Consider the following 72,089-nt stretch of genomic DNA (forward strand, 5'->3'; position numbering starts at 1 on the left):
TTCTGCCAGCATCATTGTACTGTTAAAACCAGGCAAAGACTCCACACTTCCATCTAGCTACAGACCCATATCACTGATAAATGCAGACCTTAAAATAATCTGCAAAGCTTTAGCTGCAAGGTTAGAGAAAGTAACTCCACTCATTATACACCCTGATCAGACAGGCTTTATAAAAGGCAGATATTCCTCTGTTAACATGCGCAGGCTAATCAATATAATAGATTACTCTACCATCAATAACCTGGAAACAACTATAGTTTCTCTGGATGCAGAGAAGGCTTTTGATAGAGTAAATTGGAAATTTTTATGAGCTACTTTAAGTAGATTTGGCTTTGGACCTTCCTTTCTTGACTGGATCAAAATCTTCTACAGCTCCCCTAATGCGAGAGTCAGGACGAACGATCAAACCTCTCCAAGTTTTAATCTTCAAAGGTTGTCCACTCTCTCCCTCACTTTTTGCTGTATTTATTGAACCACTAGCTGCTGCAATTCGACAGAATCAAATTATAAAGGGCATCCAGTCCAAAAATATAATTCATAAAATAAGCCTTTATGCCGATGATATTTTACTATTCCTCCAAAACTCACAAACATCATTATCTGAAACAATCTCACTAATTAATAAATTCTCATCACTATCTGACTACTCTATTAATTGGTCTAAGAGCACAGTCCTACCAATTAACTGTAGGTTTCAAAATCCATCCAACATTAATTTACAATCAGGTAACATTAGATACTTAGGCATAAATATTCCCCCCAGGCTCTCAGAACTGATAAAATGTAATTACACTAACCTTCTGAAGACAATAGAAGATGATCTCACTCGCTGGAAGTCACTCCCCATTTCACTTTTGGGGAGAGTTGCTACGATAAAAATGATGGTTCTACCCAAAATCAACTACCTGTTCTCCATGATTCCTATGAAACCTCCCTCCACCTGGTTCAAATCACTAGAATCATACACTTCCCAATTTCTCTGGAAGAATAAACCACCCCGGATTAGTTTAAAAACCTTACAAAAACCTAAAGATCAGGGAGGCTTAGACTTGCCTAACTTTCAACATTATTTCTTAGCCAATAGGCTGCAATATATCTTAAAATGGCTTAAACCGAGTCCATTAGATGAACCATGGATAGACTTAGAACAAACATTCTGTGACAATGTGGAAATCTCTAATCTTCCATTCTTCAGCTTCAGTGTAAAAAAGTTAAAGTGCTTCAAAAGCGTCAACATCAGCACCTCTCTGACAGCTTGGTGGGAATTTCTTAAAAAAACCAATTCATCAATAATCCCATGTAAACTCACACCTATCTGGAACAACCCTGACATTCTTCTAAACAAAAATATGATCAACTTTAAACAATGGATTAATAAAGGAATTAATTATTTAGAGCATATTATCACAACAGAAGAATTTAATCTTTTGACACTCTATCATCACAATATGGAATTAATAGTAGCAGATTTCTAGAATATCAGCAACTCAAATCCATTATACTTAGGAAATTCCCCCTTCATCAAATAGACTTGGAACTTCCTCCCACAGTAGCAGAATTTATGGAACTTCGTAGCCCAAAGTTACTTTCAAAAGTATACAGGTCGATGTCAAAAATAGATGATTGAAATTCCTTGCCAACTTCCCAATGGGAGGCAGACCTATCTATCAGTCTCAGTCAACCTTCTTGGCTGCAAATATGTCTAAATGCTTTTAATATGACAGACAGTTCACATCTACAACTCATCCAGTACAAAATCCTTCATAGAACACATTACACAGGACAAAGAATGTTCAAGATGGGTCTAAATCACTCAGAGATCTGCACACAGTGCACATGTAACGCAGTAGATAATTATTTACATGCTCTATGGCTCTGTCCACCTGTTCAAAATGTCTGGAATAAGGTTTGTGGGGAATTATCAACATGGCTTAGATGCAGCATTCCTGCATGCCCCAAGCTTTGCTTACTGGGAGACCTTAGTGACATCAACATGGACCCCAACAACAACACACACACTATCCTTGTGGCCCGATGTGTAGCAAAAAAAACTGTCCTGTTAAACTGGAAGTCCAAAAGAAGTCTAAGTATTAATCACTACAAAAATCTCCTGGTGGAACACAGAAGTCTCCAGATCACATCTGCTTCCATCAAAAATGAATCGGATATGGCAATTTCAGACCTGCCATTTATCAGCACAGCTGTCAAACACCAAAAATGCTTTAAAAGCATTAATATCAGCTCCTCACTAATGGCCTGGTGGGAATTTCTTAAACTAACCAAATCCTTGCTTATTCCATGCAAACTTACACCCATCTGGAACAATCCCGACATCCAGCAAAACCGGAAGATGATAAACTTCCCTCAGTGGAAGAATAAAGGAATAAAACAGTTAGAACATTTAATAGAAAACGGGAACTTTCTCCCTTTTGATACAATTACTTCACGATATGAAATCAGCAGCACAAAATTCTTAGAATACCACCAACTTAAATCTATTACAGGTAAGAAATACACCCCTGATCAATTAAACTTGCAGCTACCTATCAGGGCTGCAGAATTCTTAAATCTCAATGCCCCGAAACTGTTATCCAAAATATATAGATTACTATCAAAGCTAGACGATTCCATATGTCTCCCAACTTCTAAATGGGAAGCAGACTTATCCAGTAACTTTGACCAAAATGAATGGTCACAAATCTGTTCAAATACATTTACAATGACTAAGAATTCAAACATGCAACTAATACAATTTAAAATTCTGCATAGAACTCATTATACAGGACACAGGATGTTCAGGATGGGTCTGTCACAATCAAACATCTGTCCACACTGCACTGGCAACACGACTGACAGCTACTACCATGCTTTGTGGTCTTGTCCACCTGTCCAGGAATTCTGGTTTCAGGTATGTAAAGATCTGTCAAATTGCTTCAAATGTAACATCCCTACAAACCCCAAACTGGGCCTACTGGGTTACTTGGGTGAAATTAACATAGAATTTAATTCTGCAAACTTAATCCTCACCAGTTTATGTATCGCAAAGAAAACTATCCTTCTAAACTGGAAAAGCAAACAAAGTCTGTGTATCCAGCAGTTCAGAAATCTCTTATTAGATCACATCAGTATGGAGATGATGTCTGCCTCCTCAAGAGATCAGTCGGCTGAACTTTAGTGCCGTGGCGAAACATGAATGCGTGTGTGTGTGTGTGTGTGGGAGGGGGGTGGGCGATGGGGCAGGGGTGTATGTATGGGGGAGTGGGTGGTGCATGTGTGTGGTGGGTTGGTGGATAAGTGTAGATGTGATGGATGGGGGTGGGGGAGATTTGGATGTGACGTGGGGGTCAGGAGGATGGTTTTGAGGGTGGGCTGAATGTGTGTGTGGGTGGACCTGTATGTGTCAGGAAGTGTGTGTGTGTGTGTGTGTGTGGCTGTAGGTGTGTGTGCTGAGACAGTGGCGGATGTGCGTGAAAGCACCGATGTGTGGACAAGGGGGGGCTTCATGTCCCCAGGTGGGGGTGTCCTCTGTGAGTGAGGGGGCGGTGGACCATCGGTCTGGGATTCCCCTTCTGCCGCCCCTCCTCTTCTGTCCTCATGCCCCCCCTTCTGCCGCCCCTCCTCTTCTCTGTCCTCATGCCCCCCTTCTGCCGCCCCTCCTCTTCTCTGTCCTCATGCCCCCCCTTCTGCCGCCCCTCCTCTTCTCTGTCCTCATGCCCCCCTTCTGCCGCCCCTCCTCTTCTCTGCCCTCATGCCCCCCTTCTGCCGCCCCTCCTCTTCTCTGTCCTCATGCCCCCCTTCTGCCGCTCCTCCTCTTCTCTGTCCTCATGCCCCCCTTCTGCCGCCCCGCCTCTTCTCTGTCCTCATGCCCCCCTTCTGCCGCCCCTCCTCTTCTCTGCCCTCATGCCCCCCCTTCTGCCGCCCCTCCTCTTCTCTGTCCTCATGCCCCCCTTCTGCCGCCCCTCCTCTTCTCTGTCCTCATGCCCCCCTTCTGCCGCCCCTCCTCTTCTCTGCCCTCATGCCCCCCCTTCTGCCGCCCCTCCTCTTCTCTGTCCTCATGCCCCCCTTCTGCCACCCCTCCTCTTCTCTGTCCTCATGCCCCCCCTTCTGCCGCCCCTCCTCTTCTCTGTCCTCATGCCCCCCCTTCTGCCGCCCCTCCTCTTCTCTGTCCTCATGCCCCCCCTTCTGCCGCCCCGCCTCTTCTCTGTCCTCATGCCCCCCTTCTGCCGCCCCTCCTCTTCTCTGCCCTCATGCCCCCCCTTCTGCCACCCCTCTTCTTCTCTGTCCTCATGCCCCCCCTTCTGCCGCCCCTCCTCTTCTCTGTCCTCATGCCCCCCTTCTGCCGCCCCTCCTCTTCTCTGCCCTCATGCCCCCCCTTCTGCCACCCCTCTTCTTCTCTGTCCTCATGCCCCCCCTTCTGCCGCCCCTCCTCTTCTCTGTCCTCATGCCCCCCCTTCTGCCGCCCCTCCTCTTCTCTGCCCTCATGCCCCCCTTCTGCCGCCCCTCCTCTTCTCTGTCCTCATGCCCCCCTTCTGCCGCCCCTCCTCTTCTCTGTCCTCATGCCCCCCCTTCTGCCGCCCCGCCTCTTCTCTGTCCTCATGCCCCCCCTTCTGCCGCCCCTCCTCCTCTCTGTCCTCATGCCCCCCTTCTGCTGCCCCTCCTCTCTCTGTCCTCATGCCCCCCTTCTGCCGCCCCTCCTCTTCTCTGTCCTCATGCCCCCCTTCTGCCGCCCCTCCTCTTCTCTGTCCTCATGCCCCCCCTTCTGCCGCCCCTCCTCTTCTCTGTCCTCATGCCCCCCCTTCTGCCGCCCCTCCTCTTCTCTGTCCTCATGCCCCCCTTCTGCCGCCCCTCCTCTTCTCTGTCCTCATGCCCCCCTTCTGCCGCCCCTCCTCTTCTCTGTCCTCATGCCCCCCTTCTGCCGCCCCTCCTCTTCTCTGCCCTCATGCCCCCCCTTCTGCCACCCCTCTTCTTCTCTGTCCTCATGCCCCCCCTTCTGCCGCCCCTCCTCTTCTCTGTCCTCATGCCCCCCCTTCTGCCGCCCCTCCTCTTCTCTGCCCTCATGCCCCCCTTCTGCCGCCCCTCCTCTTCTCTGTCCTCATGCCCCCCTTCTGCCGCCCCTCCTCTTCTCTGTCCTCATGCCCCCCTTCTGCCGCCCCTCCTCTTCTCTGTCCTCATGCCCCCCCTTCTGCCGCCCCTCCTCTTCTCTGTCCTCATGCCCCCCTTCTGCCGCCCCTCCTCTTCTCTGTCCTCATGCCCCCCCTTCTGCCACCCCTCTTCTTCTCTGTCCTCATGCCCCCCCTTCTGCCGCCCCTCCTCTTCTCTGTCCTCATGCCCCCCCTTCTGCCGCCCCGCCTCTTCTCTGTCCTCATGCCCCCCTTCTGCCGCCCCTCCTCTTCTCTGTCCTCATGCCCCCCTTCTGCCGCCCCTCCTCTTCTCTGTCCTCATGCCCCCCTTCTGCCGCCCCGCCTCTTCTCTGTCCTCATGCCCCCCCTTCTGCCGCCCCTCCTCTTCTCTGTCCTCATGCCCCCCTTCTGCCGCCCCTCCTCTTCTCTGTCCTCATGCCCCCCTTCTGCCGCCCCTCCTCTTCTCTGTCCTCATGCCCCCCCTTCTGCCGCCCCTCCTCTTCTCTGTCCTCATGCCCCCCTTCTGCCGCCCCTCCTCTTCTCTGTCCTCATGCCCCCCTTCTGCCGCCCCGCCTCTTCTCTGTCCTCATGCCCCCCCTTCTGCCGCCCCTCCTCTTCTCTGTCCTCATGCCCCCCCTTCTGCCACCCCTCTTCTTCTCTGTCCTCATGCCCCCCCTTCTGCCGCCCCTCCTCTTCTCTGTCCTCATGCCCCCCCTTCTGCCGCCCCGCCTCTTCTCTGTCCTCATGCCCCCCCTTCTGCCGCCCCTTCTCTTCTCTGTCCTCATGCCCCCCCTTCTGCCGCCCCTCCTCTTCTCTGTCCTCATGCCCCCCCTTCTGCCGCCCCTCCTCTTCTCTGTCCTCATGCCCCCCTTCTGCCGCCCCTCCTCTTCTCTGTCCTCATGCCCCCCCTTCTGCCGCCCCTCCTCTTCTCTGTCCTCATGCCCCCCTTCTGCCGCCCCTCCTCTTCTCTGCCCTCATGCCCCCCTTCTGCCGCCCCTCCTCTTCTCTGTCCTCATGCCCCCCTTCTGCCGCCCCTCCTCTTCTCTGTCCTCATGCCCCCCCTTCTGCCGCCCCTCCTCTTCTCTGTCCTCATGCCCCCCTTCTGCCGCCCCTCCTCTTCTCTGTCCTCATGCCCCCCCTTCTGCATGTGGTGAGTTGGTCCCTCTTGGGTCGGTGATGACTCTCTGGTTAGAGGCTCTGGTTACGGGGATGGCTGCCCCTGGCTTGTCCTGGTCCTTGGGGGACCCTGGGAGGGGGGGGCATGCCTAGTGCTGCTGGCAGCTCACTTTCCTCCAGACTTAAATCCCTCGACCCCTCTTCCTCCCCGCTCCCCATCACACACAGGCAGGGTATTGGGAGGTGTGCACGTGGCGCTGGGTGGTGAGAAAGGCCATCAGGGTGGTCTTGATCGCTGCACCCAGCCTCGGCTCACCCCCCAGTTTTAATTACACTTAGACATCAAAACACCAAAACACTGAAAACTCACATGATTAGGGGGGGGGTGCGGTGTATGGTGGGCGGGGCTGCTTAGGTGGTCCCTCTCCCAACACCGCGTGGCACTTCCCTCAATTTTAATTGCAACTAATACATACTTCACAATCAGTCATAAGCGGGGGGGGGGGGGGGGGGGGGGCGCGATAGGGTCTTCTCATGCCCCTATTCTCGGGGCTTTACTGGGGGGGTGGGTGGTGGGGGAAGAGTGCCATCCATTAGACCTAAGTCTGGGCTGGCCTGGCTGTAGGAGGGTTGTCGCCGGCCCTGGGGGGGTGCTGGGTCGGCTGCATCTGTGGGGTGGTGGGGGGGACGCTGGGAGTGGTGGGCGGTAATTATGGGGGCCCTGATCGGGGCCATCCTGTCCTCTGCCCCCTCTGAGGTATCTCACATGGGACATGATGGAGGGGGGAGGTGAGGATGTGTGGGAGTGGGTGTATGGGGTTACAGATGGATGGTGGGATGGCTGGGGGGGGGATTAGGGTTGGGATATAGGTGGGTAGGGGGGTGAGGGGATAGGGATGTGTGAGGATGAGTAGATGTGTGTGTGTGTGTGTGTGTGTGTGTGGGGAGGGGTATGTTGGTGGGTGGGTTGTATGTAATGGGGTGTGCCTGTGTTGGAGGAGTGAGGGTGTCTGTGGGGGGGCTGTGGGTGGTGGAGGGGTGTTTGGTGGGGCATGTGTGGTTGGGTAGAAGTAGAGGGATGGGGTGGCGGGGTGTGAGCGTGTGTGGGGGCGGGGTCGGTTGGGGTTTGTCCTGTACCCGGGGGCGCAGCTGGTGTACTGGGGTGCGGCCTGGCTGCCGCTAGGTGGCGGTCTGGGGATCCTGGTCCTCCGTCGGTGTGGGCTGGGCCCTCTGCCTGCGGGGGGCGGGGGGCTGCTCTCGGGCTCTTGGGGCCCTGGGGCCTGCGCTCTGTCTGCCCTGGGGGGCCGGTGCCCGGCGGGATCGGCCCTTGCCGGCCTGGGCCTGCTGGGGCCTGTTCCCCCTGACTGCGGGGGACTCTGGTTGGGCACCTCCTTCGCCACCTCCTGGGCGGATGCATGGCTGGCTCTGGAGTGGGGGGGTTGGGGTCTGTGCCTGGGGGTGACTGTCGGTTACCCGGGTCTCTGGGTTCTCCTGGCCTGCCTCTAGCCCTAGGCGGGCGGGGTCACATTGGCATGATCACTCTTCTCTAAACACGTTCCACTCTGAATGTTCTGCATGAATGTTCTGCATGTGTCACAGTCACTGAGTCATCCAGCAAGTTTATTCACTAACAGCAGGTACCTCTCTTTCTGTCTTTCTGATTTAACTTGCTAGTTTCTGGTCCTCCTGATTGTCAATGGTTTTGTTCTCCACGAATCTAGAGTTGGCTTGTGTGGGTGTATATATTTATGTGTGTGGGTGTACATATGTATGTATGTATATGTCTGTATGTATGTGCATGGATATGTATGTGTATATGTATGTATATATATCTATATATATATGTATGTATGTGTGTGTGTGTGTGTGTGTGTGTATGTATATATATAATGTATGTGCGAGTGTATATACATGTATATGTAGGTGGGTATGTATGTGCATATACGTGTACGCATTGATCTCTTTCTTTTGTTTTTTATGTTCTCGTTTCTGTTCTCTTTCTGCCCCTTTCCTGTCCTTTCGGGTCCAGCAGCATAAACTCTGTAATACAAACTATTATCCAAAGCAAATAGAAAAATAAAATAAGAATCAAGAAATACAAGGGGATCATTACATCTATAAAAGTTCCCCTTGGCAAAAATAAATTTGCTCAGCAGAACATCCAGAACATCAGTCTGCTGCTTAAATGCTGGACAAGACAAAATAAAAATAAAAATAAAAAAAAGATTCGGCCAATGCTCACTCTCCCTGGACCCTGCTAATCAATCACATCACTTAGTGGGAGTGGGGGCTGGGACCTTAGCGGCCCTGGGGAGTGGATTGGGGTCCTTGGGGTGGGGTGGCTCTCGGGCCGGGAATCCAGACAGAGTCATCTTCCAACCTCGAATAGGCCTTAAGAGTGACAAGGAGCACAGTCAACGGTTTTGGTCGAGCACGACAGGATCTCCACCAACTTGCTGATTTATCTGGTGAGAAGTATATCTGTCCAAATTAGAACCTGGTCATTTGTTCTAACGACAGAGGCAGATGGCTGCCTGTCTTTAGCCGGGTTCTGCCGGAGGTTTCCTTCCTGTTAAAAGGGAGTTTTTTCCTTCCCACTGTCGCCAGTGTGCTTGCTCAGGATAGGAGATTGAGTTGGACTCAACTCAATCTGTTGGTTTCCTTATATAGGCTGTTATGAATTGGCCTTCATTATGTTTTCCCCTCTGACTGTAAAGCGTCTTGAGATGGCATTGCCGTGATTTGACGCTATATAAATAAAGTTGAATTGAATTGAACATGTTTATTTCTGCTGTAAACTTTTATTTCTGTTGTAAACGTGTTTATTTCTGCTGTAAACATGTTTATTTCTGTTGTAAACATGTTTATTTCTGTTGTAAATATGTTTATTCCTGCTGTAAACATATTTATTTTTGCTGTAAATATGTTTATTCCTACTGTAATCATGTTTATTCCTGCTGTAAACATGTTTATTCCTGCTGTAAACGTGTTTATTCCTACTGTAAACATGTTTATTCCTACTAAAAACATGTTTATTCCTGCTGTAAACATGTTTATTCCTGCTGTAAACATGTTTATTCCTACTAAAAACATGTTTATTCCTACTGTAAACATGTTTATTCCTACTGTAAACATGTTTATTCCTACTAAAAACATGTTTATTCCTACTGTAAACATGTTTATTCCTACTGTAAACATGTTTATTCCTACTAAAAACATGTTTATTCCTACTGTAAACATGTTTATTCCTACTGTAAACATGTTTATTCCTGCTGTAAACATGTTTATTTCTGCTGTAAACATGTTTATTCCTGCTGTAAACATGTTTATTCCTACTAAAAACATGTTTATTCCTACTGTAAACATGTTTATTCCTACTGTAAACATGTTTATTCCTGCTGTAAACATGTTTATTTCTGCTGTAAACATGTTTATTCCTGCTGTAAACATGTTTATTCCTACTAAAAACATGTTTATTCCTACTGTAAACATGTTTATTCCTACTGTAAACATGTTTATTCCTACTAAAAACATGTTTATTCCTACTGTAAACATGTTTATTCCTACTGTAAACATGTTTATTCCTACTAAAAACATGTTTATTCCTGCTGTAAACATGTTTATTCCTGCTGTGAAGTTGGTCTTTTTAACATGGGAGTCTATGGGGATTTGCTCTGTTTTGCAGCCCCTAGTGGATGAAGGGGGAACTGCAGTTTTAAGCACTTCCACATAGAGGTACGCTGGAGGTAGCTGCTTTGTTTGCCTGAATGTTCTGATCTGCCGTCTTTATGCGCTGCCTGTTTGTGCGTTGTTGCTTGGACATGTTGCCATGACGATGGATGTGAGTGAGGTACCTGCTCATGTGTCCACTTCTAGACTTTGTTGAATAAAACAAGACAAGTTTGAACTCAATAGAGTTTTATTGTACTGAAATTCTTTTATTTGACTTCACAGATCATTGGAAGGAAACTCCTCTGTTATATCAACTGATCAGTCTGATCGATCAGTACTAAAGTGCATTCAGTAAAAAGAGACAACAGAGACCTGCTGAAGGATGAATCTGAACAGGACGAGGTAGACTGACAGCTTTACAAAGATGATGAGACAGCATCAGAACATTGCAGTATCAGCTCAGCATGACCTCATCAGAGCTCTTTTATCCTGTTCGTGGAATTTACAGTGAAACAAAAACTACCAGTCAAAAGTTTGGACACACCTTTCCATCAAATTCAATGGGTACTGGTGCACAAAATGGACCAATCGCTGAGCTATGTCCCGTTTTGTTCAATCACAGGAATGGATTTGAAAAATTGACAAAAATCTGAATAACTGGAAAATTTTAAATGTCAGAAAGACCAAAAGTCACAGCACATATCTCCACAAGCTGTAGCCCATATCTCCTGAATGATCAGAAAAGTTTGAGATTTAAATGAGTGAAGTAGAACAAAAGGTTTATTAGCATGAAGCGATGCTTTTCACAACATAAGCTTCACCATTAGGAGAACAAGCACAACTATCTGCCATGTTTTAATAAGAAAGTGCATAAGCATAAGCATTTAGAGAAGAAGCACAACTATACAACTTATTTTACATACTGCATCAGGATGGGCACCAAGGAATATGTGAACAAGAGCCCATGCCTTTAACCACTACCCAGCACAGCTATTAGCTGCACCCTGGCAAAAAAAATTGTAACCTGCAGTGCGTAACCGGCAGAAGAGCCTAAGATTTACATGGGTAAGGCAACACACAGGATTCATCTGCTTGCTTTTCTCAGCATAAGCATTTGGACAAGAAGTACAACCATCTGACATGATTTATCAAGATCCGGCACCTTGGTCTGAAACCATGACCTTCTGATTGAAAGGCATTTTATTTCATCACTATGCCACAACAGCTTTCACCAACAGCCCGGCAGGAGCGCTAATATGTCTTACCAGTGGGATGGGAATACCTGTGCCACCAGTGTGTAATCAGCAGAATTGCAAAAACATGTGAAAGGTTGAACTGCTGTCAAGAAACTACAGATAGTTTTATGCAGTTTGTAACATCTAAAATGTTGAAGTCAGTAGTTAAACTGCATTATTCAATGCAGAAAATAATTGCAGAAAACCATTTAGAAGTGCGTGTGTAATCAGTGGTGATGGCAAGATCGAAACGGTGTTCCAGTCCATACTGAACCTACTGTGGAACGAATGCGATGCGAAACTACGTTCCGTAATCTGAATCGAGACGTGGAAGTCACGTGACTGTTCCACTTGGTGTTCCATTACGTAACCAATCGTTCTGAAGTGCCACGGTTGTTCCGCCCCGTGTTAAAATTAAAACTGAGTAAAACCCAGACAAACCTCAGTGATCTTTTCAACTACTGTCCAAAATGGAACAACAAAATAAAGAAAAATGAAAATATTTAACACATTCACATATGTGTACTTCATTTACACAAAATAAGAATACTGATATTCATAATTATTTATCGTATCTTTCCTTATTGGTGGCTGATTCATCAGCTGATATGCGCGAAACATTAAATATCTCCTAACGGCCGTTTATCTGTGAAGCCTTGCCTCATTTACCTGAGTGTATGGTACCGAGCGTAGCATCCTAGGTCAGCTGTCTGGGATTACTTCTTAATAAAAATTCCTAAATGTACAGAAGCACCCTTTACAAATATAATCAGATTGTATACAGAAGCCCACAAATAAATACTGACTGGTTTAAAGAAACATCCTTTCATACTGACATCACTTTAAACGAAGAAGTTACATCAAACATCACAACTCAGGGCACATGGAAACGTTCCAGCCTATTGAGTTCAGCGAGTTGAAATCACATTTTTGGCCACTAGATGTCACTGAGATAAGGATGATCTCGCAAACATTCCATTTTTGCCATCACCAGTAATCAGTTTAAGACTTTATTGTTTAACGTGAACAACTTTCTTTCCTTTGAAGCATTTTAACACAAAATTTTAATATTGAACTATCATTTCCGCAGTTCTTTTTAAGTTGAATTAACACCTTTTATTAACTGTACAACTTTTCAAGACAGACATCTTATTTGTGCAGACAGTCCACACTTTATAAAGCACATTTTACAATTATAGCAAAGCATTTTGATGGGACAATACGCAGCACTGTGTGTCCAACGACTGACACATCATCATGGTGCACAATGTTTAATGCTGGATTTGGACCCGCATCTTGTACACCAAGGCATACCTTTGAATGGAGCACAAAACGGACCAATTGCTGAGGTAAATTTTCCATTTTGTCCAATCACAGGAACAGATTTAAAAAATGGACCAAAACTTGAATAACTTGAGAAGTTTACATGTTCCAATAGCACATATCCCCTGAATGGGCTGAAGAATTTGATACTTGAATGGTTGAAGTGAGACGAAAGGTGTTGGAGGAGTAGCGTTTCAAACATTTTGCAGGAAAGACCCCTTTGTTTCATGTGAAGCATTTTAACAATTTAATATTGAACTGTCATTTTTGCAGTTAACCTTTCACTTCAAATACACACTTCGTGTTAAGTGTTTAACTTTTCAAGACCAGCATTGCACTGACGTTATCTTACATGTGCAGACCGCCCATACTTTAACTGCACAGTTTGCAGCTGAAGCCAAAGCTTTTTGATAGACCAGTACACGGCATTCTGTATGCAACAACTGACGAATGGTGTACAATTATTAATATGGGATTTGAACCCTTGCCTTGTATACCAATAAGTACCTGTGCACCGGTGCAGAAGATGCCCAATGGGCATTCACATTAACAAGATACAAAGAACTGGATCTCAATACTGTGCCCTATGGGAAAACATCTTCTATATAGCAAATTCTAATTCAAATCCTCTTCCTCCCATAGGACTCTTAGAGACTCTGGGAACCACCAGTAAACCTGCAGTCTGAGAGCCAAGTGCTCTATTTGGAATATATGGAACTATAAGATCTTTTATGTACAATGGAGCTTGGTCATGGAGAGCTTTATATGTGAGGAGAAGAATTTTAAACTTGATCCTGGATTTAACAGGGAGCCAGTGTAGAGAGGCTAAAACTGGTGAAACATGATCTCTCCTGTAGTCCTCATCAGAACCCTCGCTGCAGCATTTTGGATCAGATGGAGACTTTTCAGGGCATATTTGGGACAACCCATAAATAAGGACTTGCAGTAATCCAGCCTGGAAGTAATAAAGGCATGGACTCATTTTTCTGCATCTTTCTGAGACAAGATGCTCCTAATTTCTGCAATATTACGCAGGTGGAAGAAGGCGGTTCTAGAAACCTGTTTTAAATGTGAGCTAAAAGACAAGTCCTGGTCAATAATGACTCCAAGGTTCCTCACAGTGGTACTGGAGGCCAGATTAATGCCATCCAGATTAATTACATAACTGGATCATTTTGTTCTAAGTTTTTCAGCCTGAAGATAACGACCTCTGTCTTGTCTGAGTTTAAAAGGAGAAAATTCAGAGTCATCCAGGTCTTGATGTCTGTAAGACATCTTTGTAATCTAAGAAACTGATTGGTTTCATCTGGCTTCATGGAGAGGTAGATCTGAGTGTCATCCGCATAGCAATGAAACTTTATACCATGCTGCCTGATGATATTTCCTAAGGGAAGCATGTATAATGTGAGAAGTATTGGTCCAAGTACAGAACCCTGAGGAACTCCATGACTTACCCTGGTGTGTGAGGAAGACTCATCATTTACATTTACAAACTGAAATCTATCAGATAAATATGACTGGAACCAGTCTGATGCGGTCCCTTTAATCCCAATAACATGTTCCAGCCTCTGTAGCAGAATATTGTGATCGGTAACAAGAAGAAATGAATCCAAGATGAAAGATTTGTTTTATGAACTCCCACCTCTGAAATCACAATTTGTGTGGCCTTGTGTACACATTATCAGGCCAAAGTCATGGTCTGTCAACCTATGAAATACAGGGAATAATCTTTTTTTTTTAGCCATTTTTATTCCACATCTAATCATTTTATTTCAACCTTTATTTATGAATCCATTTATTATAAAAATAAATGTGAAAATAAAATATGGTAGATTTGTAAAAAAAAATAAAAAGGATGAATAAACGAATAAACTAATAAAAATGGGCAAGACTGATCGTCTACACACAACTGTGAGCGTAAATTTGATTTGCATGTCTGTCAGCCTCTGGTGACCAGCTGAACCCAGAACCTGGAAACTGGTTTATTCAGAAAAAGTCCACAAATAAAAACTAAAAACAAGAAAAGACAATGAAAGCCGTTTGGTTCTGGTGGTTTTGTAAGAACCGCAGTCCATCTGAACCTGGCTGACCTAAGGAAGCGGTCCAAAGTTCTGCATCCTGTTCAGGGCCAGAGAAGACCTGAACCGGTTCTGTGAACTTAGTCCTGCATGTTTACAGTCTGATGAAGAAGATGGAACATGGGAAGCTCAGACATCCATGATGAGCCACATTTTCAGTGGACCCGGACGGAGACCAGCTGGAACTTCATCCTGACACACAAACTGTAAAAGCACACACACATCTTCAGTCCTGAGGCTTCACGAACGTCCTCTTCCTCTCCGTCTGGTTGTCATTCTCCAGCAACGTTCTCTCTCGCTTTTTTGAAAACTTCTTCTTCATGCTTCCAACTAAACTCTCGTACCTGGAAAACAACATGGAACAAGGGATTAGCTGGAAAACCGGCAATGGGGGGGGGGTTGGCATCCTAGAGATAAATCCAAGCAGAAACGATCCAAAACGAGCCGATGCAGAAACAGTTATGATCAGCAGCTGTACACCGTGTTGGCTTGGATGTACGAGGGGAACGCCGCAGTTGGCTGTGCAATGGGACAAATGATGGAATTTGCTGATATGACTGGATATGAGAGAATATATGATGATACGAGAGTGAGATCTGGACTCTGATGGAACATTTCCCAGCTGCAGCCTCTGTCTGACAGAGTTTAGGCTTTTCTATGCGAGTTATCATCGGTGTATTAACAACGAATAACCTGACGCATCCCTCTAAGCCAAGAGGCTCATATTGGTCTCCGAATGAGGGACATCCATGTGGGACGACAGAGGGACGACAGAGGGTCGAGAGGGACGACAGAGGGACGACAGAGGGTCGAGAGGGACGACAGAGGGTCGAGAGGGACGACAGAGGGTCGAGAGGGACGACAGAGGGTCAAGAGGGACGACAGAGGGACGACAGAGGGTCGAGAGGGACGACAGAGGGACGACAGAGGGTCGACAGAGGGTCGAGAGGGACGACAGAGGGTCGAGAGGGACGACAGAAGGTCGAGAGGGACGACAGAGGGACGACAGAGGGTCGACAGAGGGTCGAGAGGGACGACAGAGGGTCGAGAGGGACGACAGAAGGTCGAGAGGGACGACAGAGGGTCGAGAGGGACGACAGAAGGTCGAGAGGGACGACAGAGGGTCGACAGAGGGTCGACAGAGGGTCGAGAGGGACGACAGAGGGACGACAGAGGGTCGACAGAGGGTCGACAGAGGGTCGACAGAGGGTCGAGAGGGACGACAGAGGGTCGAGAGGGACGACAGAGGGACGACAGAGGGTCGACAGAGGGTCGAGAGGGACGACAGAGGGACGACAGAGGGTCGACAGAGGGTCGACAGAGGGTCGAGAGGGACGACAGAGGGTCGACAGAGGGTCGACAGAGGGTCGAGAGGGACGACAGAGGGTCGAGAGGGACGACAGAGGGTCGAGAGGGACGACAGAGGGACGACAGAGGGTCGACAGAGGGTCGACAGAGGGTCGAGAGGGACGACAGAGGGTCGAGAGGGACGACAGAGGGACGACAGAGGGTCGACAGAGGGTCGAGAGGGACGACAGAGGGTCGACAGAGGGTCGACAGAGGGTCGAGAGGGACGACAGAGGGACGACAGAGGGTCGACAGAGGGTCGAGAGGGACGACAGAGGGACGACAGAGGGTCGACAGAGGGTCGAGAGGGACGACAGAGGGTCGACAGAGGGTCGAGAGGGACGACAGAGGGACGACAGAGGGTCGACAGAGGGTCGACAGAGGGTCGAGAGGGACGACAGAGGGACGACAGAGGGACGACAGAGGGTCGAGAGGGACGACAGAGGGACGACAGAGGGTCGACAGAGGGTCGACAGAGGGTCGAGAGGGACGACAGAGGGACGACAGAGGGTCGACAGAGGGTCGAGAGGGACGACAGAGGGACGACAGAGGGTCGAGAGGGACGACAGAGGGACGACAGAGGGTCGACAGAGGGTCGACAGAGGGACGACAGAGGGTCGAGAGGGACGACAGAGGGACGACAGAGGGACGACAGAGGGTCGAGAGGGACGACAGAGGGACGACAGAGGGTCGACAGAGGGTCGAGAGGGACGACAGAGGGACGACAGAGGGACGACAGAGGGTCGACAGAGGGTCGAGAGGGACGACAGAGGGACGACAGAGGGTCGACAGAGGGTCGAGAGGGACGACAGAGGGTCGACAGAGGGTCGAGAGGGACGACAGATGGTCGAGAGGGACGACAGAGGGTCGACAGAGGGTCGACAGAGGGTCGAGAGGGACGACAGAGGGACGACAGAGGGACGACAGAGGGTCGAGAGGGACGACAGAGGGACGACAGAGGGTCGACAGAGGGTCGAGAGGGACGACAGAGGGACGACAGAGGGTCGACAGAGGGTCGAGAGGGACGACAGAGGGACGACAGAGGGTCGACAGAGGGTCGACAGAGGGTCGAGAGGGACGACAGAGGGACGACAGAGGGTCGACAGAGGGTCGACAGAGGGTCGAGAGGGACGACAGAGGGACGACAGAGGGACGACAGAGGGTCGACAGAGGGTCGAGAGGGACGACAGAGGGACGACAGAGGGTCGACAGAGGGTCGAGAGGGACGACAGAGGGTCGAGAGGGACGACAGAGGGACGACAGAGGGTCGACAGAGGGTCGACAGAGGGTCGAGAGGGACGACAGAGGGACGACAGAGGGTCGACAGAGGGTCGAGAGGGACGACAGAGGGACGACAGAGGGTCGAGAGGGACGACAGAGGGACGACAGAGGGTCGACAGAGGGTCGACAGAGGGTCGAGAGGGACGACAGGGACGACAGAGGGTCGACAGAGGGTCGAGAGGGACGACAGAGGGACGACAGAGGGTTGAGAGGGACGACAGAGGGACGAGAGGGACGACAGAGGGTTGAGAGGGACAACAGAGGGTCGAGAGGGACGACAGAGGGTCGAGAGGGACGACAGAGGGTCGAGAGGGACGACAGAGGGTTGAGAGGGACGACAGAGGGACGAGTGGGACGACAGAGGGTCGAGGGGAACGACAGAGGGTCGAGAGGGACGACAGAGGGTCGAGAGGGACGACAGAGAGACGACAGAGGGTCGAGAGGGACGACAGAGGGACGACAGAGGGTCGAGAGGGACGACAGAGGGACGACAGAGGGTCGAGAGGGACAACAGAGGGACGACAGAGGGTCGAGAGGGACGACAGAGGGTCGAGAGGGACGACAGAGAGACGAGAGGGACGACAGAGGGTTGAGAGGGACGACAGAGGGTCGAGGGGAACGACAGAGGGTTGAGAGGGACGACAGTGGGTCGAGAGGGACGACAGAGGGTCAAGAGGGACGTGAGGGACGACAGAGGGACGACAGAGCGACGACAGAGGGTCGAGGGGGACGACAGATGGGACGACAGAGGGTCGAGAGGGACGTCAGAGGGTCGAAAGGGACGTCAGAGGGTCGAGAGGGACGACAGAGGGTCGAGAGGGACGACAGAGGGTTGAGAGGGACGTCAGAGGGACGACAGAGGGTCGAGAGGGACGACAGAGGGACGACAGATGGGACGACAGAGGGTCGAGGGGACGACAGAGGGACGTGATGGACGACAGAGGGACGACAGAGGGTCGAGAGGGACGACAGATGGGACAACAGAGGGACGACAGAGAGACGACAGAGGGTCGAGAGGGACGACAGAGGGACGACAGAAGGACGACAAAGGGTCGAGAGGGACGACAGAGGGACGTGATGGACGACAGAGGGTCGAGAGGGACGATAGAGGGACGACAGAGTGTCGACAGAGGGTCGAGAGGGACGAACGAGGGACGAAAGAGGGTTGAGAGGGACGACAGAGAGACGACAGAGGGTCGAGAGGGACGACAGAGGGTCAAGAGGGACGTGAGGGACGACAGAGGGACGACAGAGGGTCGAGAGGGACGACAGAGGGTCGAGAGGGACGACAGAGGGACGACAGAGGGTCAAGAGGGACGACAGAGGGTCGAGAGGGACGACAGAGGGTCGACAGGGACGACAGAGGGACGACAGAGGGTCAAGAGGGACGTGAGGGACGACAGAGGGACGACAGAGGGTCAAGAGGGACGTGAGGGACGACAGAGGGACGACAGAGGGTCGAGAGGGACGACAGATGGGACGACAGAGGGTCGAGAGGGACGACAGAGGGTCAAGAGGGACGACAGAGGGACGACAGAGGGTCAAGAGGGACGACAGAGGGTCGAGAGGGACGACAGAGGGTCGAGAGGGACGACAGAGGGTCGACAGAGGGTTGAGAGGGACGACAGAGGGTCGAGAGGGACGACAGAGGGTCGAGAGGGACGACAGATGGGACGACAGAGGGTCGAGAGGGACGACAGAGGGTCGAGAGGGACGACAGAGGGTCGACAGAGGGTTGAGAGGGACGACAGAGGGTCGAGAGGGACGACAGAGGGTCGAGAGGGACGACAGAGGGACGAGAGGGACGACAGAGGGTAGAGAGGGACGACAGAGTGACGAGAGGGACGACAGAGTGACGAGAGGGACGACAGAGGGACGAGAGGGACGACAGAGGGACGAAAGAGGGTCGAGAGGGATGACAGAGGGACGAGGGGGACGACAGAGGGTCGACAGAGGGTCGAGAGGGACGACAGAGGGACGACAGAGGGTCGAGAGGGATGACAGAGGGACGAGGGGGACGACAGAGGGTCGACAGAGGGTCGAGAGGGACGACAGAGGGACGACAGAGGGTCGAGAGGGACGACAGAGGGTCGAGAGGGATGACAGAGGGACGAGGGGGACGACAGAGGGTCGAGAGGGACGACAGAGGGACGACAGAGGGTTGAGAGGGACGACAGAGGGTCGAGAGGGAAGACAGAGGGTCGAGAGGGACGACAGAGGGACGACAGAGGGTTGAGAGGGACGACAGAGGGTTGAGAGGGACGACAGAGGGTCGAAAGGGACGACAGAGGGTCAAGAGGGATGACAGAGGGTCAAGAGGGTCGAGAGGGACGACAGAGGGTCGAGAGGGACGACAGAGGGTTGAGAGGGACGACAGAGGGTCAAGAGGGTCGAGAGGGACGACAGAGGGTTGAGAGGGACGACAGAGGGTTGAGAGGGACGACAGAGGGTTGAGAGGGACGACAGAGGGTTGAGAGGGACGACAGAGGGACGAGTGGGACGACAGAGGGTCGAGGGGAACGACAGAGGGTCGAGAGGGATGACAGAGGGTTGAGAGGGACGACAGAGGGACGAGTGGGACGACAGAGGGTCGAGGGGAACGACAGAGGGACGAGAGGGACGACAGAGGGTTGAGAGGGACGACAGAGGGTCGAGGGGAACGACAGAGGGTCGAGAGGGACGACAGAGGGTCGAGAGGGACGACAGAGAGACGACAGAGGGTGGAGAGGGACGACAGAGGGTCGAGAGGGACGACAGAGGGACGACAGAGGGTTGAGAGGGACGACAGAGGGTTGAGAGGGACGACAGAGGGTCGAGAGGGACGACAGAGAGACGACAGAGGGTGGAGAGGGACGACAGAGGGTCGAGAGGGACGACAGAGGGACGACAGAGGGTCGAGAGGGACGACAGAGGGTTGAGAGGGACGACAGAGGGTCGAGGGGAACGACAGAGGGTCGAGAGGGACGACAGAGGGTCGAGAGGGACGACAGAGGGTCGAGAGGGACGACAGAGGGACGACAGAGGGTTGAGAGGGACGACAGAGGGTCGAGAGGGACGACAGAGGGTCGAGAGGGACGACAGAGAGACGACAGAGGGTGGAGAGGGACGACAGAGGGTCGAGAGGGACGACAGAGGGACGACAGAGGGTCGAGAGGGACGACAGAGGGTTGAGAGGGACGACAGAGGGTCGAGGGGAACGACAGAGGGTCGAGAGGGACGACAGAGGGTCGAGAGGGACGACAGAGGGTCGAGAGGGACGACAGAGAGACGACAGAGGGTCGAGAGGGACGACAGAGGGTCAAGAGGGACGTGAGGGACGACAGAGGGACGACAGAGCGACGACAGAGGGTCGAGGGGGACGACAGATGGGACGACAGAGGGTCGAGAGGGACGACAGAGGGACGACAGAGGGTCGAGAGGGACGACAGAGGGTCGAGAGGGACGACAGAGGGACGACAGAGGGTCAAGAGGGACGACAGAGGGTCGAGAGGGACGACAGAGGGTCGAGAGGGACGACAGAGGGACGACAGAGGGTCAAGAGGGACGTGAGGGACGACAGAGGGACGACAGAGGGTCAAGAGGGACGTGAGGGACGACAGAGGGACGACAGAGGGTCGAGAGGGACGACAGAGGGTCAAGAGGGACGACAGAGGGACGACAGAGGGTCAAGAGGGACGACAGAGGGTCGAGAGGGACGACAGAGGGTCGACAGAGGGTTGAGAGGGACGACAGAGGGTCGAGAGGGACGACAGAGGGTCGAGAGGGACGACATGGGACGACAGAGGGTCGAGAGGGACGACAGAGGGTCGAGAGGGACGACAGAGGGTCGACAGAGGGTTGAGAGGGACGACAGAGGGTCGAGAGGGACGACAGAGGGTAGAGAGGGACGACAGAGTGACGAGAGGGACGACATGGGACGACAGAGGGTCGAGAGGGACGACAGAGGGTCGAGAGGGACGACATGGGACGACAGAGGGTCGAGAGGGACGACAGAGGGTCGAGAGGGACGACAGAGGGTCGACAGAGGGTTGAGAGGGACGACAGAGGGTCGAGAGGGACGACAGAGGGTCGAGAGGGACGACAGAGGGTGGAGAGGGACGACAGAGGGTCGACAGAGGGTCGAGAGGGACGACAGAGGGACGAGAGGGACGACAGAGGGTAGAGAGGGACGACAGAGTGACGAGAGGGACGACAGAGGGACGAGAGGGACGACAGAGGGACGAAAGAGGGTCGAGAGGGATGACAGAGGGACGAGGGGGACGACAGAGGGTCGACAGAGGGTCGAGAGGGACGACAGAGGGACGACAGAGGGTCGAGAGGGATGACAGAGGGACGAGAGGGACGACAGAGGGTCGAGTGGGACGACAGAGGGTCGAGGGGAACGACAGAGGGACGAGAGGGACGACAGAGGGACGAGTGGGACGACAGAGGGTCGAGGGGAACGACAGAGGGACGAGAGGGACGACAGAGGGACGAGAGGGACGACAGAGGGTCGAGGGGAACGACAGAGGGTCGAGAGGGACGACAGAGGGTTGAGAGGGACGACAGAGGGACGAGTGGGACGACAGAGGGTCGAGGGGAACGACAGAGGGACGAGAGGGACGACAGAGGGTTGAGAGGGACGACAGAGGGTCGAGGGGAACGACAGAGGGTCGAGAGGGACGACAGAGGGTCGAGAGGGACGACAGAGAGACGACAGAGGGTGGAGAGGGACGACAGAGGGTCGAGAGGGACGACAGAGGGACGACAGAGGGTCGAGAGGGACAACAGAGGGACGACAGAGGGTTGAGAGGGACGACAGAGGGTCGAGAGGGACGACAGAGGGTCGAGAGGGACAACAGAGGGACGACAGAGGGTCGAGAGGGACGACAGAGGGTCGAGAGGGACGACAGAGGGTCGAGAGGGACGACAGAGAGACGACAGAGGGTCGAGAGGGACGACAGAGGGTCAAGAGGGACGTGAGGGACGACAGAGGGACGACAGAGCGACGACAGAGGGTCGAGGGGGACGACAGATGGGACGACAGAGGGTCGAGAGGGACGTCAGAGGGTCGAAAGGGACGTCAGAGGGTCGAGAGGGACGACAGAGGAACGACAGAGGGTCGACAGAGGGTCGAGAGGGACGACAGAGGGTCGAGAGGGACGACAGAGGGACGACAGATGGGACGACAGAGGGTCGAGAGGGACGACAGATGGGACGACAGAGGGTCGAGAGGGACGACAGAGGGTCGAGAGGGACGACAGAGGGACGACAGATGGGACGACAGAGGGTCGAGGGGACGACAGAGGGACGTGATGGACGACAGAGGGACGACAGAGGGTCGAGAGGGACGACAGATGGGACGACAGAGGGACGAGAGGGACGACAGAGAGACGACAGAGGGTCGAGAGGGACGACAGAGGGACAACAAAAGGACGACAGAGGGTCGAGAGGGACGACAGAGGGACGTGATGGACGACAGAGGGTCGAGAGGGACGACAGAGTGTCGACAGAGGGTCGAGAGGGACGAACGAGGGACGAAAGAGGGTTGAGAGGGACGACAGAGAGACGACAGAGGGTCGAGAGGGACGACAGAGGGTCAAGAGGGACGTGAGGGACGACAGAGGGACGACAGAGGGTCGAGAGGGACGACAGAGGGACGACAGAGGGTCAAGAGGGACGTGAGGGACGACAGAGGGACGACAGAGGGTCGAGAGGGACGACAGAGGGTCAAGAGGGACGACAGAGGGACGACAGAGGGTCGAGAGGGACGACAGATGGGACGACAGAGGGTCAAGAGGGACGACAGAGGGACGAGAGGGACGACAGAGGGTCGAGAGGGACGACAGAGGGTCGACAGAGGGTCAAGAGGGACGACAGAGGGTCGAGAGGAACGACAGAGGGTCGAGAGGGACGACAGAGGGTCGAGAGGGACGACAGAGGGACGACAGATGGGACGACAGAGGGATGACAGATGGGACGACAGAGGGTCGAGAGGAACGACAGAGGGACGAGAGGGACGACAGAGTGACGAGAGGGACGACAGAGGGACGAGAGGGACGACAGAGGGACGTAAGAGGGTCGAGAGGGACGACAGAGGAACGACAGAGTGTCGACAGAGGGTCGAGAGGGACGACAGAGGGACGACAGATGGGACGACAGATGGGACGACAGAGGGTTGAGAGGGACGACAGAGGGTCAAGAGGGACGACAGAGGGACGACAGAGGGTCGAGAGGGACGACAGAGGGTTGAGAGGGACGACAGAGGGTCAAGAGGGACGACAGAGGGACGACAGAGGGACGACAGAGGGTCGAGAGGGACGACAGAGGGTCGAGTGGGACGACAGAGGGTCGTGAGGGACGACAGATGGGACGACAGAGGGTCAAGAGGGATCACAGAGGGTCGAGAGGGACGACAGAGGGTCAAGAGGGACGACAGAGGGTCGAGAGGGACGACAGAGGGTCGAGAGGGATCACAGAGGGACGAGAGGGACGACAGAGGGTCGTGAGGGACGACAAATGGGACGACAGAGGGTCGAGAGGGACGACAGAGGGTCGAGAGGGATCACAGAGGGACGAGTGGGACGACAGAGGGTCGAGAGGGACGACAGAGGGACGACAGATGGGACGACAGAGGGACGACAGATGGGACGACAGAGGGTCGAGAGGGACGACAGAGGGTCAAGAGGGACGACATAGGGACGAAAGAGGGTCGAGAGGGACGACAGAGGGTCAAGAGGGACGACAGAGGGACGACAGAGGGTGGAGAGGGACGACAGAGGGTCGAGAGGGACGTCAGAGGATCGAGAGGGACGACAGAGGGTCGAGAGGGACGACAGAGGGACGACAGAGGGTCGAGAGGGACGACAGAGGGACGAAAGAGGGTCGAGAGGGACGACAGAGGGTCGAGAGGGACGACAGAGGGTCGAGAGGGACGACAGAGGGTTGAGAGGGACGACAGAGGGTCAAGAGGGACGACAGAGGGACGACAGAGGGTTGAGAGGGACGACAGAGGGACGACAGAGGGTTGAGAGGGACGACAGAGGGTCGAGAGGGACGACAGAGGGTTGAGAGGGAGGACAAAGGGACGACAGAGGGTCAAGAGGGACGACATAGGGACGAAAGAGGGTCGAGAGGGACGACAGAGGGTCAAGAGGGACGACAGAGGGTTGAGAGGGACGACAGAAGGTCGAGAGGGACGAAAGAGGGACGACAGAGGGTCGAGAGGGACGACAGAGGGACGACAGAGGGTCGAAAGTGACGACAGAGGGTCGAGAGGGACGACAGAGGGACGACAGAGGGTCGAGAGGGACGATAGAGGGTCGAGAGGGACGACAGAGGGACGACAGAGGGTCGAGAGGGACGATAGAGGGTCGAGAGGGACGACAGAGGGACGACAGAGGGTCGAGAGGGATCACAGAGGGACGAGAGGGATGACAGAGGTTCGTGAGGGACGACAGAGGGTCGAGAGGGACAACAGAGGGTCGAGAGGGACGACAGAGGGAAATAGAGGGACGACAGAGGGTCGAGAGGGACGACAGAGGGTCGAGAGGGATCACAGAGGGACGACAGAGGGTCGAGAGGGACGACAGAGGGAAGACAGAGGGTCGAGAGGGACGACAGAGGGACGACAGATGGGACGACAGAGGGTCGAGAGGGACGATAGAGGGTCAAGAGGGACGACAGAGGGTCGAGAGGGACGACAGAGGGACGAGAGGGACGACAGAGGGTCGTGAGGGAATACAGAGGGACGACAGATGGGACGACAGAGGGTCGAGAGGGATCACAGAGGGACGACAGAGGGACGACAGAGGGACGACAGAGGGTCGTGAGGGACGACAGAGGGTCGAGAGGGACGACAGAGGGTCGAGAGGGACGACAGAGGGTCGAGAGGGATCACAGAGGGACGACAGAGGGACGACAGAGGGTCGTGAGGGACGACAGAGGGTCGAGAGGGACGACAGAGGGTCGAGAGGGATCACAGAGGGACGAGTGGGACGACAGAGGGACGACAGATGGGACGACAGAGGGTCAAGAGGGACGACAGAGGGTCGAGAGGGATCACAGAGGGACCAGAGGGACGACAGAGGGTCGTGAGGGACGACAGAGGGACGACAGAGGGTCGAGAGGGACGACAGAGGGACGACAGATGGGACGACAGAGGGTCGAGAGGGACGACAGAGGGTCAAGAGGGACGACATAAGGACGAAAGAGGGTCGAGAGGGACGACAGAGGGTCAAGAAGGACGACAGAGGGTCGAGAGGGACGACAGAGGGTCAAGAGGGACGACAGAGGGTCAAGAGGGACGACAGAGGGTGGAGAGGGACGACAGAGGGACGACAGAGGGTCGAGAGGGACGTCAGAGGATCGAGAGGGACGACAGAGGGTCGAGAGGGACGACAGAGGGTCGAGAGGGACGACAGAGGGACGACAGAGGGTCGAGAGGGACGACAGAGGGTCGAGAGGGACGACAGAGGGTTGAGAGGGACGACAGAGGGACGACAGAGGTTCAAGAGGGACGACATAGGGACGAAAGAGGGTCGAGAGGGACGACAGAGGGTCAAGAGGGACGACGGAGGGTTGAGAGGGACGACAGAGGGTCGAGAGGGACGACAGAGGGTCGAGAGGGACGACAGAGGGTTGAGAGGGACGACAGAGGGACGACAGAGGGTCGAGAGGGACGACAGAGGGTCGAGAGGGACGACAGAGGGTCGAGAGGGACGACAGAGGGACGACAGAGGGTTGAGAGGGACGACAGAGGGACGACAGAGGGTTGAGAGGGACGACAGAGGGTCGAGAGGGACGACAGAGGGTCGAGAGGGACGACAGAGGGTTGAGAGGGAGGACAAAGGGACGACAGAGGGTCAAGAGGGACGACATAGGGACGAAAGAGGGTCGAGAGGGACGACAGAGGGTCAAGAGGGACGACAGAGGGTTGAGAGGGACGACAGAAGGTCGAGAGGGACGACAGAGGGTCGAAAGGGACGACAGAGGGACGACAGAGGGTCGAGAGGGATCACAGAGGGACGAGAGGGACGACAGAGGGTCGAGAGGGACGACAGAGGGACGACAGAGGTTCAAGAGGGACGACATAGGGACGAAAGAGGGTCGAGAGGGACGACAGAGGGTCAAGAGGGACGACGGAGGGTCGAGAGGGACGACAGAGGGTCAAGAGGGACGACAGAGGGACGACAGAGGGTCGAGAGGGACGACAGAGGGTCGAGAGGGACGACAGAGGGTCGAGAGGGACGACAGAGGGTTGAGAGGGACGACAAAAGGTCGAGAGGGACGACAGAGGGTCGAGATGGACGACAGAGGGTTGAGTGGGACGACAGAGGGAAGACAGAGGGTCGAGAGGGACGACAGAGGGACGACAGATGGGACGACAGAGGGTCGAGAGGGACGACAGAGGGTCGACAGAGGGTCGAGAGGGACGATAGAGGGTCAAGAGGGACGACAGAGGGTCGAGAGGGACGACAGAGGGTCGAGAGGGATCACAGACGGACGAGAGGGACGACAGAGGGTCGTGAGGGACGACAGAGGGACGACAGATGGGACGACAGAGGGTCGAGAGGGACGACAGAGGGTCGAGAGGGATAACAGAGGGACGAGTGGGACGACAGAGGGTCGAGAGGGACGACAGAGGGACGACAGATGGGACGACAGAGGGTCGAGAGGGACGACAGAGGGTCAAGAGAGACGACAGAGGGACGACAGAGGGTCGAGAGGGACGACAGAGGGACGACAGAGGGTCGAGAGGGACGACAGAGGGTCGAGAGGGATGACAGAGGGTTGAGAGGGACGACAGAGGGTCAAGAGGGACGACAGAGGGACGACAGAGAGTGGAAAGGGACGACAGAGGGTCGAGAGGGACGACAGAGGGACGACAGAGGGTTGAGATGGACGACAGAGGGTCGAGAGGGACGACAGTGGGTTGAGAGGGACGACAAAGGGACGACAGAGGGTCAAGAGGGACGACATAGGGACGAAAGAGGGTCGAGAGGGACGACAGAGGGTCAAGAGGGACGACAGAGGGTTGAGAGGGACGACAGAGGGTCAAGAGGGACGACAGAGGGACGACAGAGGGTCGAGAGGGACGACAGAGGGTTGAGAGGGACGACAAAAGGTCGAGAGGGACGACAGAGGGTCGAGATGGACGACAGAGGGTTGAGTGGGACGACAGAGGGAAGACAGAGGGTCGAGAGGGACGACAGAGGGACGACAGATGGGACGACAGAGGGTCGAGAGGGACGACAGAGGGTCGACAGAGGGTCGAGAGGGACGATAGAGGGTCAAGAGGGACGACAGAGGGTCGAGAGGGACGACAGAGGGTCGAGAGGGATCACAGACGGACGAGAGGGACGACAGAGGGTCGTGAGGGACGACAAAAGGTCGAGAGGGACGACAGAGGGTCGAGAGGGACGACAGAGGGTTGAGAGGGACGACAAAAGGTCGAGAGGGACGACAGAGGGTCGAGATGGACGACAGAGGGTTGAGTGGGACGACAGAGGGAAGACAGAGGGTCGAGAGGGACGACAGAGGGACGACAGATGGGACGACAGAGGGTCGAGAGGGACGACAGAGGGTCGAGTGGGACGACAGAGGGTCGAGAGGGACGACAGAGGGACGACAGATGGGACGACAGAGGGTCGAGAGGGACGACAGAGGGACGACAGAGGGTCGAGAGGGATCACAGAGGGACGAGAGGGACGACAGAGGGACGACAGAGGGTCGAGAGGGACGACAGATGGGACGACAGAGGGTCGAGAGGGACGACAGAGGGACGACAGAGGGTCAAGAGGGACGACATAGGGACGAAAGAGGGTCGAGAGGGACGACAGAGGGTCAAGAGGGACGACAGAGGGTCGAGAGGGACGACAGAGGGTCAAGAGGGACGACAGAGGGACGACAGAGGGTGGAGAGGGACGACAGAGGGACGACAGAGGGTCGAGAGGGACGTCAGAGGATCGAGAGGGACGACAGAGGGTCGAGAGGGACGACAGAGGGTCGAGAGGGACGACAGAGGGTCAAGAGGGACGACAGAGGGTCGAGAGGGACGACAGAGGGTCAAGAGGGACGACAGAGGGACGACAGAGGGTGGAGAGGGACGACAGAGGGACGACAGACGGTCGAGAGGGACGTCAGAGGATCGAGAGGGACGACAGAGGGTCGAGAGGGACGACAGAGGGTCGAGAGGGACGACAGAGGGACGAGAGGGACGACAGAGGGTTGAGAGGGACGACAGAGGGTCAAGAGGGACGACAGAGGGACGACAGAGGGACAACAGAGGGTGGAGAGGGACGACAGAGGGTCGAGAGGGACGACAGAGGGTCGAGAGGGACGACAGAGGGTTGAGAGGGACGACAAAGGGACGACAGAGGGTCAAGAGGGACGACATAGGGACGAAAGAGGGACGAAAGAGGGTCGAGAGGGACGACAGAGGGTCAAGAGGGACGACAGAGGGTCAAGAGGGACGACAGAGGGACGACAGAGGGTCGAGAGGGACAACAGAGGGTCGACAGGGACGACAGAGGGACGAGAGGGACGACAGAGGGACGACAGAGGGTCGAGAGGGACGACAGAGGGTTGAGTGGGACGACAGAGGGATGAAAGGGATGACAGAGGGAAGACAGAGGGTCGAGAGGGACGACAGAGGGTTGAGAGGGACGACAGAGGGAAGACAGAGGGTCGAGAGGGACGACAGAGGTACGACAGAGGGTCGAGAGTGACGACAGAGGGTCGACAGAGGGTCGAGGGGGACGACAGAGGGACGACAGAGGGTCGAGAGGGACGACAGAGGGACGACAGAGGGTGGAGAGGGACGACAGAGGGACGACAGAGGGTCGAGAGTGACGACAGAGGGTCGACAGAGGGTCGAGAGGGACGACAGAGGGACGACAGAGGGTTGAGAGGGACGATAGAGGGTCGAAAGGGACGACAGAGGGACGACAGAGGGTCGAGAGGGATCACAGAGGGACGAGAGGGATGACAGAGGGTCGTGAGGGACGACAGAGGGACGACAGAGGGTCGAGAGGGACAACAGAGGGTCGACAGGGACGACAGAGGGTCGACAGGGACGACAGAGGGACGACAGAGGGTCGAGAGGGACGACAGAGGGTTGAGTGGGACGACAGAGGGATGAAAGGGATGACAGAGGGAAGACAGAGGGTCGAGAGGGACGACAGAGGGTTGAGTGGGACGACAGAGGGACGACAGAGGGAAGACAGAGGGTCGAGAGGGACGACAGAGGGTCGAGAGGGACGACAGAGGGTTGAGAGGGAAGACAGAGGGTCGAGAGGGACGACAGAGGGTCGAGAGGGACGACAGAGGGTTGAGTGGGACGACAGAGGGATGAAAGGGATGACAGAGGGAAGACAGAGGGTCGAGAGGGACGACAGAGGGTTGAGTGGGACGACAGAGGGACGACAGAGGGAAGACAGAGGGTCGAGAGGGACGACAGAGGGTCGAGAGGGACGACAGAGGGTTGAGTGGGACGACAGAGGGACGACAGAGGGAAGACAGAGGGACGAGAGGGACGTCAGAGGGTCGAGAGGGACAACAGAGGGTCGAGAGGGATCACAGAGGGACGAGAGGGACGACAGAGGGTCGAGCGGGACGACAGAGGGTCGAGAGGGACGTCAGAGGGTCGAGAGGGACAACAGAGGGTCGAGAGGGATCACAGAGGGACGAGAGGGACGACAGAGGGTCGAGCCGGATGACAGAGGGTCGAGAGGGACGATGGAGGGTCGAGATGGACGACAGAGGGTCGAGCGGGACGACAGAGGGTCGAGAGGGATCACAGAGGGACGAGTGGGACGACAGAGGGTCAAGAGGGACGACAGAGGGACGACAGATAGGACGACAGAGGGTCAAGAGGGACGACAGAGGGTCGAGAGGGATCACAGAGGGACGACAGAGGGTCGTGAGGGACGACAGAGGGACGACAGAGGGTCGAGAGGGACGACAGAGGGACGACAGATGGGACGACAGAGGGTCGACAGAGGGTCGAGAGGGACGACAGAGGGTCGAGAGGGACGATAGAGGGTCGAGAGGGACGACAGAGGGACGACAGAGGGTCGAGAGGGACGACAGAGGGTCGAGAGTGACGACAGAGGGTCGACAGAGGGTCGAGAGGGACGACAGAGGGTCGAGAGGGACGATAGAGGGTCGAGAGGGATCACAGAGGGACGAGAGGGATGACAAAGGTTCGTGAGGGACGACAGAGGGACGACAGAGGGTCGAGAGGGACGACAGAGGGTCGACAGGGACGACAGAGGGACGAGAGGGACGACAGAGGGATGACAGATGGGACGACAGAGGGTCAAGAGGGACGACAGAGGGTCGAGAGGGATCACAGAGGGACGAGAGGGACGACAGAGGGTCGAGAGGGACGACAGAGGGACGACAGAGGTTCAAGAGGGACGACAGAGGGACGAAAGAGGGTCGAGAGGGACGACAGAGGGTCAAGAGGGACGACAGAGGGTCGAGAGGGACGACAGAGGGTCAAGAGGGACGACAGAGGGACGACAGAGGGTCGAGAGGGACGACAGAGGGTCGAGAGGGACGACAGAGGGTCAAGAGGGACGACAGAGGGACGACAGAGGGTCGAGAGGGACGACAGAGGGACGACAGAGGGTCGAGAGGGACGACAGAGGGACGACAGAGGGTCGAGAGGGACGACAAAGGGACGACAGAGGGTCAAGAGGGACGACAGAGGGTCAAGAGGGATCACAGAGGGACGACAGAGGGAAGACAGAGGGTCGAGAGGGACGACAGAGGGACGACAGATGGGACGACAGAGGGTCGAGAGGGACGACAGAGGGTCGAGAGGGACGACAGAGGGTCAAGAGGGACGACAGAGGGTCGAGAGGGATCACAGACGGACGAGAGGGACGACAGAGGGACGACAGATGGGACGACAGAGGGTCGAGAGGGACGACAGAGGGTCGAGAGGGATCACAGAGGGACGAGTGGGACGACAGAGGGTCGAGAGGGACGACAGAGGGACGACAGATGGGACGACAGAGGGTCGAGAGGGACGACAGAGGGTCGAGAGGGACGACAGAGGGTCGAGAGGGACGACAGAGGGTCGAGAGGGATCACAGACGGACGAGAGGGACGACAGAGGGACGACAGATGGGACGACAGAGGGTCGAGAGGGACGACAGAGGGTCGAGCGGGACGACAGAGGGTCGAGAGGGATCACAGAGGGACGAGTGGGACGACAGAGGGTCGAGAGGGACGACAGAGGGACGACAGATGGGACGACAGAGGGTCAAGAGGGACGACAGAGGGTCGAGAGGGACGACAAAGGGACGACAGAGGGTCAAGAGGGATCACAGAGGGACGACAGAGGGTTGAGTGGGACGACAGAGGGAAGACAGAGGGTCGAGAGGGACGACAGAGGGACGACAGATGGGACGACAGAGGGTCGAGAGGGACGACAGAGGGACGACAGAGGGTCGACAGAGGGTCGAGAGGGACGATAGAGGGTCAAGAGGGACGACAGAGGGTCGAGAGGGACGACAGAGGGTCGAGAGGGATCACAGACGGACGAGAGGGACGACAGAGGGTCGTGAGGGACGACAGAGGGACGACAGATGGGACGACAGAGGGTCGAGAGGGACGACAGAGGGTCGAGAGGGATCACAGAGGGACGAGTGGGACGACAGAGGGTCGAGAGGGACGACAGAGGGACGACAGATGGGACGACAGAGGGTCAAGAGGGACAACAGAGGGTCGAGAGGGATCACAGAGGGACGAGAGGGACGACAGAGGGTCGTGAGGGACGACAGATGGGACGACAGAGGGTCAAGAGGGACGACATAAGGACGAAAGAGGGTCGAGAGGGACGACAGAGGGTCAAGAGGGACGACAGAGGGTCGAGAGGGACGACAGAGGGACGACAGAGGGTCAAGAGGGACGACAGAGGGACGACAGAGGGTCAAGAGGGACGACAGAGGGACGACAGAGGGTGGAGAGGGACGACAGAGGGACGACAGAGGGTCGAGAGGGACGACAGAGGGTCGAGAGGGACGACAGAGGGTCAAGAGGGACGACAGAGGGACGACAGAGGGTCGAGAGGGACGACAGAGGGACGACAGAGGGTTGAGAGGGACGACAGAAGGTCGAGAGGGACGACAGAGGGTCGAGAGGGACGACAGAGGGACGACAGAGGGACGACAGAGGGTCGAGAGGGACGACAGAGGGACGACAGAGGGTCGAGAGTGACGACAGAGGGTTGAGAGGGTCGAGAGTGACGACAGAGGGTTGAGAGGGACGACAGAGGGACGACAGAGGGTCGAGAGGGACGACAGAGGGTCAAGAGGGACGACAGAGGGACGACAGAGGGTCGAGAGGGACGACAGAGGGACGACAGAGGGTTGAGAGGGACGACAGAAGGTCGAGAGGGACGACAGAGGGTGGAGAGGGACGACAGAGGGACGACAGATGGGACGACAGAGGGTCGAGAGGGACGACAGAGGGACGACAGAGGGTCGAGAGTGACGACAGAGGGTTGAGAGGGACGACAGAGGGACGACAGAGGGTGGAGAGGGACGACAGAGGGACGACAGATGGGACGACAGAGGGTCGAGAGGGACGACAGAGGGACGACAGAGGGTCGAGAGTGACGACAGAGGGACGACAGAGGGTCGACAGAGGGTCGAGAGGGACGACAGAGGGTCGACAGAGGGTCGAGAGGGACGACAGAGGGACGACAGAGGGTCGACAGAGGGTCGAGAGGGACGACAGAGGGTCGAGAGTGACGACAGAGGGTCGAGAGGGACGACAGAGGGTCGAGAGGGACGACAGAGGGACGACAGAGGGTGGAGAGGGACGACAGAGGGACGACAGAGGGTCGACAGAGGGTCGAGAGGGACGACAGAGGGACGATAGAGGGTCGAGAGGGACGATAGAGGGTCGAAAGGGACGACAGAGGGACGACAGAGGGTCGAGAGGGATCACAGAGGGACGAGAGGGATGACAGAGGGTCGTGAGGGACGACAGAGGGACGACAGAGGGTCGAGAGGGACAACAGAGGGTCGACAGGGACGACAGAGGGACGAGAGGGACGACAGAGGGTCGAGAGGGACGACAGAGGGTTGAGTGGGACGACAGAGGGATGAAAGGGATGACAGAGGGAAGACAGAGGGTCGAGAGGGACGACAGAGGGTTGAGAGGGACGACAGAGGGAAGACAGAGGGTCGAGAGGGACGACAGAGGGTTGAGTGGGACGACAGAGGGACGACAGAGGGAAGACAGAGGGTCGAGAGGGACGACAGAGGGTCGAGAGGGACGACAGAGGGTCGAGAGGGACAACAGAGGGTCGAGAGGGATCACAGAGGGACGAGAGGGACGACAGAGGGTCGAGCGGGACGACAGAGGGTCGAGAGGGACGTCAGAGGGTCGAGAGGGACAACAGAGGGTCGAGAGGGATCACAGAGGGACGAGAGGGACGACAGAGGGTCGAGCCGGACGACAGAGGGTCGAGCGGGACGACAGAGGGTCGAGATGGACGACAGAGGGTCGAGCGGGACGACAGAGGGTCGTGCTTCATATTGCTTAATGTTGATTAATACCGCTTCATGTTGCATCATGTTGCTTAATGACACTTCATGTTTTATCATGTTGCTTAATGACGCTTCATGTTGCTTAATGACACTTCATGTTGCTTAATGACGCTTCATGTTGCTTAATGACGCTTCATGTTGCTTAATGACGCTTCATGTTGCTTAATGACACTTCATGTTGCATCATGTTGCTTAATGTCGCTTCATGTTGCTTAATGACGCTTCATGTTGCTAAATGTCTCTTCATGTTGCTAAATGTCGCTTCAGTTTGCTTTATGTCGCTTCATGTTGCTTAACGTCGCTTCATGTTGCTTAACGTCGCTTCAAAGTGCCTAATGTCGCTTCAAAGTGCTAAATGTCGCTTCATGTTGCTTCATGTTGCTTAATGTGGCTTAATGTCGCTTCATGTTACTTAATGTCGCTTCATGTTGTTTAATGTCGCTTCATGTTAATGTATTTTCATGTTGCTTATTGTTGCTTCATGTTGCTTAATGCCCCTTCCTGTTGAATCATGTTGCTTAATGACGCCTTATGTTGCATCATGTCGTTTAATGACGCTTCTTGTTGCTTAATGTCGTTTCATGTTGCTAAATGTCGCCTCATGTTGCTTAATGTCGCCTCATGTTAATAAATGTCGCTTCATGTTGCTTAATGACGCTTCATGTTGCTTCATGTCACTTCATGTTTCTGTCGCTTCATGTTGCTAAATGTCGCTTCATGTTGCTAAATGTCGTTTCATATTGCTAAATGTCGCTTCATGTTGATGAATGTCAATTCATGTTTGCTTTATGTCGCTTCATGTTGCTTAACGTCGCTTCATGTTGCTTAATGTCGCTTCACGTTGCTAAATGTCGCTTCATGTTGCCCAATGTCACCACATGTTCTTTCATGTCGCTTCATTTTGCTTCATGTCGCTTCATGTTGCTTCATGTTGCTTAATGTCGCTTCACGTTGCTAAATGTCGCTTCATGTTGCCCAATGTCACCACATGTTCTTTCATGTCGCTTCATTTTGCTTCATGTCGCTTCATGTTGCTTCATGTTGCTTAATGTCGCTTCACGTTGCTAAATGTCGCTTCATGTTGCCCAATGTCACCACATGTTTTTTCATGTCGCTTCATTTTGCTTCATGTCGCTTCATGTTGCTTCATGTCGCCTAATGTCGCCTCATGTTGCTTAATGTCGCTTCATGTTTCTTCATGTTGCTTCATGTTTCTTCATGTTGCCTAATGTTGCTTCATGTCGCTTTAACTTGCTTCATGTCGCTTCATGCCACTTTAACTTGCTTCATGTCGCTTCATGCCGCTTCATGTCGCTTCATGTTTCTTCATGTTGCAACATGTTGCTTAATGACGTCTTATGTTGCATCATGTCGCTACAGTTTGCTTAATGTCGCTTCATGTTGCTTAACGTCGCTTCATGTTGCTAAATGTCGCCTCAAAGTGCCTAATGCCACTTCATGTTGCTTCATGTCGCTTCATGTTGCTAAATGTCGCTTCATGTTGCTTCATGTTGCTTCATGCCACTTCATGTTGCTTAATGACGCTTCATGTTGCTTAATGCCGCGTCGTGTTGCTTCATGCCACTTCATGTTGCTAAATGTCGCTTCATGTTGCTAAATGTCGTTTCATATTGCTAAATGTCGCTTCATGTTGATGAATGTCAATTCATGTTTGCTTTATGTCGCTTCATGTTGCTTAACGTCGCTTCATGTTGCTTAATGTCGCTTCACGTTGCTAAATGTCGCTTCATGTTGCCCAATGTCACCACATGTTCTTTCATGTCGCTTCATTTTGCTTCATGTCGCTTCATGTTGCTTCATGTTGCTTAATGTCGCTTCACGTTGCTAAATGTCGCTTCATGTTGCCCAATGTCACCACATGTTCTTTCATGTCGCTTCATTTTGCTTCATGTCGCTTCATGTTGCTTCATGTTGCTTAATGTCGCTTCACGTTGCTAAATGTCGCTTCATGTTGCCCAATGTCACCACATGTTTTTTCATGTCGCTTCATTTTGCTTCATGTCGCTTCATGTTGCTTCATGTCGCCTAATGTCGCCTCATGTTGCTTAATGTCGCTTCATGTTTCTTCATGTTGCTTCATGTTTCTTCATGTTGCCTAATGTTGCTTCATGTCGCTTTAACTTGCTTCATGTCGCTTCATGCCACTTTAACTTGCTTCATGTCGCTTCATGCCGCTTCATGTCGCTTCATGTTTCTTCATGTTGCAACATGTTGCTTAATGACGTCTTATGTTGCATCATGTCGCTACAGTTTGCTTAATGTCGCTTCATGTTGCTTAACGTCGCTTCATGTTGCTAAATGTCGCCTCAAAGTGCCTAATGCCACTTCATGTTGCTTCATGTCGCTTCATGTTGCTAAATGTCGCTTCATGTTGCTTCATGTTGCTTCATGCCACTTCATGTTGCTTAATGACGCTTCATGTTGCTTAATGCCGCGTCGTGTTGCTTCATGCCACTTCATGTTGCTAAATGTCGCTTCATGTTGCTAAATGTCGTTTCATATTGCTAAATGTCGCTTCATGTTGATGAATGTCAATTCATGTTTGCTTTATGTCGCTTCATGTTGCTTAACGTCGCTTCATGTTGCTTAATGTCGCTTCACGTTGCTAAATGTCGCTTCATGTTGCCCAATGTCACCACATGTTCTTTCATGTCGCTTCATTTTGCTTCATGTCGCTTCATGTTGCTTCATGTTGCTTAATGTCGCTTCACGTTGCTAAATGTCGCTTCATGTTGCCCAATGTCACCACATGTTTTTTCATGTCGCTTCATTTTGCTTCATGTCGCTTCATGTTGCTTCATGTCGCCTAATGTCGCCTCATGTTGCTTAATGTCGCTTCATGTTTCTTCATGTTGCTTCATGTTTCTTCATGTTGCTTCATGTTTCTTCATGTTGCTTCATGTCGCTTTAACTTGCTTCATGTCGCTTCATGCCACTTTAACTTGCTTCATGTCGCTTCATGTCGCTTCATGTTTCTTCATGTTGCAACATGTTGCTTAATGACGTCTTATGTTGCATCATGTCGCTACAGTTTGCTTAATGTCGCTTCATGTTGCTTAACGTCGCTTCATGTTGCTAAATGTCGCCTCAAAGTGCCTAATGCCACTTCATGTTGCTAAATGTCGCTTCATGTTGCTTCATGTTGCTTCATGCCACTTCATGTTGCTTAATGACGCTTCATGTTGCTTAATGCCGCGTCGTGTTGCTTCATGCCACTTCATGTTGCTTAATGACGCTTCATGTTGCTTAATGCCGCGTCATGTTGCTTCATGCCACTTCATGTTGCTTAATGACGCTTCATGTTGCTTCATGCCGCTTCATGTTGCTTCATGCCGCCTCATGTTGCTTCATGCCGCCTCATGTTGCTTAATGTCGCTTCATGTTGCTAAATGTCGCTTCATGTTGCTTAATGACGCTTCATGTTGCTTAATGACGCTTCGTGTTGCTTAATGACGCTTCGTGTTGCTTAATGACGCTTCGTGTTGCTTAATGACGCTTCGTGTTGCTTCATGCCGCTTCATGTTGCTTCATGCCGCCTCATGTTGTTTCATGCCGCCTCATGTTGTTTCATGCCACCTCATGTTGCTAAATGTCGCTTCATGTTGCTAAATGTCGCTTCATGTTGTTTAATGCTGTCTCATGTTGCCTAATGTCGCTTAATGTTGCTTAATGTTGCCTCATGTTGCTTAATGTCACCTCATGTTGCTTCATGCCCCTTCACGTTGCTTCATGTCGCTTCATGTTGTTTAATGCCGTCTCATGTTGCTTAATGTCGCTTCATGTTGTTTAATGTCGCTTCATGTTAATGTATTTTCATGTTGCTTATTGTTGCTTCATGTTGCTTAATGCCCCTTCATGTTGAATCATGTTGCTTAATGATGCCTTATGTTGCATCATGTCATTTAATGACGCTTCTTGTTGCTTAATGACGCTTCATGTTGCTAAATGTCGCTTCAAAGTGCCTAATGTCGCTTCATGTTGCTTAATGTGTCTCCATGTTGCTAAATGTCGCTTCATGTTGCTAAACGTTGCTTCATGTTGCTTAATGTCTTCCTCATGTTGCTTAATGTGTCTTTATGTTGCTAAATGTCGCTTCATGTTGCTAAATGTCGCTTCATGTTGCATCATGTCGCTTCATGTTGCATCATGTCGCTTCATGTTGCCAAATGTCGCTTCATGTTGCCAAATGTCGCTTCAAGGTGCTTAATGTCGCTTCCTGTTGCTTAATGTCGCTTCATGTTGCTTAATGTCGCTTCATGTTGCTTAATGTCGCTTCATGTCGCTTCATGTCGCTTCATATTGCTAAATGTCGCTTCATGGTGCTTAATGTCGCTTCATGGTGCCTAATGTCGCTTCAAGGTGCCTAATGTCGCTTCATGTTGCTAAATGTCGCCTCATGTTGCTTAATGTCGCTTCATGTTGGTTAATGTCGCTTCATGTTGCTTAATGACGCTTCATGTTGCTTCATGTCGCTTCATGTTGCTTAATGTCGCTTCATGTTGCTTAATGACGCTTCATGTTGCTTAATGTCGCTTCATGTTGCTTAATGACGCTTCATGTTGGTTAATGTCGCCTCATGTTGCTTAATGACGCTTCATGTTGCTTCATGTCGCTTCATGTTGCTTCATGTCGCTTCATGTTGCTTAATGACGCTTCATGTTGCTTCATGTCGCTTCATGTTGCTTAATGACGCTTCATGTTGCTTAATGTTGCTTCATGTTGCTTAATGTCACTTCATGTTACTTAATGTCGCTTCATGTTGCTTAATGTCACTTCATGTTGCTTAATGTCGCTTCATGTTGCTTAATGACGCTTCATGTTGCTTAATGTCGCTTCATGTTGCTTAATGTCACTTCATGTTACTTAATGTCGCTTTATGTTGCTTGATGTCGCTTCATGTTGCTTAATGTCACTTCATGTTACTTAATGTCGCTTCATGTTGCTTAATGTCGCTTCATGTTGCCCAATGTCGCCTAATGTTGCTTAATGTCGCTTCATGTTACTTCATGTTGCCCAATGTCGCCTCATGTTTCTTCATGTTGCTTCATGTTGCTTCATGTTTTTTCATGTCGCTTCATTTTGCTTCATGTTGCCTAATGTCGCTTCATGTTGCCTTATGTTGCTTCATGTCGCTTCATGTTGCTTCATGTCGCTTCATGTTGCTAAATGTCGCCTCATGTTGCTTCATGTCGCTTCATGTTGCTTAATGACGCTTCATGTTGCTAAATGTCGCCTCATGTTGCTAAATGTCGCCTCATGTTGCTTAACAACGCTTCATGTTGCTTAATGACGCTTCATGTTGCTTCATGACGCTTCATGTTGCTTAATGTCGCTTCATGTTGCTTAATGTCGCTTCTTGTTGCTTAATGTCGCTTCATGTTGCTAAATGTCGCTTCATGTTGCTTAATGTCGCTTCATGTTGCTTCATGTAACTTCATGTCGCTTCATGTTGCCCAATATCGCCTCATGTTTCTTCATGTTGCTTCATGTCGCTTCATGTTTCTTCATGTCATTTCATTTTGCTTCATGTCGCTTCATGTTTCTTCATGTCGCTTCATTTTGCTTCATGTCGCTTCATGTTTCTTCATGTCGCTTCATTTTGCTTCATGTCGCTTCATGTTTCTTCATGTCGCTTCATGTTGCTTCATGTCGCTTCATGTTTCTTCATGTCACTTCATTTTGCTTCATGTCGCTTCATGTTTCTTCATGTCGCTTCATTTTGCTTCATGTCGCTTCATGTTTCTTCATGTCGCTTCATGTTTCTTCATGTTGCTTCATTTTGCTTCATGTTGCTTCATGTTGCTTCATGTTTCATCATGTCGCTTCATTTTGCTTCATGTCGCTTCATGTTTCTTCATGTCGCTTCATTTTGCTTCATGTCGCTTCATGTTTCTTCATGTCACTTCATTTTGCTTCATGTCGCTTCATGTTTCTTCATGTCGCTTCATGTTGCTTCATGTCGCTTCATGTTTCTTCATGTCACTTCATTTTGCTTCATGTCGCTTCATGTTTCTTCATGTCGCTTCATTTTGCTTCATGTCGCTTCATGTTTCTTCATGTCGCTTCATTTTGCTTCATGTTGCTTCATGTTTCTTCATGTCGCTTCATTTTGCTTCATGTCGCTTCATGTTTCTTCATGTCGCTTCATGTTTCTTCATGTTGCTTCATTTTGCTTCATGTTGCTTCATGTTTCATCATGTCGCTTCATTTTGCTTCATGTCGCTTCATGTTTCTTCATGTCGCTTCATTTTGCTTCATGTCGCTTCATGTTTCTTCATGTCACTTCATTTTGCTTCATGTCGCTTCATGTTTCTTCATGTCGCTTCATGTTGCTTCATGTCGCTTCATGTTTCTTCATGTCGCTTCATTTTGCTTCATGTTGCTTCATGTTTCTTCATGTCGCTTCATTTTGCTTCATGTTGCTTCATGTTTCTTCCTGTCGCTTCATTTTGCTTCATGTTGCTTCATGTTTCTTCCTGTCGCTTCATTTTGCTTCATGTCGCTTCATGTTTCTTCATGTCGCTTCATGTTGCTTCATGTTGCTTCATGTTTCATCATGTCGCTTCATGTTGCTTCATGTTGCTTCATGTTTCATCATGTCGCTTCATTTTGCTTCATGTTGCTTCATGTTGCTTCATGTTTCATCATGTCGCTTCATGTTGCTTCATGTTGCTTCATGTTGCTTCATGTTTCATCATGTCGCTTCATTTTGCTTCATGTTGCTTCATGTTGCTTCATGTTGCTTCATGTTTCATCATGTCGCTTCATTTTGCTTCATGTCGCTTCATGTTGCTTCATGTTGCTTCATGTTGCTTCATGTTTCATCATGTTGCTTCATGTTTCATCATGTCGCTTCATTTTGCTTCATGTCGCTTCATGTTTCTTCATGTCGCTTCATGTTGCTTCATGTTGCTTCATGTTTCTTCATGTCGCTTCATTTTGCTTCATGTTGCTTCATGTTGCTTCATGTCGCTTCATGTTTCTTCATGTCGCTTCATGTTGCTTCATGTTGCTTCATGTTTCTTCATGTCGCTTCATGTCGCTTCATGTCGCTTCATGTTGCTTCATGTTGCTTCATGTTGCTTCATGTTTCTTCATGTCGCTTCATTTTGCTTCATGTCGCTTCATGTTTCTTCATGTCGCTTCATTTTGCTTCATGTCGCTTCATGTTTCTTCATGTTTCTTCATGTCGCTTCATTTTGCTTCATGTCGCTTCATGTTTCTTCATGTCGCTTCATTTTGCTTCATGTTGCTTCATGTTGCTTCATGTTTCTTCATGTCGCTTCATTTTGCTTCATGTCGCTTCATTTTGCTTCATGTCGCTTCATGTCGCTTCATTTTGCTTCATGTCGCTTCATGTTTCTTCATGTCGCTTCATTTTGCTTCATGTTGCTTCATGTTTCTTCATGTCGCTTCATGTTGCTTCATGTTGCTTCATGTTTCTTCATGTCGCTTCATGTTTCTTCATGTCGCTTCATGTTTCTTCATGTTGCTTCATGTTGCTTCATGTCGCTTCATGTTTCTTCATGTCGCTTCATGTTGCTTCATGTCGCTTCATGTTTCTTCATGTCGCTTCATGTTTCTTCATGTCGCTTCATGTTGCTTCATGTTGCTTCATGTTGCTTCATGTTTCTTCATGTCGCTTCATTTTGCTTCATGTCGCTTCATGTTTCTTCATGTCGCTTCATTTTGCTTCATGTTGCTTCATGTTGCTTCATGTTTCTTCATGTCGCTTCATTTTGCTTCATGTCGCTTCATGTTTCTTCATGTCGCTTCATTTTGCTTCATGTTGCTTCATGTTTCATCATGTCGCTTCATTTTGCTTCATGTCGCTTCATGTTTCTTCCTGTCGCTTCATTTTGCTTCATGTTGCTTTATGTCGCTTCATGTTTCTTCATGTCGCTTCATGTTTCTTCATGTCGCTTCATGTCTGGAAAACTGGAATTTACCGCACCAGCACAAGCGCCTTGGCTCCACTGCGTGTTCGATGTCGCATCAGTTCGGACTGCAGCCGACCAATTAGTTTCTGGGCATGGCTCCGCTTCTGATTGGTCAGGAGCGATGTGCTGATGAGCTCAACGTGACAAACCCGAATCTCGATGGAAGTAACCGTAGTCTAACCATGAACGTAGAACGTAGTCTAACCACAAATCTGTTGTGAAATTACATCAATATAGTTCAAGAAAGTCAATTTGTTAGGACGAGGAAACTTTCCATCCATCCTGTGATGACCTGTCGTTACCTCAGAGCCATCTCTTCATCCGTGACATCCATCTGCATCCGTCTCACATCCTCCTCCTCCTCCTCTTCGGCTTTCGGGTTCAATAGAGCCATCAGTTTCTGCAACGGACAGAGGAGCAGCTGAAACATACGGAGATGCCGGCTGTCCACACACACCATCTCTGTCATCAAAACTTTACTCTAAGAGTCACAGAAAGCAGACAGAACAGAGCAGACCAGAAGACACAGACCTCCACTTCTGGGTTAAAGCCTCTGAAGGACAGCCGGCCAAATAACAGGTCCTCACAAGGTCCAAAACTCTTCTCCTCCATGATCAGGCTCCTGACACAAAACATTCATCATTCACCGGAGCCTCATGAACCAGGCAGATGTCCCCTGCTCCATCAGGACACCTACTCTTTCGCCTGGAGCTCGGGCAGTTCCAGGTACCAATGTTCATCGCTGATGATCTTCTTCTCATCTTCCTCCAGCTGCTTCTTTGTCTCAGCATCCAGACCTCTCTGCATGAACTGCAACCAGCAGAGAAACCGTCAGTCTCACCCACAAATGATCAGAAACATTCACAATCAGCTGAACAGCATCACAATAAATACAAGAAATAAAACAGAAAATCTGTTTCTATCACAGAAATAAGAATCATGTCTTCACACCAGATATCAGTTTAAACTCATAATAACAGACGTTTTAAAGAGTATTTTTATTAACTCCGAATGAATAAATAAGCTATTCCAGACCTAATGATTTCCAAATCTTTTCCTCTGGATCACATAAAATACTCATTCAGCCTGAAAAGGTGGAATTAGCAGATTTCCAGCTGGAGGAGAGCCGGCTGCTTTCTGCACCAACCTTCATCCGCAGCAGGTTCTTAGAGAGCTTCACGGCGTCGCCCGACATCCTGACCAGCTAACCAGGTCACCACCTAACCAGATAACCAGATAACCAGGTCACCAAACAGCCGAACGTTCGATCCCAACAAGCCGCTGCGCCGTGGGCCGCACGCGCTACACGCCGTTGCCGCGTGCGCAGGCAGAAACAATCGAGCGGCCAGCAGTTAACAGTAAAACTAATCGATTGCAGATACCGACCCTTGGAAAGAAACAAAAGCAAAATGAATAAATAAGCATTTAAATAAAACATATATATCTTAGCTGCCAAGTATCCCGTTTTGGCTGGGAAACTTCGGTATTTTCCCTGTTTCCTGATTTCGTCCCGTATTTTTAATTTCCAAATCAAATGGATAGAAAACAACTCATACAGCATGAAGACATGAATTCCTGTGTCACTGTGTTCATGATCATATTAATGAAACATGAAGACATGAATTCCTGTGTCACTGTGTTCATGATCATATTAATGAAACATGAAGACATGAATTCCTGTGTCACTGTGTTCATGATCATATTAATGAAACATGAAGACATGAATTCCTGTGTCACTGTGTCCAACATCGTATTAATGAAGGACGTGGGCCTCCATCAGGAACGTCTGAATATGAGGCTGATGGTCCAGAATCACACCGCCTGCTTTCATCAGGTTACTACTTCACTATTCTGACATAAACATGACCAAAGCATCTGTAAACATTACTTCGAAATAAATTATTTACTTCTGTGTTTTATGATAATATAAATGTAAAACATTTTTACAGCTCAAAGTGATTTAAACAGTGAAATTTCATCAGGGTTCACAACTTTATTGATGTAACAGCTGAAAGTGGACATTTTATTCATCTTCACAGCAGCAACGGTGATCAGGACACACACTGTAATTACAAGTGGTGTGAGCACATGCAGTCAGATTCATGTGAAGGATGTAGAGGATTAAACCTTTGTCTTTCAGTCTTTATGACAACCCAGCCACTGTTCCGGGGTTTATTCACATTAAAACGCTTCACTCATTATGCAGGACTTTGTGTTTGTATTCACTGTCTACAAAGGCAACTGGAAGACTGAACAGCTGGGCTTCACAGGCTAAAGAAAAGGACCAGAAACAATTTGTGCACTGAACGTTATAAAATTATGGAAAGCATTTCCACCTAAATAAAATGCATCAATTTAACAAGAAACAATCAAGATAAGCAACCTAAATGATGTAATGGCATTACTATTACTGTCACTGTTTAGTTAAACTTGATTTGTAAAGGTAAATATAATATAAAATCAGTCTCAATTTTCTTGGGAAATTTTAACTTGTATCATTTAATTAGGCATTACTTTCATCAAATCATTCATCAAATAGCGTAGTTACAATAACTGGAATCAATTCTGCCAATCCAACCCATAGTTAAGTTTATTCATGATTGCAGAGTTCTCCACCGGCCACTGGGTGTCACTAGAGGCTGGAGAAACATTAGACATGGTTCAGCTAGCAGTCAAAGTTGTGTTTCACATGTTCATGGCAAGGCAGAGGCGTTAACCTGTTCATCTTATTTCCTGTAAGTCTGCTTATATTTTACTATCGCTGGTAAGCTAATTTAAGTTTCTAATATCATGTATTAGGCAGATTTATGTTGAAATTGCATTAGCTTATGTTTATACTGTTGTACTGTTGCAGGGCTTCCTCATCATTGTCATGAAAACAATCTGACATCGAGGTGTGTGTTTCTTTATGAGAAAGCCATGGTTGTTACTTGCACTGTCCCTGGCATACCTTTGGTACGGAAGATGTATTTGAAGCCCTTGCTGTTCCCTATTCCCTATTCCCTATTGACAAATCACGGACTAGCCCATCAGGACCCGCCTGGAATTGCTGCGCAGGCCCAGGTTCTGGCTCCAGGCCCTAAACTCAAACGTCCCAGGGTTGACATCAGCATATCAATGGAAGAATGGGATGTGTTCACCAGTCGCTGGGATGTCTTCCGCATTGGCTCTGGCATAGGAGACACCCAGGCCCCTTTCCAGCTGTTCCACTGTGCTGGGCTCAAACTCAGAGATAGCCTATTGAAGGCGAACCGCAATGCTGCATCTGGACCCCTGCCAGACCTGTTTGCCATGAGCTCACTTGCAGTCATTCCTGTGGCCACTTCCATCTGGCGCACTGAGCTCCTTCAATTACACCAGGAACAGGATGAATCTTTCCGCGCCTTCCATGCCAGGGTGCGGGGGAAGGCAGAGACCTGCACCTGTAACGCAGCATGTGTATGCGGTAGGGCCATGGACCTTACCAACCGTATTATCCGTGATGTTTTAGTGAATGGCAACTATGACTCAGACAAATGCCGTGAAACCCCGGGTGACACCCAATGTCCCGAGGAATTGAACACAAAGAAATGGCTCGCAGTGCACTTCCGTTGCCCAACCTTTCATCTATGTCTTCCTTCAGGCACTTGAACAAGGTTCAAAAGACGGGCCCCACCCCAACCCCAGCCCCGGATGAAAGGGCTAAAAAGGCCCGGACTGAAAGAACACTTTCAGGGTCTTCTCTGTGGGACCTCGTGGTTGGAACACCAAGCCTCACCGAGTCTGAATTGACTGCTTCAGGGCCCGTCGCCGTCAGAGGTGGCAGCAGCTGCCACCCGTCGGCCAACAGGCTGCAATGGAATCAGACCCTATTTCCCAGATTCTGTCATTCCGGTCCAAGGTCCTGCCTGCCCAACGTTGCAGGGGTCAGCGCTGGTGCTGTGCTCCGATGGCGCATCCTGGTGCCGTCACACCCATCAGGCTTAACCACCACATCTTCTCGAGGGGTGAGAGGAGACGCACCAAGCTGAGAGACCACCCCCATGTGTCGATCTCTATCTCAATTGATGACCTAGCTGAGCCAAGAGGCGGCACCCGCAGCAGGGGTTCGGGCTCGAAGGCAACAGTGTCAGCATCTCCTATGCCAGAGCCGATGTGGACGACATCCCAGTCAGACCTTTGGTCCCTGTCAGAGTTTCTTGTCTGGGATGATGACAGATAACCCTTACTGGTTCACGCTTCCTATCCTCGGCAGAACAGTGTTAAGCTGCCATCAAGGGGGAGTCTCTGGCCGTGGCCTGGGGCCTTGAGCAGACAAAATATTTTATTCAAGGGTGCAACAACCTTGTCATCATCACCGACCACAAACCTCTGGTTAAGACCTTCGGCGACCATACGGATGAGATCACGAACTCTCAGCTGTTGAGGCTCAAAACGCGTACTCACTCTGGCATCAGGCATGGGGGGCAAAGGAGGAGGCCCTCCAAACGCGCATGTGACATGCTACTGAGTCTCTGGGGCAGCACTCACAGCCGCTCCGCCCACTAGAACTGGGGGAGATGGTGTTCCTCCAGAACCTGCAGGGCCCAGCCCGTACAAGTGGGATAGGTCTAAGGTGGTGGTGGAGTTGCTGGGCTATGATCAGTTTCGGATAAGGGTCGACAGGTCAGGCCGCCTGACCTTGCACAATCAGTGCTTCCCTTGCGCCAATACCTTGGCTACCACCACACCAGACAGCAGGAGGCCGCACTGTCGCCACTGCTCATCCGTAAGTGGGAAATATCTTGGAGAAGCGGTTGCTCGGTTTAGGTGGAAACTGACCCCGATTTGGCTGTTTCGGAGTCCGACTGAGACCACTAAGGACTCAAAGCTGAGCCAAACGAAGCTTAGCTTGACCCAAAACAAAGCTGTTATCTGAATCTGTCTCCCTGACTGGCCTTGGGCAGGCTGGTTATCACGTCTCCTGGAATGTAATGCTGTCTGATGCTCAGTCCCCCTCCTAACCCCCTCTGTAGGAATGAGACATTAACTGTCTTTTTTGTGCTTATGTCATTTGTTATGCAGATCCAAAAAGTCCCCCGTTGACCACATCTTCACCTCTTTCTTCCCCCAGTGCTGGGACTACCTCCTCTCGATCATTCTCAGATGAGCCTTCCACCAGTCAATTAACCAGTCCACATGGACACAGCAATTGGATGGACAGATTTCAGGTGCAGTGGGGCAAAATGAGGCCCTCTTCTCAAAAGAGCCATTGGTGCTGGTAATCGTCCAGACCCTGGGGATCACCGACATATGGTAAAAGTTATTGTTGATTCCATGAGAGAACACTGCTTGAACCTGACACACAAAGACTGCACTTCAGAAGCAAAAGATATAACTCTGATACTGGCAGCTTTTTAGATAACACTGATGAACAGATTGGCTGTGAATACTTCACTTGACTGCAGCAGCTGAAGACCAGAGTTGAATATGTCAATAGAGACAACGCACTCTCCTGTCTGAGGAGGCCCAGGAGGTCACAGACAAGTGATGATGACTAACCACCACCACCAATTCTAGTCAAATGTGCTAGAATTGACAGTTATGGTTGTATCAACTGGCAGCCACAGGAGTACCCAGAGGGGGAAACGGCTCGTTTACTTGGAGAAAAAAAAAGGAAAGAAATGATAGATATATTTATTTAAGAGGGACTTCGGACAGAAGAGAGGGCAAGGATAAAGGAGCTAATGACAATCACATATCTATAACAGCGAGAGGACATCAATGCAGACCCATCTGCCAGCATTCTGGACACAAGTAAACGGTGGTTGTTTCTTCTGTCTTGGAAGTACTTATTTTCCCACTCACCACTTTTACTGGTGTTGACCTGTACAACAGACTAAGGGACGACATGAATAAAAAGGGGAAGAGGCTTCTGGAGTACTTCAGATTTCATGATGATGAGCTGGACCAAGGAAGTAAACGCTCTTCTGAAATATGCTTTGAAGGAAGACTGAGAGGGTATCGATGGTCTGACAGCACTCCTGGTGATGATGACACATTTCAAAGAACCAGAGAATGCCCTTCTCATCCTTGCAGATGTAAGTTATCATATTGGTCTTCAATAACTTTTATTGTATTTTTTTAGATGTACTTAAGCTAAATTCCAATACTTACAGGTGACAACAACTGCTGCTGATGCAGAGGAACAGTAGGTCCTCCCCACCATCCCCAGGCTCATTGCACCAGGTAAAACTATCATTTATTAAAAGCAGATTTGGAGAAGAATAAAACTAAGTGGACATACACAGAGAGTATTGTCATTTAACTTTTGTGGCAGTTCATCTTAACAAATAAATGCTATTTCAGACTGAATAAGTTAAGAAAAAAAGAAGTTTATGCCCTTTTAGTTGTTTGGGAGGTATTTGTTAGGGCCCTATAAAACCCGTATTATTTTTTCCCAAATTCCATTTTATTTTTTCCTAAATTCTGTTTTTTCCATTTTAATTTTTGGAAATTCCATTTTTTCCATTATATTTTTGGGGAATCCCTCTTTTCTTTCTTTCTTTTACTTTTTACTCCTATTTTACTTTCAAAAACATTGTTTTTTCATTGAAATAACTACAATGTACACAAATTAAATAAAAATATACTTTAAATTTATTGAGGTGACAGACGAGACATGTCCTCAATACAGTACATTAAAGTGCATCAAAAACAAGTTAAGTTATGGAGTTGTATGGTTTGAGAAACCGTTGAGCAGTTCCATGGAGACAACATCCACCAGGAAGTTTAGGTTTTTAACTCCTGTGATGAAAGAAAATGAAAACATTCATTTACACATGTAATACTAAATGTGTTTTATTTATTGATGTTAATTATTATCAATAATAAGAATAATATCAATTGTATGGCTGTTCAGATTATTTTTGTTTGATTATAATTTTATTATATTTTATTTCGAACATGTAATTTAAAAAATTATTAGTTAAAAGAAAAAGTAGGGAAAGGAAATGGGCAACATTTTACTTCTATTACAATTTGATTTACATTAATGCTGTCATTTACATGTTCAGAAAGTAATGCCTTTTATTCTTATTGTATGAAATGTCAGCCAGATTCCCACATGGGATGAGTTGTTTTTTTGTTTTTTTTTAAATTCTGATGCATAATCTATTAATCTTTATCATTTTATAGAAAACCTATCTTCAGTTATCTTATTATATTGTTATTGCATCATACTTTTCCTTGTTCTTCATGTGGCTTTTGGACACGATGTAATTGCGTGTATTTTTACTTTTCAGGCAGCAGAGTGTTGACAGAAACATCAGGTCACCTGACACATAAGTTGTGGGGAACTGCTCGGCTCTGTACCGAGGGATTATTGTTGAGTTCCGCAGTTTTTTCACTGACGAAACCAGAGTAGCGTGCAGCCGCTTCACCATGCTTACTCTGTTTTGAAGAGGGAGGGAGGGGGGCTCCGTCAGTGGAAGCGGCTTGTTGTGCCACCAGATTTCTTTGCCTCCATGCAGTTTTCTCCAGACAAACTTTCCTTCTCCACATGATAACAGTTTTGCAGTCAAATTAAGTCAACTTCCATGATGTTCCGCGTTAAAAAATATATTCCGTTTTAATCGGCCAATTCCGTGATTCTGTCCGCGATTCCGTGATCGCGGAAAGTATAGGGCCCTAATTTGTCATTGTACATTGTGCACATGGTGTATGTGACATTTGTCCTCTGTATTAACCCTAAGACCAGTGAGGAAGTTTCATTACTGCATTGCCTGGGAGAAAATTCAAACACATAGACTCAGTGGGCCAGGAATAAGCCAATGAGCTTCTGATTACCAGACACCCTTCTGTCCACTCAGCCACTGTCTGCAGCAGTGAGCCAGAGAAGTGGGTCTGCAGAGTCAGGCATTACTTGTAATTCAATTGTTGTTTTATGTTTGATTATTGTAGGAGACACTGTGTGGTCTGCAAACAACTGGATGCTGTTCATAGCGGACCATGTTGTAGTCCCACATTCTCCTCCCATGCTGGATTTCACAACTGCCTTGGCTGTCCTCTTTGCTAGCTTCCACGTAAACCATGTTGAATATCAGGTGGAAGCAGTGACAACCCTGGAATTTGTTCAGAGGTATTGCCAATAACATTCTAACATTGAACTCCAAATATTTAGAATAATCCAGGAATACTTCATAGAGGCAAAATAATGATTTGTATCCCAAGATGAAAACACAGAATCAGAGAAAATCTAATAGTATTTGTACAAGAGCCCAACTCGTATCTTGTCTGATAACTGATATATCAGTTATTGGTTTTTTAAGATCCTTATATTGGTATCGACATCGGCCCCTAAAATTCCATATACAGTGGGGCTCCAAAGTTTGGGCATCCCTGGTAAAAAATTATGTTAATGTGTAAATAAGGAGCTTTAAAAAGATGGAAAATCTCAAAAAGGCATCAAATTACAGTTTAGACATTCTTATAACATGTCAAAAAAAAGTTACATATTATTTCCATCATTTAAACCTTCAAAATAACAGAAAACAAAAGATGGCATCTGTAAAAGTTTTGGCACCCTGCATAGTTAGTACCTTGGACAACAGAGACCTGACAGTGTCCTGGATTGTTTACAGTTAGTGTCTGGAAAGACCAGGTGATGTCAATCTCAAAGGTTTTAAATGCTCAGACTCATCTGACCTCGCCTCAACAATCGGCACCATGGGTTCCTCTAAGCAGCTGTAAAGAACACTGGAACTGAAAATAGTTGATGCTCACAAAGCAGGAGAAGGGTGTAAGAAAATAGCAAAGTGTTTTCAGATGCTAATATCCTCTGTTCCGAATGTAATCAAGAAATGGCGGTCATTGGGAACAGAGGAAGTTAAAGCAAAATCTGGAAGACCAAGAAAAATATCAGACAGAACAGCTCACAGGATTGTAAGAAAAGCAAGTCAAATCCCAAGTTTGACTGCATGATCCCTCCAGGAAGATCTGGCTGATACTGGAGTCATGGTACACCATTCCACTATAAAGAGGTACTTGTACAAATATGGCCTTCATGGAAGAGTCATCAGAAGGAAACTTCTTTTACATCCTTACCACAAAAATCTGCATTTGAAGTTTGCAAAGGAACATATAGACAAGCCTGCTGCATTTTGGAAACAAGTTCTGTGGATTGATGAGGTTAAGATTGAGCTTTTTGGCCGGAATGAGCCACAGGTCCGTTTGGAGAAGAAAGGGCACATAATTTAATGAAAAGAACCTCTATCCTACTGTTGAGCATGGGGGTGGATCAATCATGCTTTGGGGTTGTATGGCAGCCAGTGGCACAGGGAACACGTCACGAGTAGAAGGGAAAATGGATTCAATGGGATTTGAGCAAATTTTGGATGCTAACCTAATGCCATCTGTGAAAAAGCTGCAGTTAAAGAGAGGATGGATCTACAAATGGATAATGATCCTAAAAACACCTCAAAATCCAGGGTGGATTACATCAAGAGGCATGAACTGAAGGTTTTGCCATGGCCTTCACAATCTCCTGACCTCAACATGATTGAAAGTCTATGGATAGACCTTAAAAGAGCCGTGCGTCACAGATGACCCAGAAATCTCAAAGATCTGGAAGACTTTTGCAAGGAAGAATGGGTGAAGACACCTCAAAAAAGATTCGAAAGATTATTGGCTGGCTATGAAAAGTGTTTACAAACTGTCATATTTGCCAAACGGGGGAATAGAAGGTACTAACTATGCAGGGTGCCCAAACTTTTACAGAGCCATTTTTTTGTTTTCTGTTATTTTAAAAGTTAAAATGATGAAAATAAGATCGAACTTCTTTTAACATCTTGTAAGAATGTCTAATCTGTAATTTGACGCCTTTTGGAGATGTTTCATCTTTTGTTAGCTTCTTTTTGGCACATTAAAATAAATTTTTACCAGGGGTGCCCAAACTTTGGAGCCCCACTGTAAGTCGCGCACTAATTTCTACGTACAATGGTTAATTGAGGGCATTACAAGTTGTATTTATAACTGAAATTGGCATCAAAGAAATTTCTGTTTTAACAGTTTTGGGGCACCTTGACAAAGATACATGACTCTTAAAATTCATATCGTTTCAGGTCGACTTAAAAATTTTTTTTGATCTGTACTGAAAAGACTTCTGTTAAGATTATATATGTTTAAACTGGGATAGAGATATACTAACTTCTGTTTTCATTTCTATTTCCTTGCCAGTATCAATCCAGATTCCATCAGATGGAAGGTCCAGACAAGCAGGGAAACTGGCTGAACTGTGAAGCGAAAGACATCCGATATAAATCCACACGTTGTTTCCTTCATGAATGCCTTCTCTGCAGTTGACTGGGAAAACGGCTAGATTAAGGTGAGGTTCTAGTACTAGCATTATATCTATGAAGATGGATTTGCTTTTTAATTTTAAAACTTTGTCTAAAATCTTAGCTAACAAATATTAAACTACTTCCCACTGAAGAGATAGTCAACCCTTGTCAAATTGCCTTGATTAAATTAATCTGTTTTGGATTTTGTTGAGGCACAAAGTGGATACATATAGTATATTGAAACTTTTACATTACTAATTAAAAATGTCAGCATACAGACATTAATTACAGTGTGCTGCAAGGATGCAGTCAGTAATCAGTGTTAGTTTGTCCACTTGTTAACACAGGAAAGAAGGGGGGGGGGGGCAAGCAAAGGATGAGAAGAGGTGGAGCAAGGACAGAAGGGAGGGAATGTCTCAGCTGGTCGCCACGGGAGTACCCAGAGGGGGAGGCAGGAAGTCACCCAGAGAAACAGAGAATCAGGTTAGTTTTCAAAACGTGTGTTTGTGGTCTAAAGGTGTTTATCTAGCTAAACAGAGTTGAACACATCGAGACTACACACACATCCTACACACATCCTACACACATCCTACACACATCCTACACACATCCTACACACATCCTACACACATCCTACACACATCCTACACACGACTGGGGCCGAGGCAGCTGTTGACCGGCACAGACATGTATTCCAGAAAGTCGTTTAGCTGACCAGCTGAGTCCTGGACCAGCTGAGTCCTGGACCAGCTGAGTCCTGGACCAGCTGAGTCCTGGACCAGCTGAGCTCTGGACCAACTGAGTCCTGGACCAGCTGAGTCCTGGACCAGCTGAGTTCTGGACCAGCAGAGTCCTGGACCAGCTGAGTCCTGGACCAACTGAGTTCTGGACCAGCTGAGTCCTGGACCAGCTGAGTTCTGGACCAGCTGAGTCCTGGACCAGCAGAGTCCTGGACCAACTGAGTCCTGGACCAGCTGAGCTCTGGACCAACTGAGTCCTGGACCAGCTGAGCTCTGGACCAACTGAGTCCTGGACCAGCTGAGTCCTGGACCAGCTGAGCTCTGGACCAACTGAGTCCTGGACCAGCTGAGCTCTGGACCAACTGAGTCCTGGACCAGCTGAGTCCTGGACCAGCTGGGTCCTGGACCAGCTGAGTTCTGGACCAGCTGAGTCCTGGACCAGCAGAGTCCTGGACCAGCTGAGTCCTGGACCAGCTGAGTTCTGGACCAGCTGAGTCCTGGACCAGCAGAGTCCTGGACCAGCTGAGTCCTGGACCAGCAGAGTCCTGGACCAGCTGAGTCCTGGACCAGCTGAGTTCTGGACCAGCTGAGTCCTGGACCAGCTGAGTCCTGGACCAGCTGAGTTCTGGACCAGCTGAGTCCTGGACCAGCTGAGTCCTGGACCAGCTGAGCTCTGGACCAGCTGAGTCCTGGACCAGCTGAGTCCTGGACCAGCTGAGTTCTGGACCAGCAGAGTCCTGGACCAGCTGAGTCCTGGACCAGCTGAGTTCTGGACCAGCTGAGTTCTGCACCTTCGTACCTCTCAGAGCTTCTGCACCGTCATCGTCCTGTCAAAGCTCTGAGATCCGACGACCAGATGCTCTTAGTGGTCCCAAGAACTCGACTCTGGAGACAGAGTCAGCAGCCCCCTAATTCTGGAAGGATCTCGGTCTTTCTGGGAGGTCTGCCACGACTTTAAGTGGTTTTAAGTCTCTTTTAAAAATCATCTTTTTAAATAGGCTTTTAACTCCGGAGAGCAGCAGTACTGTTCCGCCCCCTTTTTTATATATATTGTCTATTTAACTGTTTTTTATTCAAGCTTTTCATGTTGATTTATTTTATTAACCTGTACAGCACATTGGATACCTTGTGGTTTATGAAAGTGCTCTATAAATAAAATTTTGATTGATTTTTGATTGGATTTGAGGAACTGATGTCTTCATCAGATGAAGCTTTGACGTGACTCACCTAAGAGAGCATCAGGAAAGTGTAGCAGAGGCGGGTTAATGGACTCGAGCCCGTCTAAATCCTGCCAGGTGGGAATCGGCTGCCTCCATGTTTGGTCTGCATGGAGGACGCTGCTTCTTCTCATTGCTGCTGTAGAACTCTTTCTGTCATCTTCTGTCTTGATCCCCAGCTGGTGGCCATTCGGTGACGACTGGGAGCTCTGGGAGGACATTCGGTGACGACTGGGAGCTCTGGGAGGCCATTCGGTGACGACTGGGAGCTCTGGGAGGACATTCGGTGACGACTGGGAGCTCTGGGAGGACATTCGGTGACGACTGGGAGCTCTGGGAGGACTTTCGGTGACGACTGGGAGCTCTGGGAGGACATTCGGTGACGACTGGGAGCTCTGGGAGGACATTCGGTGACGACTGGGAGCTCTGGGAGGACATTCGGTGATGACTGGGAGCTCTGGGAGGACATTCGGTGACGACTGGGAGCTCTGGGAGGACATTCGGTGACGACTGGGAGCTCTGGGAGGACTTTCGGTGACGACTGGGAGCTCTGGGAGGACATTCGGTGACGACTGGGAGCTCTGGGAGGACATTCGGTGACGACTGGGAGCTCTGGGAGGACATTCGGTGACGACTGGGAGCTCTGGGAGGACATTCGGTGATGACTGGGAGCTCTGGGAGGACATTCGGTGATGACTGGGAGCTCTGGGAGGTTCCGTTCCTGCTGTCTCCTTCCAGCGGTGGCACAAATGCTCCAGTAGCCTTTAGCCCAACAGCTGGAGCAATGCGAGCATCTTTCTCTGAGAAAACAAGACACAGACCAAAAATTATTTTAAATATGTGAATAAAAACTTGCATCATATATCAGAAAGTCATTTCCATAATAACTGAAGACTAATCATACTAATAATCCATCGTTTTAGGGCAGCATTATCCAGCAAGTGGTGTGTATGAAATCATCAGCATGCTGCCTTTTGATGTTTCTGGTTAACGTTTAATTTTTTTAAGCTAAGCTTTACTATCACTTTTAAAAAAAGATTTTTCTGCTTTATCCCATTTAACCTTGTTTTCTCCTTTTTACCTCATTCGCCCTTTTCAAAATTACAACAAATAAATGTAAAACTGAACAGCAAAGTTGGTCATAACCTCTACTAGTATGACTAGAATTCAGTAAGATTGATCCAAACAATCAGCGATGGTGAGACGTAGCCTGTGACCGAAACGCTGCAGTCTGACCCCGCTGTTAAGCCCGGTGGCCTTCGCTGTGTCGGCGCCGTGTCGGTTTTCATCCAGATTTCCACTGGTGTGGGAGAAATGGTGGGAATGCACCGTTTATAAACGCCGTGTTTCCGTTGGAAATCAGGAAATGCACCGTTTATAAACGCCGTGTTTCCGTTGGAAATCAGGAAATGCACCGTTTATAAACGCCGTGTTTCCGTTGGAAGTCAGGAAATGCACCGTTTATAAACGCCGTGTTTCCGTTGGAAGTCAGGAAATGCACCGTTTATAAACGCCGTGTTTCCGTTGGAAGTCAGGAAATGCACCGTTTATAAACGCCGTGTTTCCGTTGGAAGTCAGGAAATGCACCGTTTATAAACGCCGCATTTCCGTTGGAAGTCGGGAAATGCAGCGTTTATAAACGATGCGTTTCCGTTGGAAATCAGGAAATGCACCGTTTATAAACGCCGTGTTTCCGTTGGAAGTCGGGAAATGCAGCGTTTATAAACGATGCGTTTCCGTTGGAAATCAGGAAATGCACCGTTTATAAACGCCGTGTTTCCGTTGGAAGTCGGGAAATTCACCGTTTATAAATGCCGCGTTTCCGTTGGAAGTCGGGAAATGCACCGTTTATAAACGCCGCATTTCCGTTGGAAATCAGGAAATGCACCGTTTATAAACGCCGTTTTTCCATTGGAAGTCGGGAAATGCACCGTTTATAAACGCCGTGTTTCCGTTGGAAGTCGGGAAATGCACCGTTTATAAACGCCGTGTTTCCGTTGGAAGTCGGGAAATGCACCGTTTATAAACGCCGTGTTTCCGTTGGAAGTCAGGAAATGCACCGTTTATAAACGCCGCGTTTCCGTTGGAAGTCAGGAAATGCACCGTTTATAAACGCCGCGTTTCCGTTGGAAGTCAGGAAATGCACCGTTTATAAACGCCGCGTTTCCGTTGGAAGTTGGGAAATGCACCGTTTATAAACGCCGCATTTCCGTTGGAAATCAGGAAATGCACCGTTTATAAACGCCGTGTTTCCGTTTGAAGTCGGGAAATGCACCGTTTATAAACGCCGTGTTTCCGTTGGAAGTCAGGAAATGCACCGTTTATAAACGCCGCATTTCCGTTGGAAGTCAGGAAATGCACCGTTTATAAACGCCGCGTTTCCGTTGGAAGTTGGGAAATGCACCGTTTATAAACGCTGCATTTCCGTTGGAAATCAGGAAATGCACCGTTTATAAACGCCGTGTTTCTGTTGGAACTCAGGAAATGCACCGTTTATAAACGCTGCATTTCCGTTGGAAATCAGGAAATGCACCGTTTATAAACGCCGTGTTTCCATTGGAAGTCGGGAAATTCACCGTTTATAAATGCCGCGTTTCCGTTGGAAGTCAGGAAATGCACCGTTTATAAACGCCGTGTTTCCGTTGGAAGTCGGGAAATGCACCGTTTATAAACGCCGTGTTTCCGTTGGAAGTCAGGAAATGCACCGTTAATAAACGCCGTGTTTCCGTTGGAAGTCAGGAAATGCACCGTTTATAAACGCCGTGTTTCCGTTGGAAGTCAGGAAATGCACCGTTTATAAACGCCGTGTTTCCGTTGGAAGTCAGGAAATGCACCGTTTATAAACGCCGTGTTTCCGTTGGAAGTCAGGAAATGCACCGTTTATAAACGTCGCGTTTCCGTTGGAAGTCGGGAAATGCACCGTTTGTAAACGCCGTGTTTCCATTGGAAGTCGGGAAATGCACTGTTTATAAACGCCGTGTTTCAGTTGGAAGTCGGGAAATGCACCGTTTATAAACGCCGTGTTTCCATTGGAAGTCAGGAAATGCACCGTTTATAAACGCCGCGTTTCCGTTGGAAGTCAGGAAATGCACCGTTTATAAACGCTGTGTTTCCGTTGGAAGTCGGGAAATGCACCGTTTATAAACGCCGTGTTTCCGTTGGAAGTCGGGAAATGCACCGTTTATAAACGCCGTGTTTCCGTTGGAAGTCAGGAAATTTACCGTTTATAAACGCCGTGTTTCCGTTGGAAGTCAGGAAATGCACCGTTTATAAACGCCGTGTTTCAGTTGGAAGTCGGGAAATGCACCGTTTGTAAACGCCGTGTTTCCGTTGGAAGTCGGGAAATGCACCGTTTATAAACGCTGTGTTTCCGTTGGAAGTCAGGAAATTTACCGTTTATAAACGCTGTGTTTCCGCTGGAAGTCAGGAAATGCACCGTTTATAAACGCCGTGTTTCCATTGGAAGTCAGGAAATGCACCGTTTATAAACGCCGCGTTTCCGTTGGAAGTCAGGAAATGCACCGTTTATAAACGCCGTGTTTCCATTGGAAGTCAGGAAATGCACCGTTTATAAACGCCGCGTTTCCGTTGGAAGTCAGGGAATGCACCGTTTATAAACGCCGCGTTTCCGTTGGAAGTTGGGAAATGCACCGTTTATAAACGCTGCATTTCCGTTGGAAATCAGGAAATGCACCGTTTATAAACGCCGTGTTTCTGTTGGAACTCAGGAAATGCACCGTTTATAAACGCTGCATTTCCGTTGGAAATCAGGAAATGCACCGTTTATAAACGCCGTGTTTCCATTGGAAGTCGGGAAATTCACCGTTTATAAATGCCGCGTTTCCGTTGGAAGTCAGGAAATGCACCGTTTATAAACGCCGTGTTTCCGTTGGAAGTCGGGAAATGCACCGTTTATAAACGCCGTGTTTCCGTTGGAAGTCGGGAAATGCACCGTTTATAAACGCCGTGTTTCCGTTGGAAGTCAGGAAATTTACCGTTTATAAACGCCGTGTTTCCGTTGGAAGTCAGGAAATGCACCGTTTATAAACGCCGTGTTTCAGTTGGAAGTCGGGAAATGCACCGTTTGTAAACGCCGTGTTTCCGTTGGAAGTCGGGAAATGCACCGTTTATAAACGCTGTGTTTCCGTTGGAAGTCAGGAAATTTACCGTTTATAAACGCTGTGTTTCCGCTGGAAGTGAGGAAATGCACCGTTTATAAACGCCGTGTTTCCATTGGAAGTCAGGAAATGCACCGTTTATAAACGCCGCGTTTCCGTTGGAAGTCAGGAAATGCACCGTTTATAAACGCCGTGTTTCCATTGGAAGTCAGGAAATGCACCGTTTATAAACGCCGCGTTTCCGTTGGAAGTCAGGGAATGCACCGTTTATAAACGCCGCGTTTCCGTTGGAAGTCAGGAAATGCACCGTTTATAAACGCCGTGTTTCCGTTGGAAGTCGGGAAATGCACCGTTTATGAACGCCGCGTTTCCGTTGGAAGTCAGGAAATGCACCGTTTATAAACGCCGTGTTTCCATTGGAAGTCGGGAAATGCACCGTTTATAAACGCCGCGTTTCCGTTGGAAGTCAGGAAATGCACCGTTTATAAACGCCGTGTTTCCGTTGGAAGTCAGGAAATGCACCGTTTATAAACGCTGCATTTCCGTTGGAAGTCAGGGAATGCACCGTTTATAAACGCCGTGTTTCCGTTGGAAGTCAGGAAATGCACCGTTTATAAACGCCGCGTTTCCGTTGGAAGTCAGGAAATGCACCGTTTATAAACGCTGTGTTTCCATTGGAAGTCAGGAAATGCACCGTTTATAAACGCCGCGTTTCCGTTGGAAGTCAGGAAATGCACCGTTTATAAACGCTGTGTTTCCGTTGGAGGTCGGGAAATGCACCGTTTATAAACGCCGTGTTTCAGTTGGAAGTCGGGAAATGCACCGTTTGTAAACGCCGTGTTTCCGTTGGAAGTCAGGAAATGCACCGTTTATAAACGCCGTGTTTCCGTTCGAAGTCAGGAAATTTACCGTTTATAAACGCCGTGTTTCCGTTGGAAGTCAGGAAATGCACCGTTTATAAACGCCGTGTTTCCGTTGGAAGTCAGGAAATGCACCGTTTATAAACGCCGTGTTTCAGTTGGAAGTCGGGAAATGCACCGTTTGTAAACGCCGTGTTTCCGTTGGAAGTCGGGAAATGCACCGTTTATAAACGCTGTGTTTCCGTTGGAAGTCAGGAAATTTACCGTTTATAAACGCTGTGTTTCCGCTGGAAGTCAGGAAATGCACCGTTTATAAACGCCGTGTTTCCATTGGAAGTCAGGAAATGCACCGTTTATAAACGCCGCGTTTCCGTTGGAAGTCAGGAAATGCACCGTTTATAAACGCCGTGTTTCCATTGGAAGTCAGGAAATGCACCGTTTATAAACGCCGCGTTTCCGTTGGAAGTCAGGGAATGCACCGTTTATAAACGCCGCGTTTCCGTTGGAAGTCAGGAAATGCACCGTTTATAAACGCCGTGTTTCCGTTGGAAGTCGGGAAATGCACCGTTTATGAACGCCGCGTTTCCGTTGGAAGTCAGGAAATGCACCGTTTATAAACGCCGTGTTTCCATTGGAAGTCGGGAAATGCACCGTTTATAAACGCCGCGTTTCCGTTGGAAGTCAGGAAATGCACCGTTTATAAACGCCGTGTTTCCGTTGGAAGTCAGGAAATGCACCGTTTATAAACGCTGCATTTCCGTTGGAAGTCAGGGAATGCACCGTTTATAAACGCCGTGTTTCCGTTGGAAGTCAGGAAATGCACCGTTTATAAACGTCGCGTTTCCGTTGGAAGTCAGGAAATGCACCGTTTATAAACGCTGTGTTTCCATTGGAAGTCAGGAAATGCACCGTTTATAAACGCCGCGTTTCCGTTGGAAGTCAGGAAATGCACCGTTTATAAACGCTGTGTTTCCGTTGGAGGTCGGGAAATGCACCGTTTATAAACGCCGTGTTTCAGTTGGAAGTCGGGAAATGCACCGTTTGTAAACGCCGTGTTTCCGTTGGAAGTCAGGAAATGCACCGTTTATAAACGCCGTGTTTCCGTTCGAAGTCAGGAAATTTACCGTTTATAAACGCCGTGTTTCCGTTGGAAGTCGGGAAATGCACCGTTTATGAACGCCGCGTTTCCGTTGGAAGTCAGGAAATGCACCGTTTATAAACGCCGTGTTTCCATTGGAAGTCGGGAAATGCACCGTTTGTAAACGCCGTGTTTCCGTTGGAAGTCAGGAAATTTACCGTTTATAAACGCCGTGTTTCCGTTGGAAGTCAGGAAATGCACCGTTTATAAACGCCGTGTTTCCGTTGGAAGTCGGGAAATGCACCGTTTATAAACGCCGTGTTTCCGTTGGAAGTCAGGAAATGCACCGTTTATAAACGCCGCGTTTCCGTTGGAAGTCAGGAAATGCACCGTTTATAAACGCCGCGTTTCCGTTGGAAGTCAGGAAATGCACCGTTTATAAACGCCGCATTTCCGTTGGAAATCAGGAAATGCACCGTTTATAAACGCCGTGTTTCCGTTGGAACTCAGGAAATGCACCGTTTATAAACGCTGCATTTCCGTTGGAAGTCAGGGAATGCACCGTTTATAAACGCCGTGTTTCCGTTGGAAGTCAGGAAATGCACCGTTTATAAACGCCGTGTTTCCGTTGGAAGTCAGGAAATGCACCGTTTATAAACGCCGTGTTTCCATTGGAAGTCAGGAAATGCACCGTTTATAAACGCCGCGTTTCCGTTGGAAGTCAGGGAATGCACCGTTTATAAACGCCGTGTTTCCGTTGGAAGTCAGGAAATGCACCGTTTATAAACGCCGTGTTTCAGTTGGAAGTCGGGAAATGCACCGTTTATAAACGCTGTGTTTCCATTGGAAATCAGGAAATGCACCGTTTATAAACGCCGCGTTTCCGTTGGAAGTCAGGAAATGCACCGTTTATAAACGCTGTGTTTCCGTTGGAGGTCGGGAAATGCACCGTTTATAAACGCCGTGTTTCAGTTGGAAGTCGGGAAATGCACCGTTTGTAAACGCCGTGTTTCCGTTGGAAGTCAGGAAATTTACCGTTTTTAAACGCCGTGTTTCCGTTGGAAGTCAGGAAATGCACCGTTTATAAACGCCGTGTTTCCGTTGGAAGTCGGGAAATGCACCGTTTATAAACGCCGTGTTTCCGTTGGAAGTCAGGAAATGCACCGTTTATAAACGCCGCGTTTCCGTTGGAAGTCAGGAAATGCACCGTTTATAAACGCCGCGTTTCCGTTGGAAGTCAGGAAATGCACCGTTTATAAACGCCGCATTTCCGTTGGAAATCAGGGAATGCACCGTTTATAAACGCTGTGTTTCAGTTGGAAGTCGGGAAATGCACCGTTTATCAACGCCGTGTTTCCATTGGAAGTCAGGAAATGCAACGTTTATAAACGCCGTGTTTCCGTTGGAAGTCAGGAAATGCACCGTTTATAAACGCCGCGTTTCCGTTGGAAGTCAGGAAATGCACCGTTTATAAACGCCGTGTTTCCATTGGAAGTCAGGAAATGCACCGTTTATAAACGCCGCGTTTCCGTTGGAAGTCAGGGAATGCACCGTTTATAAACGCCGTGTTTCCGTTGGAAGTCAGGAAATGCACCGTTTATAAACGCCGTGTTTCAGTTGGAAGTCGGGAAATGCACCGTTTATAAACGCCGTGTTTCCATTGGAAGTCAGGAAATGCACCGTTTATAAACGCCGTGTTTCCGTTGGAAGTCGGGAAATTCACTGTTTATAAATGCCGCGTTTCCGTTGGAACTCAGGAAATGCACCGTTTATAAACGCTGCATTTCCGTTGGAAATCAGGAAATGCACCGTTTATAAACGCCGTGTTTCCGTTGGAAGTCGGGAAATTCACCGTTTATAAATGCCGCGTTTCCGTTGGAAGTCAGGAAATGCACCGTTTATAAACGCCGTGTTTCCATTGGAAGTCAGGAAATGCACCGTTTATAAACGCCGCGTTTCCGTTGGAAGTCAGGGAATGCACCGTTTATAAACGCCGTGTTTCCATTGGAAGTCAGGAAATGCACCGTTTATAAACGCCGCGTTTCCGTTGGAAGTCAGGAAATGCACCGTTTATAAACGCCGTGTTTCCATTGGAAGTCAGGAAATGCACCGTTTATAAACGCCGCGTTTCCGTTGGAAGTCAGGGAATGCACCGTTTATAAACACCGTGTTTCCGTTGGAAGTCAGGAAATGCACCGTTTATAAACGCCGTGTTTCAGTTGGAAGTCGGGAAATGCACCGTTTATAAACGCCGTGTTTCCATTGGAAGTCAGGAAATGCACCGTTTATAAACGCCGTGTTTCCGTTGGAAGTCGGGAAATTCACCGTTTATAAATGCCGCGTTTCCGTTGGAAGTCAGGAAATGCACCGTTTATACACGCCGTGTTTCCATTGGAAGTCAGGAAATGCACCGTTTATAAACGCCGCGTTTCCGTTGGAAGTCAGGGAATGCACCGTTTATAAACGCCGTGTTTCAGTTGGAAGTCGGGAAATGCACCGTTTATCAACGCCGTGTTTCCATTGGAAGTCAGGAAATGCAACGTTTATAAACGCCGTGTTTCCGTTGGAAGTCAGGAAATGCACCGTTTATAAACGCCGCGTTTCCGTTGGAAGTCAGGAAATGCACCGTTTATAAACGCCGTGTTTCCATTGGAAGTCAGGAAATGCACCGTTTATAAACGCCGCGTTTCCGTTGGAAGTCAGGAAATGCACCGTTTATAAACGCCGTGTTTCAGTTGGAAGTCGGGAAATGCACCGTTTATAAACGCCGTGTTTCCATTGGAAGTCAGGAAATGCACCGTTTATAAACGCCGTGTTTCCGTTGGAAGTCGGGAAATTCACTGTTTATAAATGCCGCGTTTCCGTTGGAACTCAGGAAATGCACCGTTTATAAACGCTGCATTTCCGTTGGAAATCAGGAAATGCACCGTTTATAAACGCCGTGTTTCCGTTGGAAGTCGGGAAATTCACCGTTTATAAATGCCGCGTTTCCGTTGGAAGTCAGGAAATGCACCGTTTATAAACGCCGTGTTTCCATTGGAAGTCAGGAAATGCACCGTTTATAAACGCCGCGTTTCCGTTGGAAGTCAGGGAATGCACCGTTTATAAACGCCGTGTTTCCGTTGGAAATCAGGAAATGCACCGTTTATAAACGCCGTGTTTCCGTTGGAAGTCAGGGAATGCACCGTTTATAAACGCCGTGTTTCCGTTGGAAGTCGGGAAATGCACCGTTTATAAACGCTGTGTTTCCATTGGAAATCAGGAAATGCACCGTTTATAAACGCCGTGTTTCCGTTGGAAGTCAGGAAATGCACCGTTTATAAACGCTGTGTTTCCGTTGGAGGTCGGGAAATGCACCGTTTATAAACGCCGTGTTTCAGTTGGAAGTCGGGAAATGCACCGTTTGTAAACGCCGTGTTTCCGTTGGAAGTCAGGAAATTTACCGTTTATAAACGCCGTGTTTCCGTTGGAAGTCAGGAAATGCACCGTTTATAAACGCCGTGTTTCCGTTGGAAGTCAGGAAATGCACCGTTTATAAACGTCGCGTTTCCGTTGGAAGTCAGGAAATGCACCGTTTATAAACGCTGTGTTTCCATTGGAAGTCAGGAAATGCACCGTTTATAAACGCCGCGTTTCCGTTGGAAGTCAGGGAATGCACCGTTTATAAACGCTGTGTTTCCGTTGGAGGTCGGGAAATGCACCGTTTATAAACGCCGTGTTTCAGTTGGAAGTCGGGAAATGCACCGTTTGTAAACGCCGTGTTTCCGTTGGAAGTCAGGAAATGCACCGTTTATAAACGCCGTGTTTCCGTTCGAAGTCAGGAAATTTACCGTTTATAAACGCCGTGTTTCCGTTGGAAGTCGGGAAATGCACCGTTTATGAACGCCGCGTTTCCGTTGGAAGTCAGGAAATGCACCGTTTATAAACGCCGTGTTTCCATTGGAAGTCGGGAAATGCACCGTTTGTAAACGCCGTGTTTCCGTTGGAAGTCAGGAAATTTACCGTTTATAAACGCCGTGTTTCCGTTGGAAGTCAGGAAATGCACCGTTTATAAACGCCGTGTTTCCGTTGGAAGTCGGGAAATGCACCGTTTATAAACGCCGTGTTTCCGTTGGAAGTCAGGAAATGCACCGTTTATAAACGCCGCGTTTCCGTTGGAAGTCAGGAAATGCACCGTTTATAAACGCCGCGTTTCCGTTGGAAGTCAGGAAATGCACCGTTTATAAACGCCGCATTTCCGTTGGAAATCAGGAAATGCACCGTTTATAAACGCCGTGTTTCCGTTGGAACTCAGGAAATGCACCGTTTATAAACGCTGCATTTCCGTTGGAAGTCAGGGAATGCACCGTTTATAAACGCCGTGTTTCCGTTGGAAGTCAGGAAATGCACCGTTTATAAACGCCGTGTTTCCGTTGGAAGTCAGGAAATGCACCGTTTATAAACGCCGTGTTTCCATTGGAAGTCAGGAAATGCACCGTTTATAAACGCCGCGTTTCCGTTGGAAGTCAGGGAATGCACCGTTTATAAACGCCGTGTTTCCGTTGGAAGTCAGGAAATGCACCCTTTATAAACGCCGTGTTTCAGTTGGAAGTCGGGAAATGCACCGTTTATAAACGCTGTGTTTCCATTGGAAATCAGGAAATGCACCGTTTATAAACGCCGCGTTTCCGTTGGAAGTCAGGAAATGCACCGTTTATAAACGCTGTGTTTCCGTTGGAGGTCGGGAAATGCACCGTTTATAAACGCCGTGTTTCAGTTGGAAGTCGGGAAATGCACCGTTTGTAAACGCCGTGTTTCCGTTGGAAGTCAGGAAATTTACCGTTTTTAAACGCCGTGTTTCCGTTGGAAGTCAGGAAATGCACCGTTTATAAACGCCGTGTTTCCGTTGGAAGTCGGGAAATGCACCGTTTATAAACGCCGTGTTTCCGTTGGAAGTCAGGAAATGCACCGTTTATAAACGCCGCGTTTCCGTTGGAAGTCAGGAAATGCACCGTTTATAAACGCCGCGTTTCCGTTGGAAGTCAGGAAATGCACCGTTTATAAACGCCGCATTTCCGTTGGAAATCAGGGAATGCACCGTTTATAAACGCTGTGTTTCAGTTGGAAGTCGGGAAATGCACCGTTTATCAACGCCGTGTTTCCATTGGAAGTCAGGAAATGCAACGTTTATAAACGCCGTGTTTCCGTTGGAAGTCAGGAAATGCACCGTTTATAAACGCCGCGTTTCCGTTGGAAGTCAGGAAATGCACCGTTTATAAACGCCGTGTTTCCATTGGAAGTCAGGAAATGCACCGTTTATAAACGCCGCGTTTCCGTTGGAAGTCAGGGAATGCACCGTTTATAAACGCCGTGTTTCCGTTGGAAGTCAGGAAATGCACCGTTTATAAACGCCGTGTTTCAGTTGGAAGTCGGGAAATGCACCGTTTATAAACGCCGTGTTTCCATTGGAAGTCAGGAAATGCACCGTTTATAAACGCCGTGTTTCCGTTGGAAGTCGGGAAATTCACTGTTTATAAATGCCGCGTTTCCGTTGGAACTCAGGAAATGCACCGTTTATAAACGCTGCATTTCCGTTGGAAATCAGGAAATGCACCGTTTATAAACGCCGTGTTTCCGTTGGAAGTCGGGAAATTCACCGTTTATAAATGCCGCGTTTCCGTTGGAAGTCAGGAAATGCACCGTTTATAAACGCCGTGTTTCCATTGGAAGTCAGGAAATGCACCGTTTATAAACGCCGCGTTTCCGTTGGAAGTCAGGGAATGCACCGTTTATAAACGCCGTGTTTCCATTGGAAGTCAGGAAATGCACCGTTTATAAACGCCGCGTTTCCGTTGGAAGTCAGGAAATGCACCGTTTATAAACGCCGTGTTTCCATTGGAAGTCAGGAAATGCACCGTTTATAAACGCCGCGTTTCCGTTGGAAGTCAGGGAATGCACCGTTTATAAACACCGTGTTTCCGTTGGAAGTCAGGAAATGCACCGTTTATAAACGCCGTGTTTCAGTTGGAAGTCGGGAAATGCACCGTTTATAAACGCCGTGTTTCCATTGGAAGTCAGGAAATGCACCGTTTATAAACGCCGTGTTTCCGTTGGAAGTCGGGAAATTCACCGTTTATAAATGCCGCGTTTCCGTTGGAAGTCGGGAAATGCACCGTTTATCAACGCCGTGTTTCCATTGGAAGTCAGGAAATGCAACGTTTATAAACGCCGTGTTTCCGTTGGAAGTCAGGAAATGCACCGTTTATAAACGCCGCGTTTCCGTTGGAAGTCAGGAAATGCACCGTTTATAAACGCCGTGTTTCCATTGGAAGTCAGGAAATGCACCGTTTATAAACGCCGCGTTTCCGTTGGAAGTCAGGAAATGCACCGTTTATAAACGCCGTGTTTCAGTTGGAAGTCGGGAAATGCACCGTTTATAAACGCCGTGTTTCCATTGGAAGTCAGGAAATGCACCGTTTATAAACGCCGTGTTTCCGTTGGAAGTCGGGAAATTCACTGTTTATAAATGGCGCGTTTCCGTTGGAACTCAGGAAATGCACCGTTTATAAACGCTGCATTTCCGTTGGAAATCAGGAAATGCACCGTTTATAAACGCCGTGTTTCCGTTGGAAGTCGGGAAATTCACCGTTTATAAATGCCGCGTTTCCGTTGGAAGTCAGGAAATGCACCGTTTATAAACGCCGTGTTTCCATTGGAAGTCAGGAAATGCACCGTTTATAAACGCCGCGTTTCCGTTGGAAGTCAGGGAATGCACCGTTTATAAACGCCGTGTTTCCGTTGGAAGTCAGGAAATGCACCGTTTATAAACGCCGTGTTTCAGTTGGAAGTCGGGAAATGCACCGTTTATAAACGCTGTGTTTCCATTGGAAATCAGGAAATGCACCGTTTATAAACGCCGCGTTTCCGTTGGAAGTCAGGAAATGCACCGTTTATAAACGCTGTGTTTCCGTTGGAGGTCGGGAAATGCACCGTTTATAAACGCCGTGTTTCAGTTGGAAGTCGGGAAATGCACCGTTTGTAAACGCCGTGTTTCCGTTGGAAGTCAGGAAATTTACCGTTTATAAACGCCGTGTTTCCGTTGGAAGTCAGGAAATGCACCGTTTATAAACGCCGTGTTTCCGTTGGAAGTCGGGAAATGCACCGTTTATAAACGCCGTGTTTCCGTTGGAAGTCAGGAAATGCACCGTTTATAAACGCCGCGTTTCCGTTGGAAGTCAGGAAATGCACCGTTTATAAACGCCGCGTTTCCGTTGGAAGTCAGGAAATGCACCGTTTATAAACGCCGCATTTCCGTTGGAAATCAGGAAATGCACCGTTTATAAACGCCGTGTTTCCGTTGGAACTCAGGAAATGCACCGTTTATAAACGCTGCATTTCCGTTGGAAGTCAGGGAATGCACCGTTTATAAACGCCGTGTTTCCGTTGGAAGTCAGGAAATGCACCGTTTATAAACGCCGCGTTTCCGTTGGAAGTCAGGAAATGCACCGTTTATAAACGCCGTGTTTCCGTTGGAAGTCAGGAAATGCACCGTTTATAAACGCCGTGTTTCCGTTGGAAGTCGGGAAATGCACCGTTTATAAACGCCGTGTTTCCGTTGGAAGTCAGGAAATGCACCGTTTATAAACGCCGCGTTTCCGTTGGAAGTCAGGAAATGCACCGTTTATAAACGCCGCGTTTCCGTTGGAAGTCAGGAAATGCACCGTTTATAAACGCCGCATTTCCGTTGGAAATCAGGAAATGCACCGTTTATAAACGCCGTGTTTCCGTTGGAACTCAGGAAATGCACCGTTTATAAACGCTGCATTTCCGTTGGAAATCAGGAAATGCACCGTTTATAAACGCCGTGTTTCCGTTGGAAGTCGGGAAATTCACCGTTTATAAATGCCGCGTTTCCGTTGGAAGTCAGGAAATGCACCGTTTATAAACGCCGTGTTTCCATTGGAAGTCAGGAAATGCACCGTTTATAAACGCCGCGTTTCCGTTGGAAGTCAGGGAATGCACCGTTTATAAACGCCGTGTTTCCATTGGAAGTCAGGAAATGCACCGTTTATAAACGCCGCGTTTCCGTTGGAAGTCAGGAAATGCACCGTTTATAAACGCCGTGTTTCCATTGGAAGTCAGGAAATGCACCGTTTATAAACGCCGCGTTTCCGTTGGAAGTCAGGGAATGCACCGTTTATAAACGCCGTGTTTCAGTTGGAAGTCGGGAAATGCACCGTTTATCAACGCCGTGTTTCCATTGGAAGTCAGGAAATGCAACGTTTATAAACGCCGTGTTTCCGTTGGAAGTCAGGAAATGCACCGTTTATAAACGCCGCGTTTCCGTTGGAAGTCAGGAAATGCACCGTTTATAAACGCCGTGTTTCCATTGGAAGTCAGGAAATGCACCGTTTATAAACGCCGCGTTTCCGTTGGAAGTCAGGGAATGCACCGTTTATAAACGCCGTGTTTCCGTTGGAAGTCAGGAAATGCACCGTTTATAAACGCCGTGTTTCAGTTGGAAGTCGGGAAATGCACTGTTTATAAACGCCGTGTTTCCATTGGAAGTCAGGAAATGCACCGTTTATAAACGCCGTGTTTCCGTTGGAAGTCGGGAAATTCACTGTTTATAAATGCCGCGTTTCCGTTGGAACTCAGGAAATGCACCGTTTATAAACGCTGCATTTCCGTTGGAAATCAGGAAATGCACCGTTTATAAACGCCGTGTTTCCGTTGGAAGTCGGGAAATTCAAGGTTTATAAATGCCGCGTTTCCGTTGGAAGTCAGGAAATGCACCGTTTATAAACGCCGTGTTTCCATTGGAAGTCAGGAAATGCACCGTTTATAAACGCCGCGTTTCCGTTGGAAGTCAGGGAATGCACCGTTTATAAACGCCGTGTTTCCATTGGAAGTCAGGAAATGCACCGTTTATAAACGCCGTGTTTCAGTTGGAAGTCGGGAAATGCACCGTTTATAAACGCCGTGTTTCCATTGGAAGTCAGGAAATGCACCGTTTATAAACGCCGCGTTTCCGTTGGAAGTCAGGGAATGCACCGTTTATAAACGCCGTGTTTCCATTGGAAGTCAGGAAATGCACCGTTTATAAACGCCGCGTTTCCGTTGGAAGTCAGGGAATACACCGTTTATAAACGCCGTGTTTCCGTTGGAAGTCAGGAAATGCACCGTTTATAAACGCTGTGTTTCCGTTGGAAGTCAGGAAATGCACCGTTTATAAACGCCGTGTTTCCATTGGAAGTCAGGAAATGCACCGTTTATAAACGCCGTGTTTCCGTTGGAAGTCGGGAAATGCACCGTTTATAAACGCCGTGTTTCCGTTGGAAGTCAGGAAATGCACCGTTTATAAACGCCGCGTTTCCGTTGGAAGTCAGGAAATGCACCGTTTATAAACGCCGCGTTTCCGTTGGAAGTCAGGAAATGCACCGTTTATAAACGCCGTGTTTCCATTGGAAGTCAGGAAATGCACCGTTTATAAACGCCGCGTTTCCGTTGGAAGTCAGGGAATGCACCGTTTATAAACGCCGTGTTTCCGTTGGAAGTCGGGAAATTCACCGTTTATAAATGCCGCGTTTCCGTTGGAAGTCAGGAAATGCACCGTTTATAAACACCGTGTTTCCATTGGAAGTCAGGAAATTCACCGTTTATAAACGCCGTGTTTCCATTGGAAGTCGGGAAATGCACCGTTTATAAACGCCGTGTTTCAGTTGGAAGTCGGGAAATGCACCGTTTATAAACGCCGTGTTTCCATTGGAAGTCAGGAAATGCACCGTTTATAAACGCCGTGTTTCCGTTGGAAGTCAGGAAATGCACCGTTTATAAACGCCGCGTTTCCGTTGGAAGTCAGGAAATGCACCGTTTCTAAACGCCGCGTTTCCGTTGGAAGTCGGGAAATGCACCGTTTATAAACGCCGCATTTCCGTTGGAAATCAGGAAATGCACCGTTTTTAAACGCCGTGTTTCCGTTGGAACTCAGGAAATGCACCGTTTATAAACGCTGCATTTCCGTTGGAAATCAGGAAATGCACCGTTTATAAATGCCGCGTTTCCGTTGGAAGTCAGGAAATGCACCGTTTATAAACGCCGTGTTTCCGTTGGAAGTCGGGAAATGCATCGTTTATAAACGCCGTGTTTCCATTGGAAGTCGGGAAATGCACCGTTTATAAATTCCGCGTTTCCGTTGGAAGTCAGGGAATGCACCGTTTATAAACGCCGTGTTTCCGTTGGAAGTCAGGAAATGCACCGTTTATAAACGCCGCGTTTCTGTTGGAAGTCAGGAAATGCACCGTTTATAAACGCCGTGTTTCCATTGGAAGTCATGAAATGCACCGTTTATAAACGCCGCGTTTCCGTTGGAAGTCAGGGAATGCACCGTTTATAAACGCCGTGTTTCAGTTGGAAGTCGGGAAATGCACCGTTTATAAACGCCGTGTTTCCATTGGAAGTCAGGAAATGCACCGTTTATAAACGCCGCGTTTCCGTTGGAAGTCAGGAAATGCACCGTTTATAAACGCTGTGTTTCCGTTGGAGGTCGGGAAATGCAGCGTTTATAAACGCCGCGTTTCCGTTGGAAGTCAGGGAATGCACCGTTTATAAACGCCGTGTTTCCATTGGAAGTCAGGAAATGCACCGTTTATAAACGCCGCGTTTCCGTTGGAAGTCAGGGAATGCACCGTTTATAAACGCCGTGTTTCCGTTGGAAGTCGGGAAATTCACCGTTTATAAATGCCGCGTTTCCGTTGGAAGTCAGGAAATGCACCGTTTATAAACGCCGTGTTTCCATTGGAAGTCAGGAAATGCACCGTTTATAAACGCCGTGTTTCCATTGGAAGTCAGGAAATGCACCGTTTATAAACGCCGTGTTTCAGTTGGAAGTCGGGAAATGCACCGTTTATAAACGCCGTGTTTCCATTGGAAGTCAGGAAATGCACCGTTTATAAACGCCGCGTTTCCGTTGGAAGTCAGGGAATGCACCGTTTATAAACGCCGTGTTTCCATTGGAAGTCAGGAAATGCACCGTTTATAAACGCCGCGTTTCCGTTGGAAGTCAGGGAATGCACCGTTTATAAACGCCGTGTTTCCGTTGGAAGTCAGGAAATGCACCGTTTATAAACGCCGTGTTTCCGTTGGAAGTCAGGAAATGCACCGTTTAGAAACGCCGTGTTTCCGTTGGAAGTCAGGAAATGCACCGTTTATAAACGCCGTGTTTCCGTTGGAAGTCAGCAAATGCACCGTTTATAAACGCCGCGTTTCCGTTGGAAGTCAGGAAATGCACCGTTTATAAACGCCGTGTTTCCATTGGAAGTCGGGAAATGCACCGTTTATAAACGCCGTGTTTCCGTTGGAAGTCAGGAAATTTACCGTTTGTAAACGCCGTGTTTCCGTTGGAAGTCGGGAAATGCACCGTTTATAAACGCCGTGTTTCCGTTGGAAGTCGGGAAATGCACCGTTTATAAACGCCGCATTTCCGTTGGAAATCAGGAAATGCACCGTTTTTAAACGCCGTGTTTCCGTTGGAACTCAGGAAATGCACCGTTTATAAACGCTGCATTTCCGTTGGAAATCAGGAAATGCACCGTTTATAAACGCCGTGTTTCCGTTGGAAGTCGGGAAATTCACCGTTTATAAATGCCGCGTTTCCGTTGGAAGTCAGGAAATGCACCGTTTATAAACGCCGTGTTTCCGTTGGAAGTCGGGAAATGCATCGTTTATAAACGCCGTGTTTCCATTGGAAGTCGGGAAATGCACCGTTTATAAACGCCGCGTTTCCGTTGGAAGTCAGGGAATGCACCGTTTATAAACGCCGTGTTTCCGTTGGAAGTCAGGAAATGCACCGTTTATAAACGCCGCGTTTCTGTTGGAAGTCAGGAAATGCACCGTTTATAAACGCCGTGTTTCCATTGGAAGTCATGAAATGCACCGTTTATAAACGCCGCGTTTCCGTTGGAAGTCAGGGAATGCACCGTTTATAAACGCCGTGTTTCCGTTGGAAGTCAGGAAATGCACCGTTTATAAACGCCGTGTTTCAGTTGGAAGTCGGGAAATGCACCGTTTATAAACGCCGTGTTTCCATTGGAAGTCAGGAAATGCACCGTTTATAA

The 72,089-nt window shown here is 49.5% G+C and overlaps 2 protein-coding genes across 2 annotated transcripts in view; both read right to left on the minus strand.

Annotated features, from left to right (window-relative positions):
* Nucleotides 1-14,098: 14,098 nt before the first annotated feature.
* mphosph6 (M-phase phosphoprotein 6) lies at nucleotides 14,099-42,996 on the minus strand. Its single transcript, XM_079248845.1, has 5 exons — nucleotides 42,831-42,996; nucleotides 42,381-42,493; nucleotides 42,215-42,305; nucleotides 41,986-42,083; nucleotides 14,099-14,888 (listed from the first exon to the last, which is right to left on the minus strand). Exons 1-5 carry the CDS (start codon nucleotides 42,876-42,878, stop codon nucleotides 14,771-14,773), a joined length of 468 nt encoding a protein of 155 aa, XP_079104971.1. The 5' UTR covers nucleotides 42,879-42,996; the 3' UTR covers nucleotides 14,099-14,770.
* An 11,098-nt stretch (nucleotides 42,997-54,094) lies between these two features.
* LOC306764522 (uncharacterized protein) overlaps nucleotides 54,095-72,089 on the minus strand; it is a gene marked incomplete at both ends in the record, with an annotated part of 45,426 nt that continues 27,431 nt past the window's right edge. Inside the window, 1 exon segment of the mRNA XM_079251697.1 lies at nucleotides 54,095-54,738. Within this exon segment, the coding sequence (XP_079107823.1) occupies nucleotides 54,095-54,738 (644 nt within the window).

The sequence above is a fragment of the Telmatherina bonti genome (genome assembly GCF_933228915.1).
Source record: "Telmatherina bonti genome assembly, chromosome: 2".
Taxonomy (NCBI): domain Eukaryota; kingdom Metazoa; phylum Chordata; class Actinopteri; order Atheriniformes; family Telmatherinidae; genus Telmatherina; species Telmatherina bonti.

Excerpts from the sequence above, each read along its gene's own strand:
- mphosph6 (XM_079248845.1), bottom strand. The coding sequence starts at position 42,878 with ATGTCGGGCGACGCCGTGAAGCTCTCTAAGAACCTGCTGCGGATGAAG. Across the intron at positions 42,306-42,380 it reads CCCGAGCTCCAGGCGAAAGA|GAGCCTGATCATGGAGGAGA; the intron begins GTAGGTGTCCTG and ends GTTTTGTGTCAG. Across the intron at positions 42,084-42,214 it reads GCTTTAACCCAGAAGTGGAG|AAACTGATGGCTCTATTGAA; the intron begins GTCTGTGTCTTC and ends TGTCCGTTGCAG.